At 37.2% G+C, this 72,089-nt stretch overlaps 2 long non-coding RNA genes across 4 annotated transcripts; one reads left to right on the top strand and one right to left on the bottom strand.

Moving 5' to 3' along the window:
• Positions 1-45,541: 45,541 nt before the first annotated feature.
• On the bottom strand, positions 45,542-66,201 carry LOC116228864 (uncharacterized). Its single transcript, XR_004166887.2, has 3 exons — positions 66,090-66,201; positions 48,361-48,518; positions 45,542-47,354 (listed from the first exon to the last, which is right to left on the bottom strand). It is a non-coding gene; the product is annotated as an uncharacterized LOC116228864 (long non-coding RNA).
• LOC116228865 (uncharacterized) lies at positions 48,452-63,506 on the top strand. 3 transcript variants are annotated; one of them, XR_016467050.1, is made up of 6 exons: positions 48,452-48,498; positions 50,347-50,441; positions 51,701-51,889; positions 52,547-52,589; positions 54,556-54,678; positions 57,623-63,506. It is a non-coding gene; the product is annotated as an uncharacterized LOC116228865 (long non-coding RNA). The 3 variants fall into 3 exon arrangements; XR_016467051.1 differs by having other exon boundaries at positions 51,692-51,889; XR_016467052.1 differs by lacking the exon at positions 48,452-48,498 and adding an exon at positions 48,534-48,685.
• Positions 66,202-72,089: the final 5,888 nt, after the last annotated feature.

The raw sequence follows: 72,089 nt of genomic DNA, 5'->3' as shown, positions 1-72,089 counted from the left end.
TCCCTTCCCTTCCCTTCCCTTCCCTTCCCTTCCCTTCCCTTCCCTTCCCTTCCCTTCCCTTCCCTTCCCTTCCCTCATACCCTCTCATATATCACATCATGGTGGACTGTTGAGAATCACTGGGAATAAACTGCTTTCAAATCAAAATTTATCTCAGGGGAATTAGTATTCATAATTACATAACTTGGGCTAAATTATGTTCTCATTTACACCCTTACTGAAAGTCAGTGAGGCTGTGGGAGTAATAACTGGGAACCATGATCCAAATTTTTCTTTCAGTCCTATCAGTATAAATCTGCAACGATTTATTTGAATTTAATGACCAATTATGATCTACCTCTGCATATACAATAAAATAATTGTCATTCATCTTTAACCAATAACAATATTTTAATTGAAATTAACTTTGGGAATGCTTCAGTAACAACATTTTAAGAAATTCAACTGTTTTCATCAAAATTGGGAAACTGCAAACAGCCCTGTGAAACTGTGATGATTAAAAATGAACAGAAGGAAAGCATGATTAATGTTTCATTGTATCCATTTAATACACCTGTGTAATGTGCATATTTTTCAAAGCTGTCCTGTTGTCATTTCTTCCCATCTCCAGACCATGTTTTATGACATGTATTCTAACAAAGGGTATAAAGCAATACTGGGCTCTATGGTATTGCTGTAGTTAATAGCAGTATGGTTGCCAGCCAGTTCTGCAGTCCTCTTTTGGTTGCCATGTAAGGAGTTAAAGTAGCACCAACAAAATATTTCACTTTTCGCTCTGGTTAAGAATATTTGAGATTGAGGTGTTTTAGACATTATTTGCTTTTTAATATATTTTATGTAAATTTTTCTGCCCAGTCATAAAACTTGCATCTTTTTCCAATACAGCATTTGGTGTACAGAGAAATGAAGGTATCTCACGCAGCCTCTTTAACAAGTGATAATGCCCAGAATAATAACTACACATCAACCATCTTTCGTGAAGATTCTGTGGTGACAGACAGCAAGAACTTTTGTTTGCTTTTATTTGAACATGTGGGTGGAATAGCTGTTCCTGTCCTTGGCTCAGCCATGTCCTTCACAGATACTTGAATGAGTTAATTATAGATTGTTACCTAATGACATAACTATGCTTTCTGAATCCTGCAGAATGACAATTCCTGATCAAAATACTTTTTATTCCTGTATTTGCTCATGAACGTGAAAAGCACTCTCTATATGTATGCACATGACAAAATCCTTCCTTCCTTCCTTCCTTCCTTCCTTCCTTCCTTCCTTCCTTCCTTCCTTCCTTCCTTCCTTCCTTCCTTCCTTCCTTCCTTCCTTCCTTCCTTCCTTCCTTCCTTCCTATGCTGATTTCACACTAATGAAAAAAAATCCTTGCAGCATCATGTTACGGGTCAGTTATATAGAGTTCAGAGTCCCAGAGAACCCCAAAACACTGCTAGTCATATTAATAGTCAACTCATAGCCACAAATGTCAAAAGGAATGGCTGATTCTAATATAATTCTAATATAATAGAAAGCTGATTTTCACCTAATAATCATATTTCATTCTACTTTCTGCTTGGATTTGGTTGTAGACTTGGATGAGCAACTGAAGATTTGAATGACTGAATGAACATTTCCATTTTGTTACCATATCTTGCATACAGTGTGGGTCTCCACCATTTAAGAATCTAAATTCTGCATTCCTCTCTTCTCCCAACTCAAACTCCCTTTCAGCAGTTGAAACTCCTCCTGTTTATGCTTCAGCTAAGTGCTTACTGAACTTTCCATAAATGTAATGTCCTCACCATGCTGAAAAGAAATCCTAATGCCTGCTGATCTTGTCTAAGTTATCATTTATATTAGTCTCTTCATTTTGACAAAGTTGCAGGCTGCTCAGATGAGACCACTGGATATCCAGGGTTATTCAAAGTTGTTTATACAGCAGGTCAGAGTTTGTCCAGCTGCCAAATGGGAAACCCCTGTGTTTATTGCTAGCTTTGGGAATATTTGCACTTCACACCCAGCTTAAATTTTTCTGTCCTAATGGTAGTCTTAATGTACAGATTCAAACTTGTTTTCTGTAAATGGGTGGAATTTACTGTCAGAGTAAACACAAGATATTCCCTTCTTTACTGCAAGATTGGACAGATTTTGAGCTCCTTCATTGAACTCACCAAAACACTAAGAACTTGTACTTTTGAAATTAGCCTACCAAGTATGTTCAAAAAGAAATATTCCTATATGACTGATAAGAATCACAACTAAGAGCGATCACTTGGTATATTTCATGTTCTTAAGCTGGTACCATAATTTTCATTTCTTCAGCTTCAGAATATATCATTTTTCTGGTACAAGAGTGCCACATATGATGTTTCTAGACAGAAGAGTTCTAAAAAATTTCCAGCGGTGTACTTCAAAAAATTTTCTCTTTTTTTTTTTTTTTTCTACTCCAAAATGCAAAACCAACTCAAAATGAGAAAAACAAACACACAAACAAAAAACCCCAAAACATTGGGATTGTATTTTGCTCGCTACTAGAACTTTGTGGCACTGTACATTTTTCCGGGGAATGGCTTACTTGAAATGGTAGCAGATTATAGCAGACAATTATTTGTTTAGAGGAATTTTTGAGATATTAAAAGTAATCTTTAACATTACTGAATTTTGCCCAGGTGTATCCATTAGCCTTTCAATCAAAAGGCCTTTGAGCTTGTTAATAGAACAGTGTACTTACAGGTTGTTTCAGTTACAGACAAAAGCCATGGGCAAGTGTGGTGTGTTCGTCTTTGTTCTGAGAGAGTGATTCTTGATAAACAGAAAATCCCATAGAAGGCTATTGAGGAAAATTGAAGCAAATTAAGCAGATTAAATTTATGCAATGGACTTTAATACTTATTTCCAAATTCCTTTCTTACTAACTCAGCCTCAGGATTGTGTTTTAGTGCCCTAGAGAAGGGCTCAAATTACTGATATGATAATAATGTAAAGATCATGATTGCAAAATACTGCATTTGTGGGTTTTCTTGGCCTGGAAAGTCTCAGTCAAGGAGAACATTTTCTTAAATATTTTTAAAATTAATTCAGCCATTATCAAGAAATCTATATGAATGCAGTAACCACGGAAGTTAAACATTTTATGATAATGTTTTCCATTTGTGTAACTAAATAAGTCATAAAATAATTTCCTACCCACTGTTGTCTACTCTGCAAATGCAAGGGTTCTTTCAAAAATCATTCACAAAACACTGGAGGGTAAAAATAGATGTTTTTCTATTATCTTATAATTACACCAGTACATTTGTGTAAATCATGAGTGACTCTGTTCAGCTCAAAATAATGACTTCACAACACGACAGAACAGTTTAGTTTGGAAAGAAACTCTGGAGGTAATCTGGTTCAACCCCCACTGCTCAAGCAGGACCAAGAAATTTTGCTGAGAAGGGAATCAAACCTTGGGGTTCAGTTTTTTAAAAGTTTTTGAAAGAATATAGAAATAAAACTTTAAAAACCTGCAGGCTCAAAGTTTTGTTTATTTGGAACATACTGATGTATGTTTATAAGATTATATAGCAGGTTAGATTTGTACATGCCCTACCTCAGTGTATTCCAAAAACCCACAGACACACATGCATCAGACAAGAGCAGTGAATTATGTTAACTGAAAGAACTGTAATCCATGCAGAAATCTTCAGATTAGAAAAACAACACAAAATTTCAATATCCACTTATGAATTTGTAATTTCACTGAATTTTCTCCACAAGGCAGGATGTTTGTTCAAACATATTTGTTTGCTCATACAATTTCACCATTTTATTTGAGATTTAGGAATCTAAAGGAATAGTTAATAATCCTGATTATTATCTTGGTAAAGTCAAAGATGGAAAAGAAGCCTATCATATAGTGAAGTTCCCCATTTTCCATTTTATATATTTGCTTTGTGCATTTGTATTTTAAATGCCCAAAGAAACATTCTTTTCCCCCAAGTTGTATATGAGTCCATTTTTTTTCTACACACACGATTTTTTTCCTAGTATTTTGTTCTCCTGATGTGCCTGAGTAAGTTCCTGTTGGGAGAAATGGATGTTAGATAAAGTGCATTGAATGGGAGGAGAGGGCAGAAGTTCTCATAATATGAATATTGAAGAGTTGTGTAGAAAGGGTTAAAATGTTTTGAACTAGTCATGGCTTGCACTCTGTGATTAGATGTAACTCCCAATTAAAGATCAATAAGGCCTTTAGAGTGATTTATAAAAATGGATTAGTAAGAAATGTCCATTTAGAAACTACTGTGAGTAAAATCACTATACTCTCTGTCATATTGATCGGGCCTTTATGTCTAAACACGCATTAACTGGGGCAGATAATAAAAATTAATCCTCTTCTTTCGTAAAATGGAAGGTCATTTTCCCAACTGTCCCTAGGGGGAATGATGTCATTATACTTGCTGCTAAGACATTTTATTAAATCTGACTAGGCTGTTTGCATAAGAGTAAATTAGAGCAGTCAATACTGGAAAGAAAGGGATTTAAACTAGAGCAATAACTAGAGGTATTTATTGTAAGTGTTTTATACAACAGATGCATAATTAAATTCAAAACAACTCCATTAAAATAATGTTAAGGGCCTGGCTTAAAATGACAAAAGGCAAGATTTTCAGAGCCCCAAGCATGCCCTGTTATACCTAAGCATTTCAGGGGTCTCCAAGCAGTAGGGGATTTGACATACCATATGTGCTGATATTCTCTGCTTTCCTCTCTCCAGTATAATGTTATTTATAAATAAAACCATTGAGTAAAGGGGTGAAACTGTAACTAGTGCCAACCCAACCGAGACGGTGCCCACAATAAGACACCTGCAGTTTAAGTTCCAGCATTCTTCCAGCATTCATCTCTTTACATGCATGTTCCCTTGGATAAGAAGCATCTTACAACAGGAAAAAAGAAAAAAAAGAAAAAAAAAAAGAGAGAGAAAAGGAAGAATAAGTCATCTACAGTTAGGTTCTGCTGCTGCCTTGGGCAGGATCCATTTTCAGTGTCTCTGGTGGTGGCAGATGGCCCTTAAGGACAGCCTTTCTTCCATGGTACCCCACACCCCATAAAATCACATCTCACACTAGGGCCACTCCTGGGCTGGCTGTCACTTAGAAACAATTTTTTGAAACTTAAAGTCAGAATTTCAAGTTGCACTTTTGTGTGTCCCTGTGTAGTGTAGATTTCACTGCTTTCCTCTGGATAGCTGACCTCCTTCCCATCCCCTGTACTCCAAGACCAGTGACTGACCTTCTTCTAACCATGAAAAATTCAGTAGTAGTTAAGTTGCCAAGGCCATTACAGACTGTACTCACTAAGTATGTCCACTCTGTCTCTCCTCAGTTATAGATATCCATTTTCTGTCTCTTTAAGTGAGACTGAAGAAAATTTGAGAAGTAGGAGAGTAGAGTGGAGGTCTTAGCCATGGCCAGGCAATATTTTCTCTTTCTTACCCACAAATATCCAAAACCAAAGCAGGGCAGTACTGAATCTCAGCTTTCAGTCTTGTGATATTTAAGGACTTGAGGTCTGGGTATCAGGCTTGCCTGAGAAAGCCATAGAAGAAAAATGAAAACATGAAGGCCCTAGATGTAGAAGTTTAATCACTTTGAGTCAGGCTCTGTGAAAGCCATGAAGTGTCCCATGGTGGCACATATGCAAATGCCTTGAAGGAAATCTGTAAGAATAGAATCATAGAATTATAGAATGGCTTGGGTTGGAAGGGACCCCAAGGATTATCAAGTTCCAAAAACTCTGCCACAGGCAGGGCCACCAACCTCCAGATCTGTCTGTACACCTGGTTTCCTTGGGTTACATCTGCCCTGGTCCTGAACACTTCAAGGACGGAGCATCCACAGCCTCTCTGGGCAGCCTGTTCCAGCACCTCACCACTCTCTGTGAAGAAGTGCCCTGTGACATCCAACCTAAATCTTTCCTCTCGGAGCTTAAAAGCATTTCCCCTTGTGCTGTCACTATCTCCCCAAATAAAAAGTCGATTCCCCTCCTTTTTATAATTTTCTTTTAAATTCTGGAAGGCTGCAATGAGGTCTTCTCACAGCCTTCTCTTCTCAGTAGGGGATTAAGCAGTAACACCCAAGAGGGACAAGGAAAAAAAATCAGTGACTAGGGCATTGAAAGATTGTCAGTCACTAAGAAATATGGAATGTGAATGTAAAAATGGCTGAAAAGGGTAGTAATATTGCCTCTACCTCATGCTTACTGAAATATGATTTTTTCCATTTCTGCATTTTGCCCTAGTAGTAAAAAAATTCCATATTTTGGCAGATGATTCACAGAGAAAAAATAACCAGCCACAAATGCCATTTTGCCCAATTAATCATTTCTTTCCTAATCTCCCCACTATAAGTTTATAATAAAAATCATTAGCCAGTATTGATTTAAACCAAAAATTAATAAATCCACAATTTCTACTACTTTTCTAGACTGTTTGTAGGATTTAAAAATATACAGACTTTACTGTTATATTTATATCTGTTTCATGGCCTCAAACTCTAGAATTCATAGACAAATGCATTAAAAATGTGACAATAAAGCTCTGAAGTCAAAAGAAATACAAGGTTTAATAAATTATTTACTGGGTAAATAAACTCAGTCTGCATACCTCTTCAAGGAAAGTGTTTAAGCCACGTTCATATATGATATATAGTAAGTAATATGCTTGGAGTCAGCTCTGTAGAGAATGCTGATAGTGTGCATCCAATTTGAACAAGTTAATCCAAACTAAATCTGTATTTTTCCTTTTTTTTTTTTTTTTCTTCCCCTCCCCCCTCAACCAAAGCTTCAATATGCATCTGATCTCAGGATATTGGATTTTTCTTTGAGGAAAGAAATAAATGACTTATCTAGGGAATAAACCCAGTCTTCTCTCAGTGTGCTGCTCACCATATATATTGTGCTCAAATAAGGTTCACGGATTCTAATGTAAATCTCTAAAGCTGAACCATGATAATATGAGTTTCTGTATTTTATGTGGTAGGTAAGTAGGTTGTGTCTTTGAAAAAATGTAGTAAGAGAGATTAGTGATTGTACCTAAGGAGAAAGAGAATAGGCTCAAATACCTTTAGGGTCTGAAACTCCTTGACAGACTACGAAAAACTGTTCAAACACATTTGTTTTGGTTCAAAATTGAGATGCATCTCACAATGTGACTGCTCCCCCCACCTCCATTTTTGCACACATATTTTGTGACATCAAGAGTTTCTCTATATGGGCAATTCATACCAGTGCAAACCAGATTCCATCAGTATGAAAGGATCTGCATAAGACCCAATCCTTTATATGGATGTCATTGTCAGCACTTCTGGGGAAATCCATTCTTGCAGAAACAGGAATTCATTTCTCTTTCAAAGAAGTAACACTGTAGTACACTGCTGTCTGACATGATGCTTTCCCGCGCAGCTTTGCTGCTAACCCAGATGTCCAATCTGCTTACTGCAGTACCTTCTTCTTGCCTGAAGTTAAGGTAGCTGGATGATAGCTCTTCATGCTTGCACAGACAAGTTCAGCTCTCCTTGCACGTCCAGAGTCTCTAAAAAAGGCTCTTCACATACTCCTCCCCCATGCAGCACAGTTCTTAGCCTCCAAAACAGACTATAATTTGTGCCCCTCTGATGCTAACAGCTTGCTAACAGCATTGATGATAGCGATGACAGGGAAGAGTGACTGCGCAGGATCATAGAAAAACTGATGGTTTGAGGATGACTTATAAGAACAGAAAGGAGAAAGGTGGAGCTCTATATTGGTGTAACAGTTTTGCCGAGTTAAAGCAATTCTGACAAGCTTTCAGGATGGGAACACCATCATAAATTTGATGCCAGTGTGTTGCCAATGGACAGAAGGATTCCAGGAAATGAGTGAAAAATAACTTTGGAGGAGGATGTGCTTGACAGCCAAGAACATTCTTGATATTCAGCAGTCCAGGTGAGGCTCTGTATACTGATCAAGCCACTCAGGCTATCCTTCCTACTGTCACCAATCTTTTAAGTTCCTAAAAGTGCATAGAATAATAGGAACATCATAAGAAGTACTAGTAAACATCATAACAATTACAATAGTACTGTGCTCTTTAATAAAAGCTGAACACATATTGGTGACTATGGACATATTGACTGGAATGCCACTACTTTTCTTTCCTAACTGTAGTCTTCCTTCTGATCCTGAGAATCAGCAATTAGAACCTGCAAGTGTCCTAGTGCAGAAGGGATTTTCTCCACAGCCTCTAGGCATTCTTCACTGATACCTTCTCTCCTCTTGCTAGTTAAGTTACATCCCAGCTCCTTGCTCAGAATAGCCCTAGAAAACAGTACACTTTCAGTCCTTTCTTAACTGGTTCTATTTCTTTATCTATGCTACCCGAACCAAATTTAAGAAAGCATTCTATCACATGGTTGTGGGGAGCTGTCATTTTGCAGTTATACATCCTGGCTTCACCCAAGTGTTAACAATACACCAGTACTTTATTACTGAGCGATGAGAGCATACCCAAGACCACATCAGGCTGCTTAAGGAAGATCTGTTTCCTTTATGTCAAGGCTATATGAGATAGGGCAGAGCCAGCACAGCTGGCCTGATTTAGGCAAGAGGTTATTCCTTACCACCTGATGTCATGTGAAAGATCATCAAGCAATTGGGAGTTGACCAGAAAGTAGCTGCTGCTTGGGGATTGGCTGGGTATGTATTGGTGAGTAGTGAGATGTGTTGCTAGCAGGATGTAAGTTGGTAGCTCACAAGTAGTTATGTCATGGAAATACATTTATTTGTATATTTTTGAGTGTTTTTTTTTTTTTTTTTTTAAGTTTTCTTTTCCTTTATTTGTTTTAGTAAATAGTTTTTATTTCAACCCACAAGTTCTATTTTGTTTCCAGTAGCCTCTGCTCTTACCAGGGTTGGAGCAAACAGCTGCGCAGTGCTGAGGGTTCTGATCTGCCTGATCTGAGTTAAACCACAGCACAGCATTACAAAGTGCCTATCATGCTTTGATCATGCAGGAAATTAATCAATTAATAATCCAATTAATCAATGCATAACTGTTATCTGCACAAATCTCTACAATGTTTTTTCAATAAAAATCTTACTAGAGCGTGTGCACGAATATGTATACAGACAGCAAGATTCAAAATTTGGGTAAGCAGACTAATTTTTCTTTTACTCCTTTAACTAGAGAATAGGCTCATTCTGCCACACAGATCCACAGGAAGTATGACTTAGTTGAATAACAGTATTCAAAGTCACCCAGGAATGTATAGAGAAGGAACTACCTGGGGAAAAGATGTTAAAGGAAGGGTAATTTTGGTGTAAGCCTATCTACTCTACTAGAGAGACTTGGACAATAGGGTGACAAATGGACAGCTGATGGTGTTAATGGATGTAATGGATGGTTTCTCCAAAGGACATTTCATTCTGTTTCACTTGTCTAATTTCTTCAAGCCTTTCCTGACGACTGTAATACACTGGTGAAGTAGCTTGCAATTCTTGAAAAATGAATAAAATATCCCAGACAAATGAGAGGATGACTCCTGAAGTGAATAAAAATATCAAGGTGTTTGTTTGTGTGTGATCTAAGGAGCGCACCTTCTGCTTATAGAATTTGAAGGAAGGTTGTATTTTTCTGCCATGGGTAAGATGGGGGGAAAAAGACCATGCTGTGCTGGTAGGTGAGGCCTGTGCACACAGCATACTTCAGGCTAGAAATATTGGACAGACTTTTGCTTAAAACTCTGTGGGTGATTTTCAGAAAACCCTTGGCCTTGGGTGTCCCAATGAGATTATTTGACTAGCCTTAAAGTATGTGAATAAAATTAAGGAATTATAAAGTTGTTAACATCTGAACATGGCTATTCCTTGAACCATATAATAGGTCAACTAAAGAAATTCTTATTTTATAAAGGTTTCTATTATCCTACAGGTGCTCTCTGTTCTTTCCTGTTCATTCTCTTTGTTTAATCTTGATGTGCTCATTCCTCTCTAGACTGATATATTACTGTGTCTGTGATAGGCTCTTCTGTGACATGCGGTGGGGTTATGATGCCCTTTGTGCACTGCACACCTCTTCTAATTTGCCTCTCAGTCTTTCCTCGGGCAAAGCTCCACTGAGAGATCAGAATTAGCAAAAGTCAAGGAATAAACCTCCTTGGAGTGTATTTTTCATGTGTAAAATTTTATTATTTGCATTTTCTTAGCTGAAAGCATATTTCAGACGCTAGTACCTATGCTATTGGACTGATGAGGACTTTGTTCAGTTAGAAAGATTCAGGAATGTAATTGTGGCATTCATGGTGGCAAAATAATAGAAATAAATTTTATTCATGAGTGTATAATTTCCTTCCCAATTACTTTTCTTAGTATATCTTGATAATGGTCAGCCTTCTCTGACAGTTTTTTTTTTTTTTTTTTTTTTTTTAGTAGTTCTTCCATTAACTTACTAATTTAATTCTTCCCTTTCTTAGATGTTTAGGTTCAAATTAGTCCAGCCCCTAGTTGACAATTTTACATGTTACATCTCCACTTTCTTATAGATATGTCTGGGAAAATAGCCTGGGATACTTTGTGTCATAGCTGTCTAGTTCTGAAGGGTCCATATGCCATTAACTCCTCACACGTTGGGCAGTCAAGTGCTTGTCAATATACCACAATAAATTTAAAAGCCTTAATAAAGACTGACATTTGGAACTATGATTTGCTGCAAGGAGAAAGTAGGTTAACTGTAACATTGCTAATACTTGCATATGTGCAGTGTTCAGCATTGAACAGACCCAAGGCTGGACTGGTATTTGGGACTGATAAAATGCAGCTTCTTCTGATGTACCATGATATCACCTAATCCAAGTATTCATATAATAGGCTTTAATTTTTTATCTTTGCACTTTCTCTCAACTATTCAGTTACAAAGTCCTTCCAATAAGTTAATTAAAGCTATTCTAGAACAATATAATTTTCATCTGGAGAATGTTATGGAGCATTATTTATTTCAAGACTTAGAAATGTTCCTAATTTTTTGTCTAAATGTATTCGTGGTTGATTTTGAAATTTTTATATCACACTGATAATTTACCTTAAATATTTTTTCTGCCTAAATACATTTGCAGAAACTCCATATCTCCTACTGTGCTTCTTGATCCTATTCAGCCAACTCTTTCAGTAATTAACTATTGCATTTATAAGGCATCCATGATGGGTGAATGCTTTTTGAATGTTACTGGTGAGTTTGCCAGCAGACTCTGAGGTTTCACAAGAACAGCAGACTCTTGGGAATAGGTGCAGAAAGGTGCCTCAGGCTGGCTAGAGGCTCTTCAGACTGTTTCTAGGAGAACTGAGCTATAAGCATCAGCAGTGACAGAAACAACAGGACATATTTATCTTGGTCCCCATTCCATCTTGTGTCTGGTGTTCTCATCATAAAGGGCAGATAGAGGGAGAAGATTGCAGCATAGATACAATTGCTACCTGAAGGAGTACCTGCCACGGGGACAGATCAATAGATATTTAGAGAGGAATACCCAGCCTGCGTGTTTTACACTGTAAAAGAAATGATTTTTTTTTTTTTTTTTATTTGCTTTGTTTTGGAGATAGCTTTTGCTTGTGATTGAGTCTAGTCAGACCTTGGAATGTAACGGAGGACAAAGTACACTTTTGTTGTAGGAAAAACCCAGGGGCTTACCTGATCTTTGCTATGAGATTAGATTTACTTCAGGAATCCTTGAACTTGGCTTAGATAAAAAGACTTCAACTGCCATATCCTGTCCTCAAGGTTTTTGTTACACTCCACGTGTCCTGCTGATGGCAGCCCTTGCACCGCTTTCACTGTGTGGAGATTCTCTGTAAGCAGGATATTATCAGATGCCCTCCATCATTCTCATGCCAGAATGACCAAGAGTCTTTCAAAATTATTTGAAATCTAATGCCAGCTGAGGCTAAAAGCCACTTACGACTGGACAATGCTCCTGCACTGTGGAAAAGTAGAAGCCCTGGGGATCAGATATCAGAATTCTTGCATATCGTCTCAACAATTTTTAAATAGCACATATACATCATGTACTTTGTTTGTTAAAATGGATTTTCTTTCAAATAATGTAAAGGGAATGGTGCCATTTTGAGTACATTTAGAAGAGTTTTCCTATTCTGGACTGCTGCTTATCCCTATTTGTTTGCACAGCCACATGCCCAGAGCATAAATGCAAGTCTCTCAGGAGGTGAAGAAGTTATGGCGTGAAGTTGTGAGAATATGGCCTTTATCTGAATAGTATTGTTCTGAACTCTGTGCTACATGATGAGGAAGGACTAAAAAGCCTGGACACCCGGACAAAAAGAGGGCCATTTAGCCTTTTCACTGAAGTCTAGGATCCTTGCTGAGGGATTATTTTACACAGGCCCCTGTTTTGGCTAAGGGGGTCTGGTTTTTACTCAAAGCCAGGCAGCAGATGTCAGGCCTCAGAATTGCTCACAAAATGATGACCTTGCTGGGTCAAGGCCCATACAACCTGCTTTGCCTCAAGCTGTGTCAAACACAAGCAGTAGAAAGACTTTCCCCTGGCAGGCCTGTCTCAGCAACCAGCTATCCCCAGTTTTTCCTGTAAATTGAATTCCTTGTGAAATTCTACAGCTCTGAGAAAAAAAAATCCTGACAGTTAACTTGCCTTTTTCTTTTTAGTTAAGTAATGAATAAGGCAGTGAAGGTTTTTTAGGGGGTAGAGGTCTAACACATTATTATGCTATTTTGTCGTAACAATTTACATTGTCAGGAAAGTTTGTTTGGGGTTTCCATGTGTAACTTAAATATGTTAGTACAGACAGTGTCAAATATAGCCATGATATACTTGAAGAAATGAATTTGAAAAAGAGGACAGTGTATGAATTGCAATCTATAGCAAATTCACACTGTGTATTGGATATAAATATCTTCTCTGTGATGATCTTTAGAGGGGAAAGAACACCTGCAGTGATTAAGACCAGCAAATTATATTTGCCATAGTTATTGTCTTATTGGGAAATATTCACAGTCAAGGGTTTAAAAATGTAATAAAAAGTGGATCAATATGTGTTTGAGGATTTCATCAATTGCATATTAACAGCACTAGTCCTTCTGACCTCTTTTCTTTGAGCTATTCCCTTGATCAGAGCAAAAACGATCTAATAAATTATGGGTTTATTCATGCATGTGCTGAATTCCGTTTTATGTTTCTTTTTTCTTGCACACAAAATTGAAAAACAATGTGTGATTCCTGAGCATGCTTCTTTAGGTTTCTTATAGTAGGAGACAAATGCATTTCTTACAAGCAAATATTTCAGCCCAATTTATGCATTGTAAATATCATAGGATTTTAAGTTATACTAAATGATATTTAACATGTCAGTTAATATCAGTAAAGTTCAGCAAATCGATGATGGCTAACCATTTTCTCAATGAATGCATCTCTTTTGTGCAGGAAAAATTCCTACAAGTGGATAATACAGTTTTGGTAAAGTTTTTTTTTTTTTACTTCCTTTTGTGCTTTAGTTGCATAAAGGTCGCTGCAGGCTTTAGTCACATCACAAATCTCATCTACCTTCTGCATTTTTGCTAAGCTGCACGTGTCTTTTGCTCTTGGCTTTATGTCCAGAGTGGGTCATCAGGATGATGTTCCTTAAAAAAAAAAAATGCTTTGTTGGATGAGAAGAATCTACATTGTCTTCTTAAGAGTACATCAAACTGAGAAAGAACAGATAGGAAAGAGATTTTTCTTCTGCCTTATATTCTCTCTTGAGCAAATCAGGTACCGCATGCTTTTCGAGAGTGAAGTATTTGCTACCAAGTCATCTACAAAGATCTGAGTTCTTTCATTGACAAAACAACAGAGTTAGATTCAGAGAGATCATAGCATCTTTTATTTTGAAATAATTCATATTTTGTGAAAAGAACATTTGTATAAAACTACTCCATGGATAGCTACAATAGCAGTAATGCATACATTTATTTATTCTGACATTTCTTGACAGTTTACAGTGCAAATGCTAATCTGTATTAGAAATAATCATCTCTCTAACTATCATGGAACTTTTTAGCTGAAGATCAGACTCTTATGCATGTACCCTGTCTTAATATTATTTGATTTAACCTTACTGATTTTGTGAGGATAGTTCCACTAGAGAAACAGAACCTAACCACAGTAAGCAGAGAAAAGGTAAAAGGATATTCTCTTTAAATCACACCACAAAGTGGAGATAGAAACCAGTGTGGAGCCCTGTGACTGAAAAAACAGCATGATACTATTCGCCTGGAGTTATACAGGTGCTAGATTTCTCCACTCTTGAGGAATATAACAAATACTTTTTTTTTTTTTTTTTTTTTTTTTTTTTAATATTAAAGTAATCTGAAAAAGCTCAGCTTGAAAATAGATACGCTTTATTCACAGGAACTGAAGAGCTGGTCTTGGGGTTTTTGTCATGTGAGTAAGAGCACTGTTATTTAAAATTAAATGAAGCTTTTAAGCATTGGAATTTTAATGATTCTTTTTTTTGTTGCAAAGATACAAAAACTGTCTTATGCAAGTAAAAGTTATCACCAAGTTATTTTAATTGCATCTTATTTGAGTCAGAATTCAGTGCCTCAGAGTAGATTCAACATTGAGTCTCCTATATAATATTTCAAATGATTTATTAGAAGCAACCTTGCCTTTTTTGGTAGCAATCAGGAGATCAGTGTTGCGTCAATCTAGACCATATTTAGTCTCATATATCATACTTTAAAAAAAAAACCTTGTAAATAGTAGTTCATAGATCTAGACTGATTAGAAGTATTTTTGGTGCTTAATGATAAACAGTACGTAGAAACACTCAACGTACAGTTATAAAGATGTCAGTCATGTAGACGCGTGCATGATTATATAATAGAGGTTGTGGTTTTACATTTAGTAACCTCAGAATCTCTGATGTTTAACTTATTGATTTTATGCAATTCCTGACCATCTCTTCTTTAAGCAAGATTCTTAGTGTAGCCAGATTCTCAGTTGATTGGCAGACTCTTCCATACCTAACTACTAAATTGTCTTTGAATCCATATTGCTCTCTTAATTTCCCATTGCATGGGAAGACATGGAATTTCCCTACATGGAAAACATCCACATCAAGACTAACGTCCACTTTGAGGAAAGGGACAACTGTATTTCAGCTTCCCTTTCTGCTAGGTTTCTGGTAGTATAGAATATATAAAGCATGTATTTGCTTTGCTTTCAGAGTCAGGGCAGAATACTGCATGTGAGCATTACAAGTTGTCCCTATCCTCTATTTTAATGTCCTCCATATAAACTTTATTTCCTACTGACCAACAGCAACTTCTTATGTCTCTGAAATTAGCTAGAGATTTAGTTAATATGAAGATATGTAGAATGGTGGTGGAGGTTTACAGTGTGTAACGGAAGAATAATATGGACCTAGGGGTCCATTTTAAATCACAATGGGGGGAGATTGCCATAGCCTGTAGTAAATGAAGTGCTTGACTCTGCATGGTTAGCTCTGAATAGTACTTTTCTGTGAACATATTATTAACTGAATGTGAGCAGAGATTGCAAGAAGCACTACACTGAAGATGAGCTGTGATCTGGGATTCTAGGAAGGCACCACAATATATAAGCTTTATTGTTCTTGAGTTAGTGACTGTCTCCTTACTAAGTGGTAAAAGTGAAAACTGCCATTTTCCCACCATTATTATGAGTGGCAATATCTAGGGACAGTTTCCATTTTAATCCAAATTGATGCATGAAGCTAAAATCATAACTCACTTTTTTAGAGTACCTAATCAGTAATATCATTACTTTTGTTTTCAATATAGTAGCAACTTGAGGTGATAATAGAGTCAAAGCCCTCACCATTACTAAAGCTGATCCTAAAGCCAATAATACATCTTTAGGCAAAAATAGGCAAATGAGGGAAAGGCTGGAAAGGAGAAGGTACTATTGGCTTTTTTCTGCCTCCATGGAACTAGGGCACAGAATGAAGAGTGCTCCCTTTTAGTTGGGACACTATGGAGAAACAGGGCCTGAATACTGATGCCCTAAATTCCAATGCCATTAAAAAGTTAATCTTTCCTCATGGTAGGTCAAACTATGCGAGATATATCCATTCAAGCCCTGGGAGCCTAGTGATGGATTTGGCCCCATGTCCATATCTGCGCCTTCCTTCAAAAGACACCAGCGCTGTAAGGAAGGTAGTCATCTAAGGATGCCAAAATTTGCTGCTCTCTGGGAATGAACAGGAGCAGATAAAAATGAAAACAACTTAAAAAATTCAATTAGATTAACAGAGACAAGTGAGTGCTTGCCCAGCCGTTCCTGAGCAACAATTTATTCCTACAGTGGTGCGAGAGACTCAAGCCAGCGGTCAGCAAGCTGACAAATCTGTCAGCTTTGCTGGGTGGCTGTCAGTCAAACCAGGTGCCCGCTGTGTGTTGTGGCGCTCCTTGTATTAACACCCTGCTGGGATAATTCTTTTTTATCCCTTTTTTTTTTTTTTTTTTGCCACCAAGAGGGTCTGCTACCACACTGCTGTTTTTCATCTTGTTAATTGAGTCATTTATTTCGTTAAAAGGTGAAACTTTATCAGGGTTTATGTGCCAAATGTGAGAAGGCATATTTAATGATACATCAAATGTTAGAAGCATGCAGGTGCCTCTGTGCATGCTCTTTAAAATTCTGAGAGGAGTGGTAGCTCTTGTAAATTAAAATCACCTGATATTAACTAAAAATAGGCATTTTGTTCCCAGGCAACAATGCAAATACCCTGTATGTGTGTGTACATGTTTGTTACTAAATATATAAAGCACATAGATATTTATATTTAATTTTCAATCTGTAGATTCATTCATATTCGAAAACAGATAACTGGAGGGATAAACAATACAGGAGTAGAATTCAAAGTTACATTAAAAAAAAAAGTAACTTCTTGAGTGGCAACTAAAAATAATGTTTGGAAAAAAAAAACAAAACAAAAAAGAAACCAAACCTACTTCATATTATCTAAAGATGATTTTCTTGTTGCTGGTTCCCATCACTCTTCCTAGGGTAATTGGCTCATTTTCTAGATATTTCCTAAGCAGCTAAGATGTTTCATTAATACCTGTGTTAGGAAGACTGCTTAATTAGTAATAACACTCTGGGCAAGCCCCCAGTGAAATTGGAGAGAATATTCCCACTGCTGTCAGTGACCATTGACTTGTACTATGTGGCTGAAGTCTTCAAAACAGCCTAAACTATTGCAAACAAACAGGATTTGGACTCATCCTCCTCAGATATTTGAGAAATCAGCGTGAGTTCATCATCAGGTAGGTGGATCTTTACAGATACAAAATGACAAAAAAAGTCTATGCAGGAGGATATCTCAGAAATTAAGAAAGCTGTTTGCTGTAGCCATCAATTTCTACATAGCAGTCAGGTTGTTAGGTGACAGTAGTGAAAGATAAAGTCTGTCCTTTATTTTTTACCTCTTGGCAAAACCAGAGGAGACTGACAACACCAGCAGACTGTGCTTTTCTCTTCAACAGAACTGTGTGATTTTTCTCTCTCTCCCTCTGTTTGTGTGTGTCTGTGTAAAACCCACATTACTTCATCCCATTAAGAAGCAAAAATTGTGTCTGACTTTGGTGTCTATGTTCTGCCTTCCCATTTGAGGTTAGTCACCTCTTCCCCAGTTCTTGTCCCCCTTGTTACTGTCACGCTTTCATTAGTTTAGGAGGACTAATACCATCTGCGTCTGAAAGACATACTCCTACATGGTTTATTTTGTTTGCAGCTACCAAATTCTCCTTGCTTTCCAGGGCTGAGAGTAGGTGAGTGGATCTGAGAGAAGGCCATTAAGATCAAGTCAGTGTTTCTGAACCCAACTAAATGTGTGTGTGGGTTGTGTAAGAGGTTCCTTGCTTTGATTTCAGCATTAGTCAATGTGCTCATTTATTGCTTGAAAGTGTTCTAGTCCAGGTGAGTAGTTCTCATTCAAGCTGCAGAATTAGTTTACAAAGATGTACCAGAATACTTTCCACCTCTCTGACTTAATATCCTTGTTCTTTTCTCACATCGTCCCACAGATCCAGAAAGTGTGTGATAATTTAGATAAATCTTAGGTTTTGTTGTAATAGCCAACAAGCATATTCTCTATGAGGAAAAGCACAGAGCTATCTACTTACGTTTCTCCAGAATAGTTGAACTGCAGTTCAACTTTTGAATGGCAAGCTCTTTCTCAATAAACCCACTCCTGTGTGGGTTCATAGTCCTAGCTCTTCTGTGAGTGACAAAAATAAATATTCACTATTTTTGAGTTCACTTCAGACCCAAACAAGCATAAGGAGCATAAGCCAAAGTCTAGGAATGAATGTTACAGTACCAGAACTTCTAAGAGGTGATAATTTCAAGGGTGATAATTTCAACTTGTACTCTACAATGACCTGAAAGAAGACTGTAGCGAGGTCAGGCTAGTTCTCTTCTCCCATGTAACAGTGAAAGGACAAGAGGTCATGGCCTAATGTTGATCCAGAGGAGGTTCAGGTTGGATATTAGGAAAAATTTCTTTTTAAGAGGAGAAGGTATTGTGAGATATTGGAGAAGGCTGCCCAGGGAAGTGGTAGAATCACTGTCCTTGGTGGTTTTCAAGAAAAGTGTAGATGTGGCCCTGAGAGACATAAATTTAGTGGGCATATGGGATGAGTTGATGGTTCGTTAATTGGTGGTCTTTTACAACCTTGATGATTCTGTGATTCAGAGAAAATGTGAGTTCTTTGTGTTAAATCTCTGCCTTTAGCTATCAAAGTAAACGGTACTTATTCTTTTTTTATAGGACTTTGTTTTAAATGTTAATTGTTGAAACAGTCAGATGTTAGGCAGTATGCAAGAGGTCAGTGACAAAAGCTGATACTTATTCCCCACAAGCTTAGACTTTCCATCATTTCCAAAGAAAGCAAAAACACATTAACAACATGCAGTTCCAGCACCTTTACTTCGTTCATTATCCTCTTATATATATGCAGCACCTGTGAGTCAGTTTCTCCCCCACCATTGCTCTTTCCAGCAATCTGCCTGTCCCTGCCACAGAATCTCTGGACTTTCAAAGAGAAAACTTAGTCAATAAGAGGTTACTGGTGTCAACAAAAACACGAGCATCTGTAAGAGAGATCACTATATGCAATCAAGTGCTCTTAGAAAACAAGATCTGAACATCTCTAAAATCAGTTATTATTTCTTCTTATGTGTAGAGAATAAACTTTTAATCAAGGATATGTTTTAGAAACTCTTTTACAAACACTTATCACACTCTGTCTTGTTATTTTCTGAAGATTAGAGGTGGCCATGACTTTTTCCTTTCATGCAGCACTTCATAACATGCAATAAACTTTGGTTTTGCTTTCAGTTAAGTCATGCAGTATTTTTTCCAGCTGCCTCAAGTACGAAATGTTATCTCAGTTTCTTTTCATCGTAAAGCTGTTGCCAAATGGAAGCAAGGTGTCACTTCTGACCCCCCTCTCTTGCTTTTGTTTAAGTTTGCACTTTTTATGATCTTTAGTTTAAAACATAAGAATCATTTCAGAAGGAAAGACTGGAAATTTATTAATTTAGAGGAATTTGTTATCTCTTTGCATGTCTTGAAAACATATTAATAGGAAACCAAGGTATTCACCTGGGAATCTGATTTTTGAAGAAGAAATCCTTTGTTATGTTTATTGTGTTTGGGAATTCTCAAATGAATATGATAGCACAAAATTAGATTCAAATCTATAGTTCATCAAGTGGTGACTAGCAGGGATTCACACCCCAGATTCTTACAAACGTTATGCTTGTGATTAATACCCTGCTAAGGTTAGGTCGATTTCTTTTCTTCTGTCCTCTCTGTATCAAGCTTACCACAGCTTACACACTGTAATAAGATAAAACCAGCTTAGGTAAGTAAAGCCATAATCTGACAAAAAGCTGGGCCTGGAGGTCTTTTTCTTAGATTTGGGTCATGATCATGGTCCCACTTACTACTGGCCCATCAGACAAAAACTAATGATTGTAAAATTGCCATTAGTTACCAGGGTGGCTTCAGGCCATAAGATCTCAGCTAATTTTGAACTCCGCTGATAGCTTTGCAGGCTTTGTGTCTGAAGATCAGCAGTTAGCTTTCTGCTAAGGCAAACTTCACACCACTGACAGTGTAATATTAAATTACCCTTGTCATCCAGTATGTAAAGCTTTGGCAACAATGAAACCTAGAGTTCAAAGTAAAAGACTTACACTAAGAAAGTGAAAAAGAGCTCATCCGTTGTAGCTTCCTCAATCAGAATGTTGACTAGTTATGAAGAAATTAGTTTCATTTCACCGTGGAGTTGTTAAAACATACTCTATATTTGCTCATGTAGATGGAGGGGGATATATCAAAACAAAGTGTTACTCAGGGTCTATTTGCTGATGCTTAATTTCTCCACTTTGTGAGAAGAAAAAAGTGAGACCATTGGCAGTAAATCCAGGCAGTCAGAAAACAAATATTGCTACTGTTTGAAAATAGAAAAGTCATACAGAGCACGCTGAAGTCAATGTACTGACATTTATTTCATGAGGCTTGTAATCATGTGTTATGGTTACATAGCAAAACTGTTTTTCTAGGTGCTACCAATTTCAAGGAGTTAGGGATGTTGTCATTGCTTAAGGATTTTCTCATCACTTTTAGTTCAGTTATATGTGTGAGCCCCTCATCTTCTGTTTACCTCACTCAGTGCCTCCTTCAAATGGTCAGCATTTGTACATGTTTCGATGAGCAGAAACGCTCTTCTAAGGTAGTGTGAGTAGCTCAGTGCCATGCTGTGCAGAAAGACTCAGCTAATGTGAAATCAGCTAACTAAGTTAACCTCTGTGACCACAGCACCACTATGGCTACAGTACAACCAGTAGCATAAACTGGCTGCAGAATCACCACACATTAGTAATAGCTGTCATCTCCTTCTGTAGGTCTTGAAAGGAAATTTGGTATCTCAGGCAACACAGTGTTGTAACAGTGGGTAAACTGATGGCCAGTTTCCTCGACTTACGTGTTTCATTGTTTTTCTTCCTCTAATTATTCCTTCTCCTTGCCTTCATTCTTATTTTCTACATTATAGTAATCCTTTCATACTATAGTAATGATTTGTGGGCCCAAAAAGTATTGTAAACTACTACAATAAATAACAGATTGTTGCCCAAAGGGCACAGAAGTGGAAAAAAATGCCCTCAGAAATAACTATTGCCTTCTTTGCATTGTGCCATATTTCCTAACGTAAGAAGAGCCAGCATATAATGTATACTGCTGCAGGATCAGGAGTCATCTCTCCTGATGGTTACTTTCAAAACTCATTGATTAGTAATGTTCTCCGACTGAGATAAGGCATTTGGCAAGGAGTGAGTTATGGATGCACTATCATTAACACCTTGACCAAATGTTAAAGCTTTTGATGATGTGCCAGGATGGTTTCTACTGGAGCTGGAAAAATGAAACAGAAATACAAAGGAGTTAAGTATGCATCATAAGGGTGTTCTTATTTATTTGTGCCATCAATATTTTTTGGTGGGGAAAAAAGATTCCCAGTATTTTAGCTGGAAAAACATGATATATTTTGGACTTTTTTTTCATACCAATGGTTTATGCCCCTCTGTCACACTTCTTTTTTCCTTTATTTCTCTCCCCTCTCTTTACTAATCATTTTTTTCTGTTTTACTTTCATGAATTAAAGTAGGAAGGAAAGGACAGAGAGTAGTCCCCAACACCTCAAAAATAGTCAAACCAAGATAATGAAAATGATATGCTCTATACTTTTTTTTTTTCAGTTAAAAAATGTAGAAAGAAAAAAAACTTATAAAAGATATCTAAAAAAATTTCTTCTGTTAAGGCCATTTCTATTTTTTTCAAAAGTTTCTGAAAAACATTAGTATCTTATTTCTTCGTTTGCACACATAATTTTAAGCAAATGTATTTCAATTTTTCTAATCATCACTCCATTTTTTTTTTTTTTTTAAATGTAAAAGCTCATTTTTGTTTTTGATTAAGCAATGAGCTACATAACTTTTGCATTTCTGTGAATCTGCTTTAGCTGAACGCTGTCTGGGCAGAACACTAAACATTCCTCCAGAAGTCACTAGCATCCTTTACTATTCTTTTAATGCTGGAGTAGAATCTGGTTGTCTAAGACAGTTTTGGAACTGAATAAACACATTACAGCTTCATTTGCTCACATTGTACAAGAGCTTCCAATCTTTTATAGCAATTTTGCAAACAATTTTAAGTCACCTTTGATCTAGAAATGCTACACAAATTTCTTTGACTGTGATTGTATTGACTACATAATGTCCTGTGGAATTTAAACAAATGGAAATGAAGGGGTGAAACACGAAACTGTTAGGTACTGCCCACCTTTCCTCGTATCTATACCCATAATGTTTATTGTATTCTCTTCCTTGTGCTGATGGGTGCAGATAAAAACAATGGCACATCTTGATGCAAGCACAAATGCAAAAGTTTTGTTAATCTCATATGCATGAGTAGCGTTAATTGATTAAATGTGCTCTCCTTTGAAGAGAATTTAAATAATTTCTGAATGCTCTACAAATATGAACATGTTGTCAGACATTGCCTTGCTTGAGTTATTGGTCTTTTATGCACCAACTTTGATCCTGTTTTGTAAACTACTGTTTTTATCAATGCATCTTCACATTTAACAAATAATAACTTAGATAAAATACAATGATACTAAGATATTAGGTTTGCAAGGGTGATGCTTATCATTTATATGTGAGCCCACACAAAAATGCATTATATTTTGAAAGACTTAAGAAATTCTCAAATACTTTAATGAATATTGCATCCTGGAATTTTGTTTTTTCTGAATGCTTGTCATGCTTGTTCCGTGCAAGTGGAACTTCATGTGAATTGTGAGTGGAGGCATGTGAGACATTCAAAGAGAGAAAGAAACATAAATACATTTTAATATTACCATTTTTTCTTAAAAGTTAGCATTTTTTATATTTAATAATTTCACTTAACTATGTACCTGCATTATGTGCACACATATGGTATATATGTTAAAGACATAGATGAAGAAGGAGAAATGAGTATGGTATAAATATTCTATATCTTTGTTTAGAAGCTACTCTCGTTTAGTAGCTGCACCTTAACCATGCACCTTTACTATGCAAGCCGCAGGGGAAAGTAATTAAATTTAATAGCTGCTGCCCTCGTTTTGAAGTCGCCCTCAATATAAAGCTGCACAGGGAAGTAATTAAATTTAATAGAAGCTGCGTATTCTAAACAAAGATATACGGTATGAAGTCCATATAGTTCTAGAAAAAAGTTAATTTCCATTAGTAGCAGGCCTGTAACGTGAAATATTCATTGTTTTATAATTGTTTGAACCAAATCTCCAGCTAAAAAGAACTTTGTCTGGATCTGAAATGATGAAGGATCTGCACGTGTACTTGGATACTACCGTAACAGGAATGAGAACAACAATAATAAAAGAATGAAGAACAAAATAAGATTATAAAAGAAGCACCCCCAAAAGTCACATGTTAATATTTTACTCTCATTTTCATCAATCACTGAAGCAATACCCCCTAGATCAGTGCATTAACTTGTTTATCTTTTACAACGAGGAAAAACTTCATAGCTTCATCATTCATTCCAGAGTGAGGGGAGAAAAAACAAAAGGCAGCCACCGAAATTTGCATGGTGCTCAATTATACATTAGTGAACATCACTTGGCAATCTGTTCATATCAATTTAATTGGATTTTAATACTGCCTCTGATCTTGTTTTCTAATTAACAGCAGTGCCTGGCAATAAAGCAGAACCATGCACCCAGCAACACCTTTGATCTCAACCATATGGAGCTCCTCCGTGCTCTTGGAAAAAAAAAAAATTTCCCTTGCCTCCAATCCAGGCCGAGAGATTCTGGGGCCCCCAGATGGCCAAATACCACTCATGACTGCGACTTCATTGACTATTTTCTTTTCTGATTGATCCTGATTGAAAATAAATAAAACATGCACTTGGAACTGGGTGCAAATTGGTGTCACAATCTTTTGGTTATGTTGATCATTCTCTCTGCTCCTTCTTTAAATGACAAGTACTTAAGAAAACATTAACTGACTCAATGGTCTGTATTTAGGAACATAACTTTATCACAAGGACCTTTTGTCTCGCATGTAGTTACTGCCCTACCTTAGCCACACTTTCAACTGGGATTGAATTAAGCTAACTATTCATTATTTATATTTCTGATGTTATCATTGTACTCAAACTATTTCAGCGTGATTTATGCTCAGCAGTTTGATTCATACTTGCTTTTGATGATTTGCACTTGACAGTTATTTCTTTTTTTTGGGGGGGGGGGAGGGGGCGGACCCCTATAGGAGAAGCATGCAGAATGCAGCTCTGATCTTTGTTTCCTGCATAGGTTTGACTTCAAATATAATATGCTTGAACTGAGCAAATGTTGGCATGCCATATTTCACATGTTCTCCAGCCAGAGTTTTCAACTGTTCTCTGAGAACTACAAAGAATTGACATGGTAGTTTTCTTCCTTGAGTTCAAAAGGAGATACTAAAAATGATCTAGAATATTAGATTATAAAATGGAATTTCCTAAAGAAATTAAGTGCTGTAAAGTATTTTATTTGTTTTTGTAGGGGGTAGGCAGTAAACAACTAGAGGGAAAAACGTTGCTGTCTTCTTGAGGCTTACATATTGCATAACGATAACACAAAGAACAGTTTTTGTTTCTGGTTCTTGGATGAAGCATCTCTAGCTGTGAGTGGTCATGCTTCTCTTCATTCTCCTTTCACTTTTTGTTCTGAAAATGCCATCTTAGCCTGCACTTTGATTTGGATATAACTCACATGCAAGGTCAGGTTATTCTCAACAAAAGACTTCCAGTGAACACCCTGATGTGCTGCTGTGGGAGCCGGTGCTGCTGACTTTGCAGGTGACATCTTTCCCTTTGTGTTAACTCCAGCCAGTGTAGTATTAAGGACACTGGCTCCAGGGCAGCTGCTTTTCATCCGAGATGCAAAGCAACACCCTGACCACTTGTATTCATTACAGACCTATGCAGCTTTGTTTGTGAAACCGGTGGTATCTATATGCGTCTACATTACACTGTGCCACCTCCTTTGGATTCAGCTAGGTGCTTTCCTTTACACAGCTCTGAGCTGTCAAACAATATTGTTTGTACAGTAATAAACTGCTGCTGCGCACTGACACATGCTGGCAAAACTGCACTAAGTGATGCTTCTTCCTCTCCCTGCTCTGAGATCCCCATTTGAAAATGCTCATAGACAAGAAAAGCATATTAATTCTCTTGATTTTGGCAAAGTAGTTTATCTTTTCTGTGTGATTTAATATCTTTACTTTTAAACTTAACCATTTCGTAAAACAAATTTGATTAGAATGTGTGCAGCCTACACTTCTGTGGAGGTATGCTGATATGTACCAGCCGAAGGCCAGAGCCAATGAACCAATAAATAGTAAAAACAGTCATAGATGGGACATGGACAGTGAATCCATCAAGCCTTTAGGTTATCTTCCTTACAAATCCAGAGTCTGACTGCTGCTTTGGATTTGCATTTCATCTGTGCTGTTTGACACATTTACTGCATTTCAGTCAGCTTCTGCAAGTGAGAACTTCAGATGAGAGAAACAAGTTTGCCTGTTCTGGACTTCTTTTACAATAAATAAAAACAGTATTTCAGAGCCCATGTTCCATGGAGATTCTAGAAAGTTCCTCCAATCTGACTGTGATGGACTGATCTTCATGCAGTTAGCATGACACTGCAGGTCCAGGTATCTACCAACTGGATTGACTGCAGAGACAGGGCACGCAGGTTTGTATCAAATGTGAGTTTTATCTGGATTTACCTTTTTTTTCATTTACTTTCCACAAGTTCAAGCTTAAAACCCTTGCATTTTATCATGTAGGGTGAAAAATAAAGCACTGAAAAAAAAATAAATGACTCAAAAGAAGATAGGCGTTGCATTTTTATTCTGCTTTCGATTTACAGATAAATTAACACAGTGCTAGCTTCTATGGAGGACAGTAACTTATGCTGATGAGGGAGCAGAGCTGATAAATGTGAGGTTTTCCTGTTGAACCCTGCAAGTAAACTGCTGCTGATTGGATGTGTTGCAGCAAGATTACTGCTGTGGTCTTTTTGAGCACTGGGACTCACAGACATTGTCAACACTGGTATGCTGAAACACCATTTTGATCTTTGTTGCTGATTTTGTTGCTGTGATAAGATGCTAGCTGCTGTCTTGTTTGCTTCCTGAACGACTTGCTCCTGGTTTGGATGAAAGTTTTTTTTTTTTTTAAATCATCAGGTTATACTTTTGAATCTTGTTTTTTGAACTACTCATTCTGCTCCCTTGAGGAGATAGAAACTTGTGCAAGTGCATTACGCTGCAGACTTCATTTAAAACAAAGGCTACAATAGCTCATGTTCCTATCATGAAGAGTTTTTCTGACCATGTTTTCAGCTTCTGTAGGACATTCTTCCCTCTATTAATTTTCTTACATGAAGAACAATAGGAGAGATGTGCATGCAAATGATTATTCTCAAAGATGAACTATGGGAGATGCGGCTTCCTAGATATAAGTGGAGCAGGGCAGAGTATGGCTGTGGCTGCCCCATACATCACCCTCATAAAGGGCTTTTGAGAAGTCTGCTAGCATCAAAGAATCTCCTAATTTCCAGACATAAATATGCTCTTCGGACAAGAGGTCAACCAGACCAGCAATATCTTCCAAGTGTGTAGGATATGATCAGGAAGTGAATGTAAGTGGGACAATTGTTAGCTATACACTCATGGTTTTAGGAGGACAGTATTATCAGATTGCTGAGGTTGTGGCTATTTGCTTGTGGCTCATTAGTCAGGTTTCCCAAGTTGACTTTTCCCACAAGTAAATGTGCATATGCTTTCCAAACTATGCTTATTTAGAAATGTTGCTTATTGCTAAGTGTATAAAATAAGTAATTTCCCACATATATTCTAAACAACTAATTCTTAAATTGCATAGTATTTTGAGTTTTTATTTTACACTTATCATTTTGGCTGGGGCAAATATAATGATTTGCTTTATTTATTCACATGTTAATTTAATTTACTCTGCTGTTCATGGGAGAAGGTACTGAAATCTTCCCTGAAGCCTTTTTCCTTCTTGAATTTAGGTATCTAAAGGTTTACCCAGCAGTAAAACTTAAACATAAATGTGGATGATGACATGGTATCCTGTGAATGTATTGTCATCAAATGGACTGTATTATCCATCAAAGATTCTCACCACACTTTCTCCAGTCATAGAGAAGATACTGGCCACTGGAATTAAGCATATGAGTCATTCCCTTCATGCTTTATTTCTCATCTCGGCTATGGCTTCTGTAGCACCTCCCCTATGAAGACAAGCTGAGGGAGCTGGGCTTGTTCAGCCTGGAGAAAAGAAGGCTGCGGGGTGACCTCACTGCAGCCGTTCAGTACCTAAAGGGAGCCTACAAACAGGAGGGGAATCAACTCTTTGAAAGGGTCGATAACAGCACGACAAGGAGAAATGGCTTTAAGTTGAGGGAAGGAAGATTTAGGTTGGACATCAGGGGGAAGTTCTTTACTATGAGAGTGGTGAGGTGCTAGAACAGGCTGCCCAGAGAGGTTGTGGATGCCCCGTCCCTAGAGGTGTTCAAGGCCAGATTGGATGAGGCCTTGGACAGCTTGGTCTATTATTAAATGGGGAGGTTGGTGGCCCTGCATGTGACAGAGGGGTTGGAGATTCGTGATCCTTGAGCTCCTTTCCAACCCTGACCATTCTGAGATTCTGTGATTCCACGATGGCTCATACAGAGTTTTCAAAGTCTTTCTTCCTTTCAAGAACTTCCTCCCCATCTTCCTGCTGTTATCCTCATGTGACCAGAAGATTTTCTGGGTCTTACAAGATCTCATGTGCTTTTACAACTTTTCCCTTCTCCCCACTTCTTTTTCCTTTTTCCTTTTTTTTTTTTTTTTTTTTTTTTTTTTTTTTAAATGCTTTTTAAGGTGGAGCTGTGCTGAGCTTACTTTCACTTCAAGCCACTGTATGCTGGCCATTATATTTCAAGATGTTTTTGTTCTCACTTTTCTGTGAAAGAGACCACAACTTGGGTGAGGCTCTGAATTTCAGAAGAACTTTGTCTCAGAGATTCCAGCTAGATTTCTTTATTTTGTACTTTGTATCTAACAGAAAATGACACTGAGCTCTGAGTGGGCCTGGGATGGTGTAAGCAGCTACTGCTGAGACAGCTGAGCAGGCTTCCTTGTAAGGCAATAAGGGAGTGAACCACTTCCACCTCGTGGTGCCTGCTTCTTTCTAGGGCATCATGCTACTAGCCAGGCTATGTAGTATAGGCGTGTTAGGATGACATACATACCCTGGAGACAGGATTCATTCCTGGGAACACAGCCCCCTGCGCTGGTAGATAGGGACAAGGAACAGAATAGGTTCTGCATGATCCATGATAAGATGGTTTTGGACCTGCTCCGAAAGCTGGATGCTCACAAGTTGAGGGGGCTGGAGGCTTGTGAAGGGCTTGGAGAATATGGCCTATGAGGAGAGACTGAAGGAACTGGGGATGTTCAGTCTGGGAAAAAGGAGGCTGACGAGAGACCTTATTGCTCTCTTTCAATATCTGAAAGGTGCTTACAGTGAGAGTGGGGTTGGTCTCTTCTCACTTGTGACAGGTGACAGGATGAGGAGAAATGGCCTCAAGTTGCACCAGGGTAAGTTTAGGTTGGATATTAGAAAGCACTTCTTTACAGAAAGGGTTGTTAAGCACTGGAATAGGCTCCCCAGGGAGGTGGTTGAGTCACCATCCCTGGATGTGTTTAAAAACCATTTGGATGTGGTGCTCGGGGACATGATTTAGCAGAGGGTTGTTAGTTAGGGTAGTATGGTTAGGTCATGGTTGGACTCAGTGATCTTTAAGGTCTTTTCCAACCTGAGTGATTCTATGATTCTATGTTCTATGTTCTTCAAAGGCTATAAGTCTGATGGGTTTGTTTGGCTGGTTTTATGATTTATTTCATTCCTTTTGTTTGGCAGTGCTACTCTTTGCCAATGGGGAAGAATCATTCTACAACACTTTCTACTTCCAGCCAAGAAACATACTTTGGAGCACATGTTGCTTTTCCTAACTGTCATGTTTTGTTATTTTGTTCTGCTTCTTCAACTCTCCTCTCATCCCCAAAGGAAGCAAAGGACTCCAGCCATGTCAACCTGCCTCTCAGACTTTCAAACATTTCCTTAAGGGAATTATTTTCCAACTTAATACAGAAATCCTGGACAAACACTCTCTTAGCTTTCCTCATGCTCCTTTCCCCCAGAGCTACCTATGTCTTTCTTCAGGTGGAAGTGATGAATCTTCTCATCTTGGGTTGCTCTTAGCTATTTGTAAAAGAGCTCATTATCAACTGAGAAAGTACTGAGAAGAGAAACTTTTCTGATTTCTTCCTTTGCTCTCTACTTGGTGATGTGGCAGACATCTTAATTCTGTTCTATTACTTCCTTTCTGATACTTTTTTTTCTTACTGCCAGAGCAAGACAACTATGACCCATTAGATTGACCAGAAAAAATAGATTTATAGCTGCTATATCAATATCACTCCAGAAATGGAGCATCTAGAATGTAGCTATTACATATCTGTTATATATTTCATGTATCTAGCATCTATTTTTGAGTTTCCTTACTTAGCTCTCAAGCCTCACAGTAGGTCTTCATGTTCTCCATGTAGAAAGTTACTAGATTTGAGTATTATGTGTGGTGAAATGAAAAATACTTTACCTATATTATTCCCATTTCATTTGTTTTATGAAGAAAATATGTCTCTCTCTTCATTTAAAATATGGTTATATAATATTATTTAGCTTGTGTTACTTTCCAGTGAAGGCTGATTGAAAACTCTGTGCATTATTGGAAGGTGAGATATAAAAAGAGCAGGAAATAAAAAGCATGTGCTAAAATGATGTGTCTATATGAAGTGAAAGGTTTTTAAATGTTATATTACACTTTATAACAGAGTGGCTGTGGTTACACTATAATTAAAATGTAATTACATTGTCTTTATGATTCTGGTTGCTTGCAATTAACGTTAATGCATATGAGGAAGTAAACTGTATGTCTGAATTGCTTATTAGTACCCTGTTAGGACTGGAGCCTATATACATACATGGAAGTTTACTCACCAAATATTTTCATTGGCTGTCACTGAATGACTCATGACTAATGGTATGAATTGATGTTTGTAGGCAGCAACACTGAGGTTCTAAAATCAACATGAAGTTAACTGCTCTAACCACTTAAGGTTTACCTGTTGCAATTGCCCCAAAGTTATGCTTTGATATTTTTCTTTTTTTCTCTCTTTTTTTGGGGGAGAAGGGAAAAAAAGGGGGTAGTTGGACTCCTTTTTCCCCTGCGGTTCCTAAAAGAAATGTACATAGATGAGCATCCATTGTAATAAGGTATGTCACACAGGTAGCTGGAGTCTTTAAAGGCAGGAAAAGAAATGTTCTCTAAAAGCAAGGCAACTTTTTGCTTTTTAACTTTTTAAACCTTTCTGCTCATTACCAATGTAAATGAAAAGCTTAGTATAATGAATGAATATCGGAATTAAGTTTCTATAGATTAGATGCATGATAGACTGCAGTGCTTTTGAAAGTCTATAGCGGCAGTGGCCTTGAACTAAGGAAAATTTACATGACCAACCATTATAATCAGTCCAATCTGTATTTTAGATATTCCCTAAATACATATAAATGTGACAAATGGAAATGGCTATCGTGTACAGGTCAATGAGTTGTGCTTCAAGAGGACTGTAAATACATACTGACACACAGACTACTGAAAATGAAACTGGTATTAATAAATTGAAATGGGAGCTTGGAATCTTAAATGTATTGTATTATATATATATTTTATTATATATATATTGTATTATGCTAATCATAGTTCCTATTAAGGTACTTAAAATTATTTTGTTGGCAGAAAAATCTTTCTAATGAGGAAAATCATATCACATGTGTGGTCAGTACTGTGGTTATGTATGGTGAATGGTCAGGCAGAAGCGAAGCTCGAAGCATTCACAATTGTTTCTTCACAGCAGAGCAAGGATTTGCCATCTGTGGAGTTTTTTCCACCTGTGGGAAGGTATGAAGAGTGTAGGGCATCAGTAACATCACTACACCCTCTGAAACTTTCCACCAGACTTCCCTGTGACTCTGAGCAGAAGATTCTCTGGATATCTAAAACATCTTCATGAAACTAGCAAGAACTTCAGGCCTTTTTCTTCTGGAGTGGCAGCTGAAAGCCAGCATGGAAACTTTGATCCATCTCAGCTGCTATTAGACATCAGTGTTTGGCAACGGAATTCCTTTTCACATCTGAGGTCCTTCTATGGCCCACCACAACCCTCAAGGGGTGACAGGAAAGTTCAAAGTGGCTCTCAAAACGCTTTTACAGTGAAAGAACAGCTGACTTTCCTTTCCAACAGCAATTATAGCCACTGCTGTTCATTTCCTTTCAGGGAAAGAGCCAAGGAGTTTCCTGCAACAAAAGGTAACAAACTGCTCTGTGACTATAACAAGTATTTGTTTTTGCACAGGAAGGGAAAGGTTGCAATAATGGGTTATACTGAGTCACATGAACCTGAAGGAAAAGTGAAGTGCAAGGATCTCATTTTTCATCATCCCACCACCATCTTCACAACTACAAAAGAAGCATTAAGTAGAAGCACAGTGCTTTCTAATGACACTGGTGGCGTTTTATCTCCACTATGCATAGGAGACAAAGAACTCCAAAACCTAAACTTTTCTTGATTTGTTACAGTTCTAATTCTTTAACACAAGATGTGTTCTGTTTGCTGAGATGAACTTTTAGGTCTAAATACACCTAAAATGCAAGAAGTTTTTCTTATTTATTTATTTTTTTTTTAAATGTCAGAAAATGAAGAGTATTTGTAGATAACATTTTCTGTTTGTCCAAGTTATCCAACATACCTGAGTAGACAGAATACTTCAACTGCCATTCCCTAAAACCAATAGGCTTTATCGTGCAGTCCTTCCCGCAAAGAGTTAATTGAAGCAAATAAAGTTCTTAAATTGTTAATAATCCTCCCAATTTGATCTTGTTCTTTTTCCCCCTCAAGCAGTAAGAGGATAAGTGCGAGTGATAGCCAGATTTATAAATTATTTCTTGCGAGCTGAATGCTTTAAAAAGGAATATAAAAATCTGCTATGTGTCAGGCGATCCATGGAGGCATTAGCAAGCGTGGCTGATTCTCAGTCCCCTGAAAGCAGGAGTGATAATTTGTAAATCTAGGAACTGTATGTGGAGAATGGTAATTTGTCATTAGTAAGATTAACATGATCAAGGGAATAGAATAGATTATTTATATGTAAAATACAGAAGATCATTGATGCAGCAGTGATGAATAAATATGGTTTGATAAAATTAAGTCAATATTTTTGGGAATCAATACAAGAGTTCTTAGCTGTCACATAGCACTGCAGCTTAACTTTGATGTTGTATGAAATGTATTGGCTACTTGAAAATGGTTATACAGATGAATTTTTGGCTTGGGCTTCCTTTTTAAATCTACCTGTAGAGCAATTCTTTTCTAACCCTGTGCATTGGGCACGAATTACTTTTCTTAGATTCTTTAGAGTGAAATACCACTTAAGATGTAGAGTATATGAGCACTCATATACTATTTAAAGGAACATGACATTTTTATTATTTCAGTTTCATATTCTAGTTAATTTTTTTGTTCAAATAGATTTGCCATCTTGCAGAGAGAAACTATCACAAATAATTTAATACATTTTGATCATGTTTTCATTGCTGACTGAATTACAGTTGCTGCCATGGTTCATTTACTTATACAAACTGTTCTTGTGCTTGCAGTGTTGTTCAAAAATTCAGCATTATCAGGTGAAAAAAAATGCGTGATGATAGGAAGCCATTATCCTGACCACTAAGCAATACAGAATGAAATATCATTTGGCAAGTTCTTAACTCTGATTTTCAAATATGCCATTTGCATTGGCTTGTAACTACCTACAATAAGTGATTACAACCTTTTTAAAAAAAAATTCTGAAGGCTTCAGTAAACTATACTATCATAGCGTTTAACGAATTTAAAGCAAATTACTTAAGGAATATTGCTCAAAGCAAGTGCTATCCAAGGCAGTAAGTGACTTTTGTGGGTGACTGAGCACTGAAGCAAAGCTATGAGGCTTGCTAAAGTAGACACTGATTATTTGCAAGAAGATTCTTTTGCCACAGATGTTCTTGACAAAAGCAGTCCTTGATCTCACTGATGTGAATATCTGCAATGCTACATATGTGTAGACCCAGAGAGCTCAGTGAGCTTGTTCATGTGCATATAATTACTTGTGTGCCTGCATGTCCAAGGCTCAGGGCACTGGAGAGATTTAATCATTAAAAGGTGATATGTAGGCATTTTTGTTATACTTTATTATACTGTGAAAAATCACAAGTCAGCCTTAGTTACAGGATTACTCTTCTCACAGAATAGGATATCCAAGAAAATAAAATGAACCAGAAGACAGCATTGTTTTGCAGTAGTGTAAGTTTTGAACATTCTCTGCCGTAGGTTGCTCAGACTTCCATTGACATCATGAGAGGGCTGTGTTTAGGTGAATAATTTTTTTGGCAAGGGCAAACAAATGAATAAATGCTCAAGGGAGAGCTAAACTAAAAGAGGAGGCAGCCAGAATTCCAGAACTCTCGCGTATAAGGTTATTATTTCACACACAACCAGAGCATTTCACTTATATGTTTTTTCTTGTAATCAGAACAACTGATTCACAAATGCATTAAGCAGCATTAAGAATTCATTTGCTGTCCACATTTTTGGCCACCGAAAGCTCAAAATGGCTCCTTTTGTACTAATTTGCAGAAATAATTTAAAGGGAAATGGATATATGGATGTACAGAAAAATATTTATAATAAGAGGGTGTTTGAGCCACCACCCCATAAAGCAAAGCTCAATACAAATATATTGGTAACAACAATAACTTTCTATAACCAGGTTTATCAATTTTATCATGGAAGCTTGACCATATAGATATTTCTCTTATCCTACTCCAGAAAGGATCTTAAAGTCTTCAGCAGCCAGACAGAGAAGTATCACTGTAACCTTGCTTGACCTAAACTTTTTGGAATTGTGAGTTCAGGGAAAAGGGTTCTAGTTTTAACATTATAATGAATTGCAAAATTGTTTGAAATATTAAAAATCCCTCACTTTTTGTCCCCTCCCTTGTCCCCTCAGAAAACAGTAAATAAACAGATAGTTCAAAAACAAGCACTTAAAATGGAAATTTATAGTGAAAAATGAAGGCTAATGCATTCTCCATTCCCATCTGTCAAAATATTACTTTGGAAAATTTTTTACCTTAGAAAGTCCTGAGAGACAAACAAGTCTTGACTGGCAGCAAAGCCACAATCAGACATGATCTTTGCTAAATTACCTGTACAGATTACTTGAATGCATTTGTTTACAAATAGTAATGTCTCTGACAAATTCTGACAGAGTTTAAGCATGGAATTTAGCTGTATTTTCCCACAAGTTGCATTAATTCTTATGCATAAATTCTGCAACAACTTAACTTCAGCAGTCAGAAAGAACAGAGGTTTTATTTTGGTGCGTGACACACATAAGCTATGTAGGTAAAGATAATAAATATATTTGTTTTTAATAATTAATGAAAAAGAAAGATTTCTTAGTGTCATACCAGCAGAGAAAAAGTTGTTTATGCATTTCTGATAGAGTTTGTCTGTAGTCCTTTCCTTCTCCTTATTTAACAATTTTATCAGATCTTTCTCCTAGAAGTCAACTTGATATAATTAATTAAAGAGTAAAATTTAAATAAAGTCACCAAAGAAGAAGAAGGATACAGACACGACTGCATTTTTGGCTGGCCATTAATACTTGTCACAGTTTTGTTTTGCTCTATAAGGGATGCTTGTCTCTGCCTTGGTTATGGTGGGTTGGTCATCTCCCCTTTTCTATCAAGATATGCTCAGCTGATACAGATTGGCTGTTGGTTGTAAGAGCTTCCTCTGTAAGTCTGAATAAAAGTATTGGTTAATGAGAGGGTTTGGGCAGTAGTATATCAGGGATGAGTGTTTAGGAGATGCACAAAATCCTGTAAAAGGGTCTTAGAAGAAGGAGGTGGTGCTAGAACAGTGATGTCAAAAAGGCAAATCAGGCTCATGGTAGAGCTCAGACATTTTAAGATGTGTCTATGTTAAAATCTGTTGTATAGTAAAAACTATACAGTCTGGCTTTAACTGACTTAACACTGGTACTAGAAGAAATTTGTTGCTGTCACAATGCTCTATGGAACCCAGGTCAGTTTAACATGACTTGGGGTAATTTAGTATCTTGAGTGTTTCAGCTTCTGTGAGCAGAGTGCTATTGATATTTGAGATAGCCTGAGCACCTTTACACTTCAACTATGTATGTGGTAATACAGCTCAATTTATTTGAGGGATGCTAAAGAATGACTGTACCATTATTTAATGCACCCAAAGGAAATAGATTATTTGCTATCATTTTGTTTTTAATTTAATTTATCAGGAGATGCTTTAATTGTCTAAATTTTAGCATCCTAAAGTTGGAAGGCAATCTGCAATTGTTAGAGGTGACCAGCATTAGGCCGTACCATGCAGAAGTGAATTGGAGCAGTAAGATTGGTATTTCTGTGCATAGAAAAGTGAGTCTCAAGTAAATCTTGTGCTGTGGACAGAGTATGGTGCTTTAGTGCTCTGTGTTGTTGGGATAGGTAAATACTGTCTTTGTGGCAAGGTCCAGCCACCCCTTTTCCTTTTGCTCAGCTTCCAGGACTATTGACTTTCCCTGTGGGCAATATGCTGGGAATGCACAGACTAACCTCACTTTGCAGTTAAGCAAACATGGACTCCTGTGAGTCTTGAACTCTGCAGGAAGCACACTTGGCTTCAGAGGATCATATGAAACTTCTCTGGCTTCAGAGGAAGATGCAATTTTGCTTTCTGTTTTGTATTATAACAGACTCAAATTTTCAAATCAATGCACCACCAAACCTACTGAGTTCCACCTGGCTCATGTCAAATCCATGTCACACCCCAAGTTTTATATGGTTTAGGAAAAATAAAAACATAAATCGAATGACAATGACTTGAAAGGCTGAACTTCAGTGAACTTCAGGGCAAACTGAAGCTAAGCCGCGAACATCTGTGAAATTTGAAACCAAATGGATTTTGCCTGATTTTTTTTTTTGAGGCTCATGAATTTTGAATTCATCTCATAGTATCACCAGTTTTTACGTTTTTGTCATGAAATTTGCCCTAACTGGCCTTTTCTTTAAAGTCTTCATTCTAGAAATGAAGTGACCATGGAGAGTCTCATCTTTCATTTAAAAGAGAGAAATTCCGTGGCTGTGGTAAAAGCTTGAACATGTACCCAATTATACCAACAGGTCAACACCAAAGGTGCAGCTGGAGATTCCAGAATATAGTTTCATATTTCAGGGTCTTTCTGAGCATGAGATCTATCCCTACATCCACAGTTCTAGACTTTAGCCTGAGAACATTATTACCCTCCTCTATCTTACTGTTACTGTGCTTCAGAAAGTAACTTCAGAGCAGTGCACTAGATTTGGGTATCAGCAAGTCTGGCTCCAGATCTGAGAGCTGTGGCAATTTTACTGAAATCCTACATCCCTATGTTATGTGGGTTTTGTATAATGCATGAGACAAAATCTAGGGATTCTTCCAGAGAAGAATCTCATAACTCAGACCCATTGTCAGTAATCTAACTCCTTCAAACCCCCAAGTTTATCGTAATAGTATCATTTTTCCTTTGAAGACTGGGACTAAAAGTCATGTTTTCATACTATTTAATTTTGGAGAACTAATAATGTTAATAGTTGAGAATTGGTTGCCTTTTCTAAATTAAGCCAATAGTTACCAGAAATCATATTAAAACTAAATGTTATTAAAACTAAAGACCAACTAATCAAATGTTATGTTGTACAGTACTAGACCAACTTATTTAGAAAGTGTAAAACTACAAGGATGTTATGGGAAAAGATCTCCTATCACTATAAAAGATGACAAAGTTACTGTTTCAAGAAGAATACAAAATCTGTAGTATTTGGTATAGTTAATAGCAACCCTTCTTAATTTCAAATTGTATAAGAATTTCTCCTTTCAGGGGACTTGTTTTAAAAACTTAATAAGGATAGCACTCATTGCACTGAGTTATGCCATCCAGAGGGAACCTGTACATGCTTGGAAAGTGGGCACATAAGAATCTAATGAGGTTTAATAAAGCCAAGTGCAAAGTGCTGCACTTGTGTCAAGGCAATCCCAGATATGAGTATAGGCTGGAGAAGAACTCATTGAGAGCTGCCTTGTGTAGAAGGACCTTTGGGTTCTGACTGACAAAAGGCTGGACATAAGCCAGCAGTGTGCGCTTGCATCCTGGAAGTCTAACTGTATCCTGGGCTGCATCAACAGAGGGGTAGTGAGCAAGGTGAGGGAAGTGATTATCCACCTCTGCTCTGCCCTTGTAAGGCCTCACCTACAGTACTCTGTCCAGGCCCCCAGTACAGAAAGGATGTGAGCTGTTGGAACAGGTCCAGAAGTGGTCTGATAGTGACAGGAAAAAGGGGAATAGCTTCAAACTAAAAGAGGGTAGATTAATTAGATGTTAGAAAGAAATTTTTTACTCAGAAGATAATACCTCATCTCTGGAGCCATTCAAGACCAGGTTGGATGGACTCCTGATCTAGGATCTGGTGCTTGGCAACCCTGCCTGTATCAGGGGGTTAGAACTAGATAACCTTTAAGGTCTTCTATAACCGCAGCCATTCTATGATCTTATAACTAATCTGCAGCTTAGATGTGAAATATTTCATTTGTTTAGCAATGTAGGAATGACACCTCAGATTTAAACTAGTCTCTCATCTAACTATGTGGCAACTGTTTTGAGAGTAACGGCCTTCATACCTTCTGCAAACCTAAGAATGAGTAAATTAAAGCTTCCTGAAATATAAGAATGTTTTCCCCACGGTTTGATTATAACTGGAAAAGTGGAGTTCAAATTGCTGAAGCTTATAAATACATTCTAGAAGTCACTGTTTAAGGTTCCATCTCTTCACTGGAAAATACAGATAACCTGCATTTTGGAAAATCACGCCAAATAGGTACAGTAAGGGCTACTATGCATGTAACACCTCTTTCTTTGCTCGGAAGATACACAATACCAGAAGTCTTTCAGCAGAAATGGCAACAGTTATCTTTTAGTGAGCATTTAATTTTTTCTTATTTAATGTCTCTGGAAAACTCCTAGCATGTTAAAACTTAGGAAAACAAACATGTATGTGGTATATATGGTTTAAATTGATCTCTCTCTTTATCTCCGTAAATCAGAAATGACAAGTAATCGAAGAAAGACTGCAAATGATTTAATTACAAACCTTTTCGCACTAAGGTATTTAATCATAAAGTGTGATATAGTTTTAAATGCAAACAAATCATGTTAGGGTTATTGGGTATATGCTTTAGATAATGTTCCTATATTATTTCCTCTTTAGAATACGGCAATATGAGGTTGAAATTCTGTATGATGTGCAGTTTAAAGACAAATTACACATAGATGAGGTTACATTTAATTACCTGGAATAGCTTTGTATATTGAGTGAAAAACACAGTTTTCATCAACACCATATTAATTATTGCTGCCGAAAGCTGTAATTGACTACTGTGTTTTTCGGCTTGTGAGTCAATGGTGACTAAATGTTTACTTTACTGCTTCTAATTGCCAGAAATGCAGCACTCGTTTTTCCCTGGAAAATCTGTGGTCTAAGTTTTGTTCTTGTTTTCATGAATATAACGTGATAATTATTTACATATATATGTTGATAGTGGAGTTGGGATTCAAATTTCCTGGCAAAAATGCTAAATTAGAAATACTAGATGCCTCAGCATCCGATATGGAGACAAAGGAAATCCTTTGTCAGTACTGTCCCACATACTGGCTCTATTCATCTATGTTGCTCTGTTGGAAGATCCTTCTGGTAAAGACACCAGCTTATCTTCTCATTTCTGAGAATCAAATTAGCAAGAGAATATGGTGTACGTGAAGATGATTGGGACTAGCATTAGTACTTTCTGCCACAAGGGTAGATTTGGAGACAAGAAAACCCTGGAAAAGGTTCAGTGGTGGAATCTGATGTTAGTAGCTCACAGATTCTTCTTCACCTTAGCAAGTGACAGGTGTAAGACCCTTACAATAAGGAAAAATGCACAGAAGTAGGCAGCATTTCTGCTTCAGGGAATTTGAGAAACTGCATGGTGGTATTGATAGCCTTGAGATGGTCTCTTTGCATAGTCTCTTCATTCAGATTCTCTCTTCATTCTGTGGAGGACAGTAAAAAACTGCCAGAGGTGGAGAAGATAACAAGAGGAAAGAAGGGACCAATCTGTTCGCAGACCTGAAAGATTAGCTGTTGGGCAACAGGAGAGGAGTTATTTTGTCTGTCTATCTAACCTATACTTCTCCCTCTGTCCTGTGATTTACTGACCATGACAACGACTACTGACCCAATGTGAAGTGTTATTACAATGCCACTAACAGAGGCCTGGTTACATTTATCTCCATATCATTTCCAGGATTCTTGGGATCTCCCTCAGAGGGAAGGCAATTAATTTTTCTTCTAAAACATTCCTTCCACAGACTTCTCAGAAACCTGTGAGGACTCTTAATACTTCTGAAATAAGCATTTTGAGTATGGAGGGAATTAATCCTTGATTTCAGCAAACTCCCTTTCCAGTTATAGCTGATGAAGAGATTTTTGGCACAATGTCACTTGTGCCAGTTTTTTGGCAGCTGCCCAGTGCTAAAAATGTAGTTCAGACATAGGTTTCCTTTCTGTACATGTGAATGTAAAGTAGAGATTTGGGAGAGCAGAGTTTTGTGTTGTCTAGGTGCCTATAATTGCTGAGCACCCATAAGTATAATAACATGATGTATAAAATAACCCAATATTTAATCAAGTAATACACGCTTAAAGAAAAGTAACAGTTTAAATTAAGTGAGGTGTAAGTAAAACTTTATGGAGTTAAAGTAAATAATTTTTACCATGTTTTGTCAAGCAGTACGCAAAAATAAAAAATCTTGCTATATGTGTTCTCTTGTTATGTGAATTTAACTGAGTTTTACTTTTGGAACTGGTTTTAAGTAATGACTGCTTTCCTTCCGTATTGCAAATTTAAACCTCTTATATAAGATTTCATTCATATTATCAAGTTCTGAATCTTTTTCCTCACTATTTTTAATGTGTCTTGTATCATCAAGGTTTTTCTCCTGCTAATGTCAATAAGCTTTCTTTCATGGATTTGTGTCACTTTGCTCATTTTCTGTTACAGGAACCAATCTGTGTTTAGAGACAGATTTTATTCTTTACATCAAGACATCCTCATAATGCTAACAACTACCCTTTTTTCACTTCTTTCTTTTGCCTCTCCACCTATATATAAAGAAAAAGAGTAGTTTCAAAAGAAGAATATCATAGAATGAACCATGGCAGTAATACATTTTTTTTTTTTTCACTAGGATAGGGGAAAAACACATGTTCTTCTATCTAGTTGTCAAACCACTCACTAAGTTTGGAAGAAATATGTAGAAAATATCAAAATACAAGATTACTTAGATTTCAGTTCATTTCATGTGATGGCTCAGTAGAAATTCAAATGCTTATGTGTGAAAATCCAAATTTTGAAACAATGGTTGTCTTTTGCAGTGGAAGCAATCTTCTATTAGATCAAGACTTTTAAACAGATCTACAATGATATGACTCTTCATTAGTTTACAATGAGATCTGCTGGCCTTCTCACCTTTCTTTAGCTCCAGTAGAGTGGCAATATATGGCTTACTATGTTGAAAGTTGCATTCTCTGCCAAGTAAATTAAATTCTTATAATAAGAGTCAGAGTAGTCCAGTGGTCGAAAAAGCAGGGCTGGCAGCCAGGAACTCCTAAATTTTAATCCCCACGCAACTTACTGAATGACTTCAGGCAAGTTACTTAACCTCTTGGTTTCCACTTAATAAAATCATGATAATAAAAGTGTTTTTCTGAAGAGCAATTAGTTAATGTTCATTCACTACTCTGGAGAGAAAAATCCAAAGAACCGTAGAGGTGCTAAGACCTGTAAATTCTTAAATTCTAATCATATTGAGAAAACATTATGACTACCATAGTTAAGTAAACTGTTAAGACTATAAAAGGTATACAGCACAAATAATCATTCTATACTTTTCATTCATATGGTCTGGATGAGGCCTGTCCCCTGGGGTAATGGAACAGTTTAAAAAGCTAGCCCATGACTTCACGTGAGATTCACCACCATTTCACAACTGCAGCCATGATCCTGTCCCCAGGCATGTGGGTTGCCATACTGCAATATGATTATTTCAAGAGTCAAAGGATGCTGCTGTGAGTCAAATGGCATCTAAATGCGAGACTGCTGTTTAGATCTCACATTTTGTTTAGGTTGGATGAGTGCTTGAGGAGGATGAAAAGCAAAAGTTATTCTTCCGAGGCTCCAAATGCAATTGATGCCCATTTAAGTAGTTCCAGATCTACTTTGTATAGACAGAAACATAGAAGTAATTTGTTTTGAGAGAAATATCCCCTTCCACTTCTTCCCAAGCCTTCTCTCTGTTGGAGACCAGCCATCACAAATATGGAGGACATGTTGATCTGAAGATCTGTAATTTATGGAAAAGGGTGGAATACCAGGCAGATCAAACGTCTGGTCGGGTGGCTGTTGTCAAGTGCTCAAACATTTAACTGATTGCACTTGTCAAAGAGTTGTAGGATAGATCTGAGGGGTGAGTTTGGCCCTTAGTGTTGCTGGTTTTCATCCCATAATTCTGAGTGTTCTTTGTGCCTTGTTTATTGCAGAATATGATTAGATTTTAATTTAACAGGCGAGGAATGCATCTTTCATGTGGCAAGTCAGAAGGGCCCCAGAGCTTTATAGTGGAGATGGGGGGATGGGGCTGGCGCTTGTTGTGAAGTGGTAGAGAGTCCTGCTATATTGCTCATCTTAACATTCTGTGTATAAATAGGTTCTGCTAGTCTGAGGCATAATGATTTCAATCATTTGTGCTGTATAAATAAACAGGGCATTGTGAGCTTACTTGTTCAGGAATTGTCCCTGGCTTTAGTTTTGGCCACAGACTCCTAGAAGCCTGCAACCAATCTAAGCTGGAGGGTTTAAAGAAACAGTCCATTTCTGATCTGGAGCCACTGGGAGAGGAGGGAGGGTTACTGACTCTGGAGGGGAAAGCAGGAGAGTGAAGATCTTCCTTGGGGTCCTCAGTCCTGGGGATGGGGAACCTGGGAAAACCTTTGGCTGGCCTGCCACGGATGCATGGCCACCAGCTGGCATGAGCTGATGGAAAGCAAAAGGCTTCTTTGTGGTCTGATGGGGCACGGATAGTTTCCAGGGAATGTGATGGCTCCTGCTTGATGTGGTGTCAGGTGCAGGAATGCCTGCTGTGTGCTGTGTTCTTAATGGCGGTAAGCATGAAGCCTCTCTTTGAAACAGGCAAACCAAGAGGTAGACTGAAAAATGCAGCGCTGTTTTGACTGACATTGATGTACTGCAGACTGTGTGCATTCAGTCTGTGCTAGGTGTGCTTCCATGGGTACCACCTTTGGCATGAACTACACAGCCAAGCACTTCATTCAGGCCTCCAGTGGTTAGGTCCTGTGGACTGGCCCTGTGAACTCTGATCTGATTTAGGAAACCACTTCCCAAATTTAGAGACTTCCTTGCCGACATCAAATATGCTTGGCTTTTGTGTTCTTGACACTGTACCATTTTCTTACACAATGCTGAAGAAATGCATTTTGCTTAGCAGATCCTGCCAGCCATGTGTAAGCAGTACATTTATGGAGAGAAGTTGTAGTAGCCCCACATTCCAAGCCAGTTAAGAGAACAGAGACACATGACATTTCTAAATCTTCCAATTCTTTTCTAAATTCTGGGCTTTTTGTATCTGCCGTCTTTGAGTCCTCAGTTCCCACAGCCTTATCCTTTTACTTGATTGTCTAACACCTTGAATTCTTTCATGAGACAGTATTCTTTGTCTGTCCTCTGTCTTCTTTGTGATGGAAAAACAATGTAGAATACCCACAGCCCTTCTCCCATTGTCACTCCTCAAGGTCTTGTGTGGCTTTTCTGAGTTAATATTGCAGCTGAAATGACTGAAATCACTGAGACAAACCAGTATTCTTGATGTCATTTCCAGGCATGTGAAAGAGAAGAAAATCATCAAGAGCAGTCAGTGAGGATTCACCAGGGGATGGTGAAAGCTTCTATAATGAAATCAGCCTGATGGATGAGGATGATGAGCAGTGGATATTTTCACTGAGAGGGTGGTGGGGTGCTGGAACAAGTTGCCCAGAGAAGCTGTGGATGCCCTGTCCCTGAAGGTGTTCAGGACAGGTTAGAAGGGGCCATGAGCAACCTGATATTGTATTTGATCAAGCAGTTGGCAACCTTGCTTGTGGTAGGAGTGTTGGAACCTGATGATCCTTGAGGTCCCTTCCAATCCAAGCCATTCTATGATTCTATGATTCTACGATTCTATGATCTTCCTGGAATTCACTAAAGCCTTTGACAGTTTTGCCCACGAGATCCTCATGGAGAAGCTACTGAAGTATGGGCTTGATGAGCAGATAGTGAGATAAAGTGGAAACAGTCTGAACAGGTGGATTTACAGGATAATGGTCAGTGGTGCAAGGTCTAATTGGCCGCCAGTAATGGATATTCCAGGGGTCAATACTGAGTCCAGTTCTATTTAATATCTTCATTAATGATCTGGACAGTGGCTAGAGTACTTACTCCATCAGTAAATCTGTGGATAACGTGAAACTGCAGGGAGTGGCTAATTCACTGGAGGCGATACAGCTATTCAGAGGGACCTTGACAGGCTAGAGAGGTGGACTAACAAGAATCTCATGAATTTGAACCAGTGCAGATCTCTGCACCTGGGAAGGAACAACCCCAGGCACCAGGTTCATACAGCGAGGCTACACATCTAGAAAGCTGCTATGCAGGAAAGGATCTGGAGATCCTGGTGGACACCAAGTTGAACGTGACTCAACAATGTGACCTTGCTGCTAAGAAGGCTAATAGTATTCCTGGCTGCTTTATGCAAAGTATCACCAGCAGGTCAAGAGACATTATCTTTCCTCTCTACTCAGCATTGATGAGGCCACACCTGGAGACCAGTTCTGGGCCCAGCAGTATGAGAGAGACATGGACATCCTGGAAGTCCAACCAAGATAATCAAGGAACTGGAGCATTCTCCTGTGAGGAGAAGCTGAAAGAGTTGGACATGTTCAGCCTGGAGAAGAGGATGCTTGGAGGGATATGTATACAAATATCTGAAAAGAGGATGCAGTGAAGATGGAGCCATGATCTTTTCAGTAGTGCCTAGTGATAGGACAGGAAACAAGTGGCACAAAATAGAACACAAGATATTCCATCTGAGCATCAAGAAGCAATTTTTTACTTTGTGGATGACTGAGCACTGGCACAGGCTGCCCAGGAAGCTGCTAGAATCTACTCCTTGGAGATCTTCACAAGCAATTTGGACATTCTTTTGGGCAACATACACCAGGTTGATTAGAGCTGTAGGACCAGATGACCTCCAGAGGTCCCTGCCAACCTTAACCATTCTTTGATAAGGTGATTTCTTTGCAGCTTGAGGGAACACCAATCATGTATCTACTCAAACAGATTTTATTTCTGAATCCATCGGCATAGGAAGAGCAGATAGACAACATTCTGTTGAAAAAATAAGTAAAAATTGCACTAGCACCAGTCAGGAAACTGGAATTGATACCATCTGGTCTATATAGATATTGTGTCTAGCAGATGAATTTTAATAGCTGACTACAAATTTATTAGAAAATGTTCCTTCAGCTTCCTGATACAAAAATAAAAATCCTCAGAAGTAGGTTAAAATTTCGTAAGAGTTTCCTCAAACTATTTTCATTATCACCAGAGTTCTGGAAACATGATGAAAAGCACATACTATGTAGAAAGAAAATCTTGTACTTGAATGTTTCAGGCATATCAGTCTTCAATTTACCTTCTACATTCTGTGTAGCTGGTATTGAGAATAATATCTTGCTTTCCTTTTTTTTTTTTTTTTTTTTTTTAAACTTAGTTCAGTAAATATTACAAGCCAAGATTCTCCCTTTGAATTTCTGCCTTGTTCAAGGATTAACCTCTGAGTATTTCATTTGTCTTCATGTATCTTAAGATTTTCTTTTGTACCACATATTGTCACTTGAAGGTTAATGAATTATAACTAAAAGGTTGTCATTTGGAAAATTTTGTTTTAAATTATCAAAATTAAAGAAATGGTTTCTTTTTTATGTGTATATAAAATTATTGCACTTTCCATTTAACAATCTAGCTTTCATTTTCATTATCAGAATCATAAAAATGATTGAAGTGATAGTTTCTTTTTAAAATGCAAAGTGTTTCATGCCAGAAGTTCTGAGAAATTAGATTTGCTTTTTCTATTTGCAGGTATAAAAGAAATTATCTCTGCTTCTTTTATTTTGTAACCTTTTTTTTTTTTCTTTCTCACCTCCATTTTATTCTGCTTTTCAAATATTTCCTCTGCTGTTTACAAGTGAGGAAGAAAATCACTACAATTATTTTTAGTGAAACAAAGAGAGGGAACCAGGAAGTTCAGATGAAAAGTTATATTTGTAAAGGCAGAATAGAGAAGCAATTCACATTAATTCAAAGCAGAGTCTCTTTATTGGATTACGGGCTGATTGTGTTTACAAATACACTGCCAGGAGGGTTTTAATTTTGGGGCAATTTCATTGTTCATAGATATATATCTATAGATATATATCAATGAAATTATGTGGTTATGTGTTTTAAATGAGATACAGCTCCTTACTACTTAATGTAATATATGCTTCCATTTTATGACATAGCGCTAAAGCAGAGCGATTTTATAACAACTTTAGTTGAAATATCATAAATGAAAGATGTAAACAATGTTATGTTTATAGATACAGTATAAATCTGAGTCCATTGGAACTTGGTGATCTCTTTATTTAACAAGGAAGGGCTTTATAATGAAAGTACAATCAAGCATAGCTCTAATCCTTTGATTTCAGATTTTTCAGCAGTTACTAAAGCCAGCATCAACACAAGAGTTTACATCCTTAGGCAGACCATCTAGCCAAGTATTCTCTGCCCAGTGGGAGCCAATAGTACATATAGGAAAAAAGGTAAATATAGAACGATTCTTCTCCCACTGTACCCTTCCAGGTTCATGCAACCAGCAATTTGAATACTTCTTCAAGTGGAGTTTGTGATTAGATTTATTTTAAAAAGTTCATGATTGCACCATCCTTTTGAATATTTTTATAACTTCTGGATCTCACAATATCCTACAATATTTAGTTCCAGAATGAAATGTGTTGTTCTTTGTTGAATAGTTATCTCCCAATATTACTGTTATGTGCTGAATTTGAGAGAGTTCTTTTAAAATCAAGCACATTAACAACCTATACAAATACTGCTATTATGTCTGAGGGTCCTTTTCTTAAGCAGTGCTCAGTTTAGTTAAATAAATTTGACAAAATCATGATCATATTAACCACTGGGACAGTCTATCCATGAAAAAAAAGAGCAGAGAATGCTTTTTTTTTTTTTTTTTTTTTTTTAACATCTATGTGCATCGTTGTGTAGGTAGGACCTAAGTATTTAGAGATGAATGTATGAAACAGAAAAATATAGAAACTGAACATAGGATGGGCTTCAGCTTCCTATTTTCCAGCTGTTTTATCTCTGTTAACAAGGAGAAAACACAAATCAAGGTGAAGTCTGAGAGACCACGTAACCTCCAGGTCTATAAAACGATAGTCTAGCAGATGTCTCAAGTTATGTTCAGACTTGAATCATTGATTACAAGCTAGCTTGTTGTCTTTTCACACTCAAAACTATACTTAATGCAATTCAATACTTATAGTATTAATATCTCCTTCTATAAATGGGTAGAATAGTCTTGATTTGCTATACACATGGAAGATTATTTTCAAATTGTTGAAAGCATTTTTCTGGGCAAAGTAGAAAAAACAGCCTGTGCCTTGATTTCTCCATTTGTAATCTGAGTTCATGATGATCACCTTCCTGGTGGTTTGATGTTTTTGGTACCTGCATGAAAAGGAAAATATAGGTATAATTACTTTTATCAGCAGGTATATTTCAGAGGATGGTATTCCAGAGTAAACATGGAGAGAGTTAAAAGAAATCACAGAATCATAGAAATCAATAAATTCTCCCTGACATCTAATCTAAACCTTCCCTAGCACAACTTGAGGCTATTTTCTCATGCCCTAAATGATTCTTTGTAACTTATTAAATTTTATCAAATGATAAATGAATAGACATATATGGAAAATCTCAGCCTGCAGGAGAAATTTATTTGTTGAGAATTCTACAAACAATGCTCAACAAGCATTTGATGATGGAATAGAGTAAAAACTCTGTATGTGAGCATATCACCATAATAGTTTGAATTCATGTAAGGATAAAAACATTCTCTGAAAAACGCTGAACTAAAACCCCAAGTCTGAATGTTTGTAAACTTTGGGGAGAAAAAAGATGAAACCGACATCTCTGTTTTGATGTGAAAACAAGAAAAGAGAGGAACACAGGAGATTCTGTCTAAACATCAGGAATCACTTCTTTACAGTGTAGGTGACTGAGCGCAGGCACAGATTGCCCAGAGAGGTTGGGAGATCTTCAAGAGCTGCCTGGATGTGATCTTGGGTACCCTGTTCTGAATGTTCCTGCTGGAGTATGGGCTGGAGCAGATGGACCCAGAGATCCCTGGCACCTCCTTCTGTGATTCTATTATGTTCTGTATACCCATTGTTTATTAGTTCATATTCCACTGTTGATTTTTTTAAATTTATTCATAGGATACAATGAAAAGAATATTATGTGTGCAACAGATCTGAAGCTCATAGCACTGACAGTTCTCACATTTTTATTATTGCTGTTACCATGATTATTGCTATCACTATCACAATCTCAATTGCTATATTACTATTATTTCTATTAAGGTTGACGCAACCACAAAGCCTCTTTGAAAAGTTATTTTAAACAATTATTACATTTACTGTAAGTGTGTTTTCCACTTCTTTTGAATACTTACTTTGAAATATATTTACGTAGTTTCAGAATCTTTCCTACATCTTCTTCTAGCTCCATCCTGGGCACTTTTTGACCTCATAATCTGTTTGTGCATGACATCACAATCTGTTGCCATGGAAAGGGCCATAATATCAAACAAGTAAGATGGTCAAAGGTTGCCTTGCAGAAGAGAGATATAGATTTCATAGGAAAAAATCCATTAATACTTAAATATAGTGCAATGGGAAATATCATACTATCTTTACCCAAATCAGTTACATAATTTTAAAGGAAGCACTCAAATAGTTTGAGCTCTTATCTCCTGTCAGAATCCTCTATTTTCAGAGGTAATAGAAGTTTTATAAGCATATGCTTTTATATATATAAACAAACTGCATACTGTGCATGCTACAATATCCACTGCAATCCACTGAGTGTTCTCTTAGCATTCAGAATGAAATGTGACAATTTAATCTCATATTTATGCAACAATCCCGAATCTAACATAGATTTTCTGAACCCACACCATCTGTAACATGGAAGGTTTATTGTTAGTATTGACTGTATGGAGTACTGCATCAGTTCTAGGCTTCCAACACTACATACTTTCAGAGTAAGTTGTAGGACATGACCAGAAATTGGTCATTCCTGCAACATAAAAGAACAAAGAATAAGGCACCAAGAAAAGTCATGCAAGTTCAGATTCTCAGCTCTTTCTGCTATTGGAGGTATTAGAAGTCTTAGGGCAATGATTTCTGCCTCTGGGAGAACTCCCACTTGCACTCATCACTGCATCCCACACACCTCAATGCAGCTGCAGCAGTAAATCTAGATTTCTAAGCCTGTGGTATAAGCAAAACAAGGAGTAGTGCCATGGCAGTTGTTCTGTTCTGGAAATTTGTTGTTCAAGTTTGCTGCTTGTTTTGGTTAGCCTAAAGCTGATCCTGTATGCATAGCAATTACCCTTTATTACGCCTTTGAAATTAGGCAATGGCAGGATATAGCAGAAGTAGTGTTGCTTTAATGGTTGAAAAGCTTTTATGGACCATAGGTGTGGCTGTTTGTTTGTGTTTATGTTCCTAATTTGTAGTTTCCAACCTCACTGAGGTACTAGACCTCAATGAACACTGAGCCATAAAGAAGGTTTACTTTTCTGTTTATTGAAATTCTATTTAAAAAATAGTGAAAATTCATTAAAGCGAAAATGTGCATTCACTTTGCTTTTATTGCAGTCACAATGGCTATCTTTCAAAACCATCATGTCTGAAAATAACTCGGTTTTTTTTCAGGCTTTCAGAGAATTTTTCATCTAAAAAAATAAGAATGAGAAAGCCTCGGCGTTAAAGTATTCAGATAATTAAGGATGTCCAGGGGCAGAGTGTTAGAACTGAAATACATTATATTTTTTCAGTAGCATTAAGGAAGTTGAGTTTATCAAGATTTGGATGTTGTACACATTATGCAACTGTCCTCTATATATTCTACTAATAATCACCTATATTTTCTCTATAAAATAATTTGAGTGTTTGGTATAACTAGACCCTGCCTGCTGTTGGCAAGGATGAAAAATACATCACTGCACATATCTCCAAGGTAAATTGTTCATCAGGGAAGTGTGCCTCTAGGGAATATTTTCTTAGGAGACCCATGAACAATGAGAGATTTTCCACAGGGTATGCCCACGGGGTAAAGTGTACTTCAAAGTGAGAGATCCAAGATGAAATGAGACTCTTCAAAGGCCAGCTCCACTTCCCCTCTCAACAAGACAAATGACTTCAAAGGGGAACCCACCAAGGTTGTAAATAACTTCCCCATAATACAAAAACCTTATTGAAAGCAAGTTCTACCAGTAATATGATATTTTTTAAGAAATTATCCAAAGCCAGGTGGGGTCAATGAATCTAATGTTCCTCAAGCAAATGTATGATCATCTAGAAGATTTAGGGAGATTAAATGTGTACTGTTCATTTCCTTCTCACTTCTCTAAACTTACAGCAACATTTAACAGTTACAGGACTGATGGCATAAGAACAGCACTATTAGGGACCCCAGGGACAGCTTGTGTCCAAGGTCCATTACAATCAAGATAGCTACAGACCAAAAGTAAGTGAGGAACTACTTACAAAGTAAGGCTCTATTTTTACACATGACTTTACGTATTATTGCAACTATCTAAATGAGTACTTTCCGACTCAAAACTTTATTACAGCATCATCAATGACAGATTTTGGTAATGATTGCTAATGATCATTCTCCAGATCAACATCTCTTATGACAAGTCAATGCTTCCAGATATATCTTTGTACAGGGAGAGAATTTAAAAGATAATCATAGAATCTTAAAATGATTGAATTACTAAATTGAATAATTCTGGTTTGAAGAAATCTTAGGATGACTCTAGTCTGTTCAAAGCCTGGCTGCTGAATTCAGACCAGGTCAGAGCTTTGTCCAGTGGGGTATAATGGAAACCTCTAGGGACGGAGGTTGAATTTCAGTATATCTGTATGCCTCTTGTTCTTTTTGACCTGCTGTGAGGAGTTTGGCTCCATCTCCTCAAAAACCTTCACAGAGGGTTTAGTTCTCCCTTACATCATCTTTTCTCCGGGCTAAAAAGCAACACTGGAAGAAGGAAAAGAAAAGAGAAAATGGGAAGAACAGAGACCCAAAATAACCCTTGCCGTTATCATCGCAGTGAGTCCTAAATAAGGAAAACTACTACTGAGCCTGTTGTCGGTGAGATAAAGGGTAGGGAAAGTTTGGCTTAAGGTATCTTCCAATGTAAAATCCAGTTAATTTCTTATTAAACCTGAAAATCAGCCTCTGATCAAGCCCTAGAAAAATAAATAAGATACTGATATATTTGTCTAGCTCCAAAGATCTGTTGTTTAAGAAATTAGTGCTGACTTCATCAGATACATCATAAAGAAACACAGTCTTCTATTACTCACCATTCAGTCTCACACATATATGCACTCTAATGGAAAAGAGTACCCAGTGGCACCAGACTATTGATATTTCTACTCTATTGTTTAAGTAATGCGCAATGTTTAATATGTCAAATGGCATGACTGTTAAAAAAACAACTAATTACTAGATAATCTTCTCACAAATCAATTGTACTGTACAAAACAGTGGGGGTTGTATACATTATGAGACAGCACTACACTTAATACTGGAAGTCTTGAAGAATCTCAGAGGCTTATTTTCTAAGGTTTATAACCTGGTTTGCTGAGAAAGAGAAATAATAATAATTACATTACTTGTATGTGTGATCAGTACATTAGTATGTTTAGAAAAGGTTGACTAAACAAAAGCAAATTTGAGAGGGAGGCAAAGATCTTGAAGATATGTAGTTCTTGCAGATTTTATGAAAACTGACAGCTTTGTGGAGCAGAGAGAAGTCACAAACTTTCTTGAACCTTACTGAAGGAATAACTACTGTGTGGTTCAACACTTGGTTGACCTCAGAGTTGACACTGAATCTCCAGGTCTAGAAACAGAACTGTAGACCTGCAATCTGTGGATCACACGTGGAAATCTCCAAATTTACCGTGAGTGGCTCCAGTCTGAATACTTGCTCAACTGAAAAAGTTTTGGCTGAAAAAGTGCATTGTGATGCTTTAAATACCTCTCACAAGTATTTGAATCCAAATATTTTCTATTTTTACAAATGCTCATCAGTTCTCTGACAAGATTTGTATTTAATCCTTTTGTGTGGCTCTTTATGAAATCATCCATAAAAATACCACTTGTGAGCTAAAATCCCTTTTTCACCACTCCCCAAAGAAAAATAAGAGTATTGACTTTTGAAAGAAAGAGCTACAGTGCAGATTCATCATTAGTTTCACCCAGAGCCCTAGGAGGCTCTCAAAGGCACCCAGACTGTCTAATTGATGTTTTCCCATAAATTGCGTCTAGCAAACACTGACATAAATAGGTAAAGTGTGGTAAAGTTATGACAGATCTTTATCAAATGCTCTGTTCTGATTTAATTGAGAGAGTATGGCATGTGCCTTATCACAGAGGACAGTCCACCATTGGAATAGTCTTACCACAAAATAATTGAATGGCAAACTTATGACTCTACCTAGATGCATAATTAGATATAGTAAAAGACAAATGTGAATCAGAATAAAGAAAAAGAACAAAGATCATATTGACTGTGACTCTGCTTATTTATGTCATGTACATCCTGCTATATTTTACAGGATGCCTAGAACAGAGTGAGGTCCTTACTGAAGTACATGAGAGGTAAATTTCTTGTGTCTTAGTCATTAGGTCATAATTCAAAAAGGAAACTTGCATTTGATTGTTGTGAAAACTGAAAACTTCTAGCATACCTTTGGATACTAAAGAAGCTTCATTGCTTATAGATTTCACTAAAATTACATCTGTTTATGGGCATTGAATGGAACTACTGTTAATAAACGGAGTGTTAAAAACTGAAAGCTTCACATGTTTTTTTCTCATGGCATGCATTCTAAAAATTGAAAAATATTCATAGGAATAATAAGTAATAAATCTAAGTAGAAACTTTGATTATTATGTTTTCTTCATTACTTCACCTTCTTTGAAGTTTTATACCCAAAATGTATCTAACTAATCATCAAGTATTATTTTACACTTTCAGCCATTTAGGAAAGAAAGATGATAAATGACATAAGCTCAAGGATGGAAATCTCTACTGTACCAACAGTGAATAACCATTACAATTCATCCAGCAGGTTGAAAGCTGTGCAGTGAAGTTACCTCCAAAAAAGCTGTGGGTTTGCTGCAAAGGCCTGTGGGGAAAGTCATACTATGTGTAGCTTACTATATTGTTGACCACATCCTGGTAGACTTCATCAACTGGTGTACCTGAAACCAGCTGCAGCTTGTCAGCGTGAACTTAATGTACATGCTGGCTTTGCATATGTGGTTTGTTTTTGATGGGGCTCATCTCGTGCAAGCTTGCTGCTCTCCATTTCTCATGTGCATCAGTCAGGTGGTCACTTCATAGGTTGACTTGTGAATGCAGAATCTAGGGCTGAGCAAAAGCATTTATGGCATGATACACTCCTATCTATAGTCAAGTTTTAAGATTTGGGTTTCTAGTTAAAGCCTTGTGGAGAGTTTCAAACCAATTCATGTTGTGCTTTACACTGCCGGAAGTCAGAACGGTGTTACAGTTTTCTGTTCTTGAGCTCTCAATGTGTAGTGCCTGGCACAAGCAGTTTATACCGATTACAGTGGTTGTGTGCATGTGTGTGTGAGACTTCTGTGAGAAAATACAAAGCTCAGATTCTGAGCTCTGGCCTCAGAGTGCTTATGTTGAGTTGCAAGGTGGTGACATCCTGGGTACAAAAAGAATATATACTATGCAATGCATTTTTATTTTATGATCTACTTTACAGCAGCTGAGTGACTATTATGTGTCTGAACGGAAGCCATATATATCAGTTCTATGTTCAAAAACATTGATGATGCTCTCATAATTTTTCTCAAAATAAACCACATTACAACCAAAACCTTGAGTCTGTTTTAGGTGCCATGAGACGAGGATATATATATATTTACATATTCATTTTTACTTCTTTTTGCTTCTGGAGTTTGCACTGTAAGTAGGACATGCTTTCAAGATCTCTGCAGTTGCAGGGGTGAAATTAATTTGAAATGATAAAAGCTTAGCTTCTAACATGCTAAACACCTAAGGAAAGCATCTAAACATTTTTTGTATTGTAGAACTTGTAATCTAAGTGTGTGTAGGAAGCTAAAGGAGATTCAGAGGGGTTGTGGAAACTATTCTGTGCTTCACAAAGTTCAGAAATGAAATTTTTAAAAATGGTGGTTTTGCTGTACATCATACTCTGTTAGAATTAGAGTTAGAATTAGAGTTAGAATTACTTTTAATATGATCTTTTTCATGCAGAGGAGGAGCAAAATAGAAATATTTACTTAATTTCTGAGGTTTCATGCTGGGACATGTGAGCTGGGAAAAGGTGCAAGCAGAAAGCATACAAATAACATTCATAAAGAAAAATATTTCAGTGACAAGATAGTTATACCTGAGATGCACTAAGAGAAATCCCCACTCATCACTGAAACACAGGTGAATCTATACAGGAATATGGTAGCTGCTGAACAGTGAATTTTTGTATTCAGTGGGAATCTCTGAATGATGTACTCATATTGAATAATCTGATATTCATTCAGTTCCCCATTCTCATCTTGTTGTCAGGCTGGGTGGGTTTGGGAGGCCTTGAAGAATGAACCAGTGATGAGGAATCTCTTCTGCCCTGTTGCAGTCAAAACAGGGAAACCACAGACTGTGGACGTGCCAGAGCCTCAGAGAAACAAGAAGGTACAAACCACCATGAACTGAAAAACAGTCAAATATTTTGCAGTATCCTGGGCTTCTCCTGAGATCTCTTCTCCATTTAGTAGCTGAGCCCCATCCAATTTAATTTCCAGAATTTCACATTATCATAGCCTGAGGCTATTGAGCTGCAATGAATCCTGGGAAACTTGTTTCAGTAAATCTTAATTCTAAAGCTGACCACATCTTGGACAGGACCAAGTACTGCCTGTCTAACAGATGTAATATGCAAATGTTGGCTGTGGTTTTCGTACAACCATGTGTAATATCTTACATGTTCCTGTTTCAGAGTGTCTGAGTCTAGAAGATTAGGCCTGAAAAATTTTGTTATGTTTCCTTTCTTTATATCTGAATAATGTTTAATCAATTCAAGTATCCATATCAAGTAATCCATAGCAGTTGGGATGTCTGTCCTAGAAGCAGCAAGGAAGATGGGAATTTGTAGACCCTATGCTGAATTTTCTAAGTTTTAGGACTAGTGGTACAACATATACTAGGTATACTACATGATATTTTGCTTACACAGATGAATTAAAATAAAGATGTCCTTTGTGTAGATGTGCATGCAAATGTACATAAATATAATTTAGCAAGACTGTGTGCATCAATTTAGATATACAAATATAAATTGGAGCTCCCTTCACTTTCAGTCCCTATGTCTATTTATTTATCTTAGTGTAATTTTCATTATTTTGTATAAATGATGTTTCAACAGAGTGATTTAGTGTATGCTTCACTTTAAGCTTATAGAACACGGTCACTGAATTGAAGTTTTAGCATTAATATATTGTGCTAATCTGGTGGACAAAGAAGGATATTTGCATAGGTCCAATCAGTCTGGCAATTTCTTATTACCCAAATTCGAGAGCGGAGGCTGTGACCAAGTAGAAACAAAGTATGCTTGTATTTATAAATAAATGATCAGACCAAAATTAAGAGAGGTCCTGAGTGAAATCTATCAATATCTTATTTATACACTGATATTAAGTGTGTGTGTGATTTTGACTGATTCTATTTAGATAAACAAGTTGAAAAGAAGGACGCTGATCATGGTAATAGCATAGAATCTAATGCAAGTAGTGACAGTATGGTAAATTTTAAAAAATCTTCTGCGTGTCAGTTCCTTGAGTTTTCTTAACGTGGCATCTTAAAATCAAACAAAAGCATGATTTTTAGGGCACTATTGGAGTTACATGGACACTTACAGAAACACTCCTTTGAGAGCTAAATAGGTCAGAGAAAATCTAGTTTGTTTGAAAATCACACTGGCACTTGTGGTTTAACCTGGCAGGCAGATAAGCACCAGACAGCAGTTCATGTTCACCTCCCCAGTGGGATGGGAGAAAGAATTGGGAAATAAACAAAGTTTGTGGATTTAGATAAAGACAGTTGCTGTCACCTGTTCTGGCTGTCCTCTTTCCCAGTTCTTGTGCTCTCCCAGCCTCCTTGCCAGCAGGGCAGAGTGAGAAGCTGGAGGGTCTTTGACACTGTGTAAGCACTGCTCTGTAACAACTTAAACATCAGTATGTTATCAATATCATTTTTTTCCTAAATCCAAAACACAGAACCACAGCAGCCACTGCAAAGAGAATTAACTCTATATCAGTCAAAAATCAGGACAACACTCATTCTTTGTGTGTTGGGATAAACTCTGATTCCCACTGAGTTGAGATGTGGACCACAGAAAAAATTCTCGATAGAGTTCAAGTTAGGAGAGACCCGTAGGGATGCTCATTTCAGTGCATCAGTTGTTGTTAAGTGAGAATTCCTCTGAAGCAATACTAGGGAAGATAATTTCCTATCTTATGAACTTTTTTTCATATTTATTCAAAGCAGTTTGGACATAATTCGGATAGGATAGACACATATATCAGTTTGTTAGTGTAAATCTCTTGGCATCAATACTGATTGAAGTGTAAGCTTCTTAAATCTTAATTAATTGCACTGATTGTGACTTTTCTCCTATTTACTTGCTCAGTTATATATATCACACACTGAAGAGCTTGCTTAAAAATACTGAAAATAGAGGAATAGAAACAGAGACAGAAATAAAACACAAAAGGCAGGGAAAACATATGTGAGAAAGGAGGAAAAAGTGAACTAACTGTGGTATGTAAAACAAAAGGAAAGAGATCAGAATGAACCAGAGTCAATGGAAAAGAGAATAAGTCTAGAGAGATGGCAGGAAGCCTGGGGGAGGCCTGGAGAAAGAAAACTACAAGAAAAGGATATCAGAAAAAGAAAGGAGGGGCTGAAAGAGGAGGACTGTAGGACTAGGGATGGTGAAATTCAGGAATACACTAAAGGGAAAAATTGTATATTTTATTTTTTATTTTTTTACTTTACTGGTCAGTAGGAAAATGTACATTTTTATTCTCAGCTGGAAAACCTATCAAACTGGCTCCTGATGAAAGGGTCTCCCTTATACTTGTTGAATGAAATTTTCCTTACAACACCTTGACTTGCTTTGGTAGAAGAAGTATTGTTAGTCACTGTAATATTATCTTGTGAAAACATGGTCTGCGGAGAAATGGATGATGAAGTGCTCCTAGTAAAAAAAATATTTTGTAACTAAACTGCATGCATGCACAAACGCAGATGATTTTTTTCCTCAGATAGCAAGAATGTACTGCCTAAGTGGTGTGTAAAAATTTAAATTAATTTAGCCAGCTTTAATATGGTATTGCCAAATGCTTTTGTTACAAATAAATATTTAAAGATCAATTTTCATATACAATCAAAGCTTAAGAACGAATCATTTCAATATGCCAAGATTCCTTTCATTTCTCTGTCTCTCTTCTCCCCTCTTTGCCCTTCCATCAGTGGCTAGCTATTAAAGATAAAATGGTTGTAATCATTATTATAATAGATCCCTCTGCATGATCATTCTAAGTGGGCCTAATCCTCTGCTTTTCTTGTTGCATCGCAGTATCCTACTATGGGAATGGAAGCGATGACACAAAGGATTATGACTACTGGATATGAAAAAAGAGCAGAATGGAAGTTACTTTTTCTACAGAAGTGCTTAATAAACATTAAGGTTTGACACACGGCTGACAGAAAAAAACCCTACATGGAGTGAACTTCTTTAGCAGAATGTTTTCCATTGCAATTTTTCTGAAAATACAAGTTAATTAAAACACACACACAATACCCTACTTTCGACTTCTAAGTATGAGACAAGGCCATACTGTATGCATACAAACTGTAAGAAATAATTTATAGGACAAATTCCCCACAAGACCATTCAGGGAGAGGGAAAAAAAAAAAAAAAAAAAAAAAAACCTAAAAGAAAGAGAGAGAAAAAAAGACCTGGCTCTTGACACTAAAGGCTTAACATCAAATGCGGCCAGAAATCCATTTTCACAGTTTTATTGCCCATTCTGGACGCTTCATTTCAAAGGGAAAGAATTTGAATTCAGACACATAAAATTCCCTTTGTTCTCTTGCCCTCCAGCCTTTGGTGCCAGTGTGGACAGTCCTATAGGGAGAGGTTGAGATCAAAAAAACTTTCAGCTTAGATACCTGGCCCCAAATGATGCCCCTTGGCATTCTTAATTAAATCAGCTTTGCAATAGATTGACAATGCACTGTCAATTATAATCATTTATATTAGCAAACGGAGTATTTTTAACACTTTGGAAATAGCAAAAGTTCAGTAGACCTGGGGAAAAAAAAAGCTATACAATTTTACCGCATGATGATCACATAGAATGTAGTACATTGGATTGTAGGTCACATAACATTTTATCTTAAGACTGGGTAAAGCTGATGTGATTACGCATATCTTTTCCCATCTGAAAGGACATTTCCAGTTAGGTTCATCTGGGTTGTTTGTTGTTTTTCTGTCAGCTTCAAAACAGAAGTTGAGTGCAGTGTAAGGGGGCAGGAAGGAGGGGACATTGCAGCCCTGTGATGGAGGGAACCTTTGTTATAGAGAAAGGGCCTGATCCAGAGTCTACTGCACTGGAGGGAGGTATTTCTATTGATCTCAGTAGGCTTCGACCAGTACCTGCAGAGATTATTTTCACTGAGAGTTCTGAGGTACTTTTGATATTAAAATCTGCACAGGAATATTTATGAAAGGAAGGTATCTCCTTTGGTAGCAAACGACATCCCGACTTGTACTGATGAATAAGGTACTTTCTGCTTTCTACAGTGTTATTTCTTTATGTTTTAGCCTCATGCCTCTTTCTATTCCAGTTAATTTGGAATAGATACAGATCAGCTCTCAGGCTTCAGAGTGTAAATTGATCACCTGGAGAGGTCAGGAAGGCATTTTTCCCTCTCCACGTATAGCACTGCACAAGAGATTAGAGGTCTGTACAACAATGCCTATATTTCTACTTTCTGTGGAGTTTATAGCTACTTTTTCCTTTTTTCTTTTTGGAACCCACTGACTCTGATATTCATTTTGCTTCAGTGAGTTATGCATGACTTTTTCTTCAAACATTCATGTAAGTTGATTTTGATTTTCCTGTATGAAATAGGGTTCTACCATCAGATGTTAGTATAGGAGAGCAGATGATTGCTTCGACTGCTTCGTAGCAGATTATGTTCTTGTTTCATGGGAACACATGGATACCTTCTCTCTGTTAAAGTCTAAAATATGAGCAATTTTTAATTGTGAATCATATTTATTTGTAGGGAGGCTGTCAGAGTAGCAACTAAAAAAAAGATTATTAGTAAACTTGAAAAATAATCTTTGCCATAAACTGCACATGGAGTCGTCAAATTTGATTTAAATTTTTAAGAGCGATGAAAAAGTTGTCACAACCAGAAAATACTGATCACGTGTTGCAGATTTAACCCTAATTAAGACACTTTTCTAAGCCTTAGAAGTTTATATCTCAAACCCAGTTAGGAGTTTCTGACACTTCTCACAACTGAACTATTTTCAAGTTACTGAGGAACTCACATAAATCCAAGCAATTTTCTGTCCAGAGGTAGGGGGCAAATTTAAAAATAAGAAAGAAACTGAAAAAGTAGTGTCAGCTGACCTAAACTGTGTAAGCATAAGGACCTGAAGTTTGAGAACTGACCGTTGGAATGATCTGCCATAGGTGACTCAGAAATTATTCTTGTGAACCAAGATCAAGGTTAGCCTAGCCAGGACCTGTCCCCCAACTATTACATGCACAAAAACTGTTGCTTCTCATTTGGTGAGGTCCATTTTGCAGCGTGTCTTAAAAACACCTTGAATTGAGCACACTGAACCACCGCTGGAAGTGAATGGTGGTAGTGATTCTAAACACATATACTCCATGATAGTTTATGTTACTATGATGATGAGTAGCTGGAATGTTCAATTACTAGAGCTTTTAAATAAATGCAAAATAGATTTCATTACAGTAGCTGATTATTAGTAAAGATCTCTTTAGACATTGGTGTGTATCTGTGTATACACAGATATATGCTCTCACTGCTGAAGTCAGAGAGTCATTCTGAAAGTTCCTACTTCCATTGTTCTCTTAAACTCCTTTTAGCTTTCACACAGCTCTCTTCACACTACTCTTTTTCTTCTTCGTATGAATGTATATCTAATCCATGATTTTTTAAGTCATGTCTAGAGGAGCCAGCTGTTTCCTTTAAACATGCCACATGAGGACAGTTATTGAGCTCTGCAGAATATTCCTCTTTCGTTCTTTCAACTAAACTCTTAGCAATTGCAGACTTGCATGTCAGGCTATCTTCTAATTTTAGTATCACTGGACATACTCCTCAGAATCACAATTTCCTTTTCCATTGAAAAATCCTTGTTTCTAGATAGCCCTGTTCTATAATTTCATCAACCAGCCTATGTCTTTCTTAAAAATCAACAGTGTCAATAGCAAGATTCTGTTGAGCTTCAGGGACTCAATAAAGTGAGGAATAGCCTCCATTTATATTTAAGCAGTAAATTTCCAGCTAAAAAACTAACAAGCAAACAAAAACAGCAAAATGAGGAGCATAGGGAGTACCACGGAATTCAATAACCCATTAGCATTATTGCAAGTATAAAAGCATCACAAAACCAAGTGCCATTACACAGTATTTTCTTCTGATCTTCAGATTAAGCAGAGCAGAAAACAAGCAGTTTTCAGGAAGATTCTTGTTTCATTTTGAAATTCAGTTAATCCGAAAACCAATTTAAATTTTAAATAAATTTATAATTCGTTCTGCTTATGTACTTTATCACAACTTATTTTTATGCATTCAGTGAAGGATTAACAGCTGTTGAAATAGTTGATTTCAATACATTCTCAATTCCTGTAACTTTTAAATGTCAATAAACCATGGCACTGCAATGGATTCAAAAGTTTCATATTCTGGAATCATGCTAAATTCACTTTATTTGAGCAAATGTTTGCAACGAAGAAGATAAGATATTTGATGATCTCATTTAAAGAGGGTCAGCTTTTTTTTTCCTTGCCTTTTTTTTTTTTTTTTCCCCCAGATAGTTTCTATGCAGAATGGGAAACCTAACAAACAGACACTGAGAAGACTTTTATTGTGGATGTGGTTCCTCATAGGGATTATATTTCAGATATTGAGTGATTCCATTTCCCTTTTTGAAGCAAATTCCTTCATTGGAATACATTTTTCATGATGCCTCTGTAATTGTGCAATTCCTATGGTGCATTAAAATGGCACAAGAAAAAAAGATCCTTCAGAAATCTTGTTAGGAAATACAGTATGAAGACAAAATGAAGGAGAGAGTGTACTTGAATTACAGGTCTTGTAAAATGTCATAACAGAATTTATGGTTCAGTAATTTTAAATCCTTGAATTTTAAGTAAAAATAATGAGGCTTTGGCATTTTTTAATGTTCTCCTAACTCTCTCCTCCCCACTGCTTCCCCCTCCCCCCCCAAATAAAAAAAATGCTGTCATCAAGAACTGATTACAAGCAAAACTATAGTATGCAAAAAAAATCTACTAGAATGCATCCTGAAACAGGAAAGAGAACTTCTCCCCCACCCATTCCAAGTGGATATCTGTAAAGATTTATTTCCTATGTAGATCCAATGGTAATTTAGGATGATAAATCTTTCAGAGAACTCTCTGCAGACCTAGTGAAAATGTATGCCTGAAGCTAATTTTCTCCAACAGTCTGGCTTTTCCCTTTCCAGTTATATTGGCTTCTGAGTTGTCCAGTCCTTTGTTTTCCAGTGAACATAAAAGGGATTTTGCTTTTCAGAAAAGAAACAGGGCTTTATTTGTCATAGTATCCATGAAAATGGTCCTGTCAAGGGGTTCCTGTAAGTATTCATACATACAGAGGAACACATCCATAGAACTTCTTCTTTCAGTTAAAACGGAAAAGGAATTTTAACATACATATGAAAACAGTTTGGAAGAGAACAACAAAAAATATTGTTTCCCAGGTATAAGCTATACCTAAAACATTTGTAGCAGAAATGCAGAGTAAAAGTCTGAACCAGTGATTGAGAATCTGGTAGGAAGGCAGAACCAATCCAGAAGAGCTCAGGTGCATACAATGTACCTGAATGACTGGAAGGGGTGGAAGCCAGGATCCACCCCTTCCCAGACTTCATTTAAGGGTTGGAAGGGTTGGCAAAGGAAGCAAAGGAATCTTGCTGGAGGCCTCTGTCTACCTTAGGTCTCCTGAAGGTGAATAGCTTCTCCTCCTTCCTCTCCCCCTCTTTTGTTTCTGCATCCATAGCTGCTGCACTTGTTTTTTTTCTTCACTTTCTGCATCTTGGGGCTCTGTTAACATTGCTGTGTTTTCCATCACATTACAGCATTGCACCATTCTAATCATGGTTATCTAACCTGCTCATAGGAATCAATCTAGATTCCAGAATCAATCTAGATTCCATTATCTCTTTAATTAGTGCCACAAAGCTTACAGTTAGTACGTTCTTTCTTGCTCATTATTTATTCTTCATAGTGTGGAGAAGAGATAATTCCATTCCTTTTCTAGATTCCTGCTTGTCCAAAAGTTTCTGCAGTGTGTTTACTTCTTCAATATGTTTTCTTGTTTCAGGTGAGGAGATTTATCTAGACATGGTATTGTATTTGCAACAATATTCCAGTTTAGAATAGACTATCAACTCAGTGCATTCTAGCTGACACTTTTTCAACATATGTATTTTTTTTGTCTAACATAACTTGCTCAAAATGAATATTCCTACAAAGTACAGAATTTGTCCTTGCTTCATCATATTCATCGTATCTTACTTTTTAAGGCCATTAATTAGCCTGATTGATTTTTAGAACGCTTTATTTGCCTGCTTTCTGTCTCACACTGTATTTAGTGAACTATTTACTGTCATAAGCTATGGAATTGAGAACCCAGGTCCAGAAAAAGAGTTGTGTCGATTGATATAATAAAATATCAGCCAGTTGCAAACTCAGTTTTGCTTCAACCTAAGTCATGAAAAGTCATACCACTTTCATCTAAATGGAACATGGGTCTTGGTATGATGAGTTGACCTACGTTTTAGTTATGCTGGTTGTGACTTTGAAAATAATAAAGAAGATGAATATGTTCTAAATACTCCTTTTCTCCTGCCTCCCCATCCTCCACTCATCTTTTTCCCTATTATCCTACAGAGGAATAAGTGAACATTGCCAAAACAGCAAAATGATTGAAAAAATAAGCAGTAGGAAAGTAAAAAGCACATCTTATATGACTTAGGTTGTGTATATTTTGGAAGATAAATGAAGTCTGATTTGGGTGTCTGTTTTTCTGGTCTAGGGTAATATAGTCAAAATCTGATCTCTACCTATGAGTATGTTTCCTATTTAATTTCTTTGTTACCTAAAATACCTTATGGAGTATTTTTACTACATTCCATTTTTACATTCCATTCGGCTCTTTCAATCTTTATCTAAATAGGATAGCACATCAGGCAAGCCAGCAGAGCGACTCAGCATTGCAAGAAAACTTGCATCGTTCTCATAGCTTCTCTAACAAGGGTACAGTGAACTCTTAAAAACAACATTTGCCATGGCAATGTACAAATATCTCATAGTGGAAAATGCTCTAAGCAAGGAAATACTGTGGTAAAATCAATAGCCCGGAACATTATTATGCTTTCTAACGGCACCCACTGTTGAAGCAGGGGGCACATATAGATATTTCCACATTTCTTATGTCCTATTCATGACTATAGGAATCAAATTACACATGGGCTTGCAACAAAGACAGATTTATTTCTTAGCCTGTAAGCTCTTCTGAATTAAAAATTTGTATTGGTCCTGGTATCTGACCCAAATCCTATTCAAATCAGACATGATCTTCCCTCCTCCTCAATCAGCTCCAAGACAAGTCTGTAAGGGAAACTGAGCAGTATGTTTCATTCACTTCTGGTTTTAGTCCTGTCCTCCTCAGGACTTGCAAAAGGAGCAGGACCACACCGCTGTGGCCAGACCTCTGTGAGGTAGGGAGATGCCCTGGAGGACCACACTCCCCAGCAGATGTTGTCTCACACCTGCTGAGGCTGGGAGTGTTTTAGCTTATAAGAGGGATACAATGAACACTTTGAACATCCTTCCAAACTGGACAAGTAAAACTGATGTGTTTTGCCTTTGGTGAATCACAGCAAACTTCTGTATGTTCCAGTCATCATATATCAGGAATGTCAGTGTCCTGGCATGCTGGGCTGCAGCAACCACCATGCAATGTAGTCTGTTTTAATGACTCCTCTTAGTCTGTCAGAGCCATTGTGCAAATAATACAGAAGTTAAGCTACAGAGCTATTAATTTTCTTTTAGATTTTGTAAAAGAAAACTGGTATATGCACGAGTTAGATCATGCAAATTCCTAAAAAGAAGTCATCTTTTTGTTTCAGGGTGTCACACTTAAAACTAGTTGTAGTTTCAGAATATTACGTTTTAGAATTTTTCCTACATCTGAAACAATAATTCTGGTTTTATCTTACACCTGAAGAAGTAGAAAATTGCTCCATATAATTAATTCATGCCCCATTGCATGAGATAAAGTAGACATTTGTCTCTAAAAGGGGGAATTGTTTGAAATGTACCTCTATGGCTTTTACCACTTCTATGGCATTGTGATCTCTAAGAACTGAGGTCATATATGACACACAAAATATACTTTGCCAACATCATGTATATGTTAGGATTATCCTTTCAGATTTCTTATTCATGGATTTTGCTTGTAACATTTTTTAAGTACCATGAAGCCTGTGTATTTGTAAGTATTCTTTTGTTAAATATGTGCATGAGAAACTGAACATATTGTAAGTGGATAACAATAATGAACCTTTGCATAGCTCAAATATTTAGCATGTGGCCAAATAATTTAACACATAGGCAGATAATGACCCTAGTAACAAATAAACTTGCTTTTGACTTCAAGAACATTATGGAATCATTACTGTGGAGAAAATTTGGGTATGTTTTTTGTTTTATGCTTAAATGCATTTTGGAAGCAGCTTTTTAGACTACCAGTCAAAGGTGAGGAAAAAGGGGAAACTATTAGTTAAAAAGGATGCCATTGATTAATTTTTTTTCCCACTTGGATTTTTGTCCTTTTCATACTGTATTATTTGTAAGCTTGCCTAAAGTACTTTATGCAAGATTCAGAGGGGAAAAAAAGACACTCTGTATAGTATTTAAATAATTGAATGCTGTCAGAAAGGTGGGCTTTTGATGAGTCTGCAGTTTTGTATTGAAAATCAAATATATTGTAAGCATAGGGAAACACAACTCAGTGCCCTGAGAAGGTCTGGTGTCATGGTCAACATTCAAAATTTGCATGAGAGGTTATTCAAAAGAGAGGTAGCAGACTTCCCTATTATATTAACATGGTAATGCAATTCTTTGTGTCTATTATCCTGATCCACATCAGCTCTGGTATGCACAGAGTCTGGTTTTTATGAGCTATATGCTTTTATGCAGAGATATTTTATTAACCCAATTAAGAATTTTATAAAAGTAAATTATATTTATGTTTGTGTCTCCTATTTGCATTCATTAGGGAACCCAGACCACCTCCGGTGACTTCACAGAGGGCTGGTCAGGTCCCATCTGTGTAAATCTTGTGAGTTGTCATAGACTCATTGCATTTGATTTACATGTGAAACCTGCGGACTGAGCACAAATGCTAACCAGACAGCTGATAAATAACACAATACCGAAGCAACACTTCTGCATTTCTTTAACTCCTTTTTTTATATGGATCTCCAAATGTTTTTCAGACCTTAATGAATTAACCTTTGTGGTATTACAGCAATCATAACCAAATTATTATTGCTTGTATGTCTTACTAGGTTTAATAATTTGCTGCTTTCTAATAGGATAAGACTCACTGTGCAAGTTTACTTAAATTCAAAACCAGAAGCTGGTCCTGTCCCAGGGATCTCACAGCTTAAAGGCCTGACTGGTAATTTTCACAGCTTGACAGAGGGAGTCTTTTAAACTTACCACCCATCTGCTGAGACATGTCCATGTAGATCTGATGCATGTGAAAAACAAACAAGTTCAAACTACCCAGGAAGTGGCTTAAATCCACTGTGAGCTTGTTTTCAGGCAACTACTTTCGTTTCACATTTGCTTGAAGCACGTATGCAGGCAGTTATCAAGGCTCAGCTGAGGGCTGTACCTCAGCTGCTTGTGGCTGGCCTACTCATACCCTCAGTCTTGTGCAGCTTCAGATGGCAAGACTTAAAAATGAGGCAGCAATTCCAGCTTTACAGCCAGAAATAAAGTGTATAGGAAGCTGACTGAATCAGGTGTCAAATCCAAGAGGAAAGGTTCATTTTGCAGTGTGCTGCTGTAAGTACTAGGAGTCCGGTTGTACAACTGAAAGTAATTTGATGTTCATGTTTGGGAAATAGTCCTAGGTAATACCCAAATAGAAATGGGTCAATGTTTGTGCATAAAGCTCACTTGGCTTGGCTGCCTCTCCTCCATGTAGAACCTGAACCACTGGTCAGTAATGCCAATGGTTAGACTTGGAAGAGGTCTCTCCATGAAGCAGTTGGGCTGAAGTAAGACTTTTCTCTGAGAGCAAGAAAGGAATAACGTGTGTAATGATAGCACAGGGGAGAGAAACCACAGAGGCTGTAACAACCTACTGCTTGCTGTTATGCAAACTAATGACAAATAGGGACACTGAGTTACACCACCGAAAGCCACGGTCCTTCTGTCATTTTGCACACCTGTCAGAGTCTCTAGATGAGCCTGCCAGTCTGACCTGTCAATTTCTTTTTTTTTTCCCTTTTCCTTGGGCTTGTTTAGCCCTTCTGAACTGTACAGAAAATGACTTCAGTGTATGCTGGATCAGGCCTCAGATTCTCAATAAAATAGTGTTATGCACCTAGGTTAAGCAGCTCCTAAGGGGAAAGTAACAGATGCCAGGATTGTAACAGAAAGGAGCTTTTGAAGAAAAAGTTGTGAAACAGACCTATTAGCAACTGGTACTTCCAGGGCTGAAAGCCACCTTGATGGTGGGGGGACAGGAACAGCACATCGGGTGACGTGAACCACGCTCTGCACTGCTTGTTGTTCATGGGTGGGCAGGGAGAACAAGTGCCAAACTCATGTCTGTTTTGTAGCATGCAATGTGGATCTTGATATAGTTGTCTTGATTATTTGGAAATATTTACTTCACAACTAAATGCAAGACCTAGCGGTTACTTATCTTGTCTGGGAGCAATGTTTTGGTGGTCACTGTTGTACAACAGTAGCCTCCAGATAGAATCATAAAAAGTAAAATTGAACTAACATGCATGATTGTTCTTATAGTAATGGTTAATAACTGCAGAGCAAAGCAATCAGATTTAGGTAACACCAGAATTAAATTTGACCATTCAGCTTTAATTTAGCACACTTATGCATATGCTTCATACTAATATAAATTTCATGATCGCCTTATAGTTTTCCTGTATGATCCAGGAGTTACTCTGAATACAGAATGAATGGTGTTTATGGGATAAGTTACTATTCAATAGTTTGTTTCATTTCCATTATTTGGTCTGTGAAATTTTAATTTACTTTGATCAATAGGATGTATTGCAACTGCACTTGCCTTATGAAAACTTGGCAATTTTACCTATAAATAGTTTTACGTTTTGTTATGGTATTTTCAGAATGTTTCTGCAATTAGGATGCATGCAGAAATGTTGTAAACTCTGTGAAAGTGCACAATAATCACAACATTAATTGCTGTGCTTCTAATAGGACCCATTAAAGTGCTGTCAACACCACATTAATCAACAAAGACCCTTTCTCAAGTCACTTGAGTGTCCCTCCATGGCACTGCCAGGTTTTGTTTTCATCACTGTTGTTGCATTTCATCAAATGCAGTGTGAATCACCACTAAACAAAACTTTTTGCAGACTTCTGGTTTTCTTGAATCCTAATGTGAAACAACATCAAGTCCCAAGGCATGCAGGTTTACATCTCAGAGCCTTTTGCTTTGTGGTAGAGGTGCACAGAAAGTACAGCGCAGAGCATGATAGCAAAAGAATAACCGTATTAGTGCAGTCAGCCTTAAGTCTTATCAAGTTAAATTCTGAGGAATAGGATACATTAGCTTAGCAGAATTGCATACTAATCTGATAGCACTGCCTGTGGCCCTTAATCAGATCACCTGAATGTCCCTCCATGGTTTTGCCCTGGGTTAAATAGCACGTATCCTCTAACAGTGCTACTGGCAATCTCAGTAAGGACCAGAAAGTGCAACAGAGAATTTCAGTTCTCACACACTGTGACTGAAACATGTGGTACAGTTGTACTCCTGTCTGTACTTTTTTCATGATTGCAGACCCTGACAGACCACAGTAACTTTCAACAACACAACTTCTTTTGTCTTTATTGCTTACTGAGTTGGAGAAAGCATCTGGGATGAAAACAGGCTCATTCTCTCAGGTAGCAGAAAATGAAGGTTAAATAATGATTCCCAAAGAGGAAGATAAAGCTTTTAATAATGGTCCATATCCTAGGAAAAAGTCTTTGATGCAGATGACTACGTACTTTGCTGATGCTTCCCTTTTCCTTAAATTATCATACAAGGTGACATCCCAGATTGTACTTTCCCGGTTTCAAAATTTTGGGCAGTTCTGGAAGCTTATGTGCTCTTCTTTATGCTTGAATGGAAAAATGGTGAGAAACAAGTTAGAAGAGACCTGTAAGGGCAAAGGAACTTGTAAGTACAAGATGAGTCACGAATGCTCTGTGTTTTGATGGAAACCTACAGAGAACTAGGGCAGAGCATCTCACAAACTGGGGATTTAGCTGCCGAGTTAAAAATAAAACCAAAACTAAACCAGTCCTCTGGTACATAAAGCAATCCTGGGCCCCATGAAGCACTGGAATCTAGGAGGTTTAGGATTACATAGGTTTTTTCACCCATAAGGAAATTTAATCCCTGTCACCAATAGTAGATAGATCTTATGAAATACAGCTATATTAAATTATAGATATGTATAAAATAATGAGATTAGGAGTGTCAAACTTTTCTTTGCAAATTCCATACATCTGTACATTTTTTTCTGTAGCCGAAGGAAAAACATGACAAGACATTACTGGAATGTGGTCATTAAAAAAATAAAATGAAGCCACTGTACATAACCATTTGCATTTTTTGTAAGAATTGGTGGCAATAGATGCACCAAAAGCCACCAGTGTTTCACACCCAGGTCATTCTGACTCACAGGTAATTTACATTCCACTCACAGTGCTTTTCAATAAACAGCAACTCTGATCTATAATATAGTCAGTTCTAACAAGATGGATTTCTAAAGGTTTATCCATCTAGCTAAAATGAACCTCAGTCATCTTTGTGCACAAAACACCCACATAGGCTATTTGTCTTGGACGGGCATGTTTGGCAAAAAGCCTGACTTAAGCCCTGAGCATGAAAGCTTAGTGAAGAATGCTGCCATTCACAGGGGGGTTTGATGTCCAGGACTGACCCCACCCTCTGTACTTAGCTCTGAGCTTCTTGGCAAAGGCAGAGAAACCACAAGACAAGTTTTATCATCTGGTAAACCTGTCACTTGAAAATGACTTCACTAGAATAATTCAACAATTACAGTACATTTTAATTAGGTGTATACCACATAATCACAGCTTTTTTTTTTTTTTTTTTTTTTTTTTTTTTAGTATATTGAGTTTCAGAGGGAAAAAAGAAACAGGAAAAAAACCTAACAAAATTCTAACCCAGTGCTATCCACTGTAAGAGCTTTAGGACCAACCTCTTGTAGCATTGGTCTGGCATCTGGCCTCCCACAACTGCTGATTTAGGCTATTGGAAAATGTGATTGGACTGTGAGTTGGGTAGGCATTTACAGATGGAGTGATCTGATCACCACTATGTCCTCTGTTACAGAATAAAAAGAAGGCTGACACAACCGAAAGAGGAGCAAGATAGCAAAATAGGCAGCTTGCAATGGCAGAGCTTATTCCCAGTTCAGGGATGGGGCAATACTGACATATGGATGCAGCAGAGGAAACTCATACAACAGAGGAGAATGTCTAGCCTGGTGGGTTGTACCTGCCTCAGACAGCTATCTGATGAGTCTGTCTTTTTCTTATATTTTGGCAAGACTTACTTAGCCTGTCTTGCCAGTAAATTCTCATCTAATTGAATTGACAAGCATGGACACTTTTAAATTAAAACTTCCAATCTGCCCCAAATTCAACTTTTCTTTTTTTTATGTAGTGTAGTGTCTACCTTATGAGTTAATATATTGAGTCACAGTCACTGAAGAAGAGAGCTGATAAAATATCTTTGCTCTGCAGTGAGTAAATCTTTGATCTTTTTAGTCATTTTTTCTGGTAATGTGCTGGCGTTAAGCCCTTCATGTTTTGTTTGGCATGAATGGCACCTTTCATTATTATTCTCATCTCTAATTCTTCCCTCAACTTTGGGCAGTGAATTCCTGGCTGTGAGTTTCTCCCATGCATTGTTATCTCATTTGCTGATCATGAATCACCAAGATAAAGTGCTACGAGGTTTGATATGTCCTGCTATCCTGCTAGCTGCTGGTCAGCCTAAAATCTTTTAAATTTGATGGCAGTGAAGGCTTCGACATCCTTCTACAATTGTCAGTATGAAGTTATAAAATAGTAATTATAATTAGATAATTAAGGATGAGTTATAATGGAGTTTTTTGAAACACCTCTGTCACTTCCTCTCTTTTCCTCCTTGTTGTATAGGCATTTGTAAAAAGCCTTACATTCTACAGTTTTATATTACATGTAAAATGAATTTACAGTTTATGCTTCTATTTCTGTATTTTAGAAATTTATATTTTCAAAATGCATGCCTGCATGCATGTTATTCATTAAGACACCTTCTGGAGAGATTAGACTCTATTATGTTAGTGTAGAGGAAATCCCAAGTGTTCCTTGGGATTGATGGAATGCACATCCAAACTGATGTTCATGCTCAGATCTCTGAGATACAATCATCAACAAGAGATTATGAGGAGTACTGATGTGCAAGAAGATTGTATTTGCATATTTTGTGCTTGCACACACATGCGTGAGAGTATGTTTTCCCAGAAAGTATGTGTACCCTGTACGTTAATACTTTGCAAATATACTTGCCATATATATAGCTTCAGAACAGTTTGCCAAGTCTTATTCAACAGCCTCATGATTTTTAAATGACAAATATTTGCTTGGAGGCTGAAAACTTCTATGCCAAGTTTCAGTCCAAATTGCCCACTTCAATATCAGAGTTAAGGAGCCATGAAAAATGAAATATATACTGGAAACTAAAGGGAAAATAGTTCACTTTTGCAGTTTTGCCAGGTGAGTACTTAAACAGTTGATGCTAAGCTCACTACAGTAATTTACAATTACAATTACCTGCTACAATCTGTATATTGAATGATGCCATTTAGGAAAGAGTTCTATCTGATTGCAAGGAGCACTTAAAAAAGACATTTTTACATATCATGCAGTTTGGAGTTGTGACTATCGGGACTGGATCCAAAACCTACTGAATTTGAGGGAACGAGAATTTTTTTCACTATGTAAAAGTAATGCAGACTCACCTTTTAGGTTTTATAGGTTAAATTCTATCTGGATTATTATGAGCTAAGAGCTAAGGATCCGAGATGTGCCATGAGCTATATAATATTAAACCCCTTCATAACATTAATTCCTCATTGAAAATTATCCTATTTTTTAGTGGTCACAGTAAGTTGAGTCAGAAATATTTAGCATCTACAGTCCTTTGGATTTTTTTGCCTATGTTCATATAAGATATAAATATTTGGTGAAGTTGTCTCAGTCACACCTGTGCTTGGATAAAACAACCCTGTAATTGTGTTTCTCTAACCCTAGTCTTTTACCCCATATGGTTCTTATCAGAATTTCTTTCCACAAAAGCAAGGCTACAGAATAAGCCTTACTTGCTTATATCACAGCACCACAATTATCTCCTCACAGTGCAGAAGTCACTGCCAA

This window comes from Phasianus colchicus, chromosome 5, assembly GCF_987193195.1.
Source record: "Phasianus colchicus chromosome 5, bPhaCol1.hap1.1, whole genome shotgun sequence".
Lineage (NCBI taxonomy): Eukaryota > Metazoa > Chordata > Aves > Galliformes > Phasianidae > Phasianus > Phasianus colchicus.
Note: the sequence above shows the minus strand (reverse complement) of the source record. Positions and strands in the feature narration are given on the sequence as shown.